The sequence below is a fragment of the Calliphora vicina genome, chromosome 3 (assembly GCF_958450345.1).
Source record: "Calliphora vicina chromosome 3, idCalVici1.1, whole genome shotgun sequence".
NCBI lineage: Eukaryota > Metazoa > Arthropoda > Insecta > Diptera > Calliphoridae > Calliphora > Calliphora vicina.
This window is the reverse complement of record NC_088782.1, coordinates 75,144,072-75,216,160: the sequence shown is the minus strand read 5'-3', so window position 1 is coordinate 75,216,160 and position 72,089 is coordinate 75,144,072. Positions and strand designations below refer to the sequence as shown.

The 72,089-nt window shown below is 31.9% G+C and overlaps 2 protein-coding genes and 1 long non-coding RNA gene across 4 annotated transcripts; 1 reads left to right on the top strand and 2 right to left on the bottom strand.

Annotated features, from left to right (window-relative positions):
- Positions 1-14,006: 14,006 nt before the first annotated feature.
- On the bottom strand, positions 14,007-28,364 carry LOC135955843 (tonsoku-like protein). The gene is made up of 8 exons (XM_065506211.1): positions 28,238-28,364; positions 27,925-28,182; positions 27,681-27,852; positions 27,138-27,568; positions 26,546-27,067; positions 19,779-21,444; positions 15,178-15,353; positions 14,007-15,097 (listed from the first exon to the last, which is right to left on the bottom strand). The coding sequence occupies exons 1-8, from the start codon at positions 28,248-28,250 to the stop codon at positions 14,037-14,039; spliced, it is 4,299 nt and encodes a 1,432-aa protein (XP_065362283.1). The 5' UTR covers positions 28,251-28,364; the 3' UTR covers positions 14,007-14,036.
- A 5,160-nt stretch (positions 28,365-33,524) lies between these two features.
- Zn72D (Zinc-finger protein 72D) lies at positions 33,525-60,194 on the top strand. Of its 2 annotated transcripts, XM_065506130.1 has the most exons (7): positions 33,525-33,667; positions 33,955-34,209; positions 34,332-35,382; positions 35,453-35,863; positions 37,872-38,372; positions 49,522-49,712; positions 59,130-60,194. In XM_065506130.1, the coding sequence occupies exons 3-7, from the start codon at positions 34,338-34,340 to the stop codon at positions 59,697-59,699; spliced, it is 2,718 nt and encodes a 905-aa protein (XP_065362202.1). In that variant the 5' UTR covers positions 33,525-33,667; positions 33,955-34,209; positions 34,332-34,337; the 3' UTR covers positions 59,700-60,194. The 2 variants fall into 2 exon arrangements, 1 of the variants encoding a protein (XP_065362202.1); XR_010576294.1 differs by lacking the exons at positions 33,525-33,667; positions 33,955-34,209; positions 59,130-60,194 and adding an exon at positions 38,947-39,100 and having other exon boundaries at positions 49,522-49,661.
- Positions 60,195-65,514: 5,320 nt separating this feature from the next.
- On the bottom strand, positions 65,515-66,462 carry LOC135955811 (uncharacterized). The gene is made up of 2 exons (XR_010576302.1): positions 66,380-66,462; positions 65,515-66,317 (listed from the first exon to the last, which is right to left on the bottom strand). It is a non-coding gene; the product is annotated as an uncharacterized LOC135955811 (long non-coding RNA).
- Positions 66,463-72,089: the final 5,627 nt, after the last annotated feature.

The following is a 72,089-nucleotide window of genomic DNA, read 5'->3' as shown; positions in this document are numbered from 1 at the left end:
AAATCTTACCCCCTATAATTTTTAAGTTATTAACAATTTTGATATTCTGAGAACGCTAAAACATCAGTCGGACCATACAATTTTAATTGTTGCAATCAAAAAAAAAATTTTGAAAATGTCGCTTACGATAATTTGGTGCTAAGGGCTCGATATGATCCGAAACGATAACTTAATGTAAAAGCGTGTAAAGTAAAACTTGACTCACTTAAACGGACCTAGTCACTCTCAGACCTATCCAAACTTTGCCAATTTAAAAAAAAAACAAGTAAGAGAGCTATATTCGGCTGTGCCGAATCTTACATACCCTTCACCAAATTATACTTCAAAATACAAATTTTAAATATTTTTAGGTAAATAAAATTTTTTTTTTTTCAAAGTTGTTTTTTAATTTTTTTGAAAAAATTTTTTTTCGAATTGTTATTTAATTTTTTTTTATATACGTTGCAAAGGTCTTTGAAATATCTATCATTAGATATCCATACTGTCTATATTAATGACTTAGTAATCCAGATATAGGTCAAAAATCAAGGTTGTCCTGGTTTTTTCCTCATATCTCAGCCATTTGTGGACCGATTTTGCTGATTTTAAATAGAAAACTTCTCGAAAGCATGTCTGACAAAATTATTGAAGATTTGGATCCCGAAGATATCTGGGGTCTTCAGAAAATTAATTTCAACAGACAGACAGACTGACATGGCTTAATCGACTCCGCTATCTATAAGGATCCAGAATATATGAGGAGCCGTAGAACAAAAGGTACTTTTTCGCACATTTCAAATTTTTGGGAAAATGAGTTTTATTTATTTCGCCCCCTTAAAAAACTGCATGAACCTGGGGGGTTACTTACTCTCTATTGCGATGCGAAAGAAAAATGGTACAATTGGTACCCTTTATTGCGTTTTCGCATCGCACAAAAAATTAGTTTAAAATGATTTTATTTACAAGTTTTGACATTTCATTTTATTATTCTGTTTATTTTGTGGTGCCAGTATTGCTTCTTTATGCGAAAGCGTTTGCGTAGACGACACAGAGTACCAAATTGTATTCTTATCGCATTTACCTTTCGTATCGAAATTGCTTTCGCATCGCAATAGAGAGTAACCCCCCTGGAAATGGTAACAAGTTTCTTACTTATCAATAGAAACATCTAACTGCCATAAGTCACCACATTAAATGTTAAGGATGTTTGATATAAAACTATTTTAATATCGGAAAAAGAATCTTTTGTTAAAAAATAAAGAAAAAAAAGTACGTTTTGTAAAAAACAAAATTAAAAAGTATGTTTTTATGAGTTTTTTTTAACGATAATATTTTAAATGAATGTTTTTAATCCTGATCTAATATATAAACAAATTACATATTGAAATTAAATAAATTTGTTTTTTCGTTTTATACTAGTGTTATACGTTTTGTTAAGCACAAATTTTTTTAGAACCCATTTACTTAGTAAAAAAATAAAAAATATTTTGCTGACTTGATTTCAACCCAAATATTATAAAAATACCAAAAAACCAAATTTTGAAAAGATGCGAAAAAGTACCTTTTGTTCTGCGGCTGCTCATACACTTTATAGGGTCGGAAAATTATATTGTGGAAATTACAAACGGAATGACAAACTTATATATACCCTTCTCACGAAAGTGAAGGATATAATTAGATTTGAGTAAAAAATTCTAAAAAGGCAAAGCACCGATCCTCGAAAAAGCTCCACATTTATATAACCCTATATCTTGTCTAAATACATACAATGGAATTTTACTATCACACGGTAAATAACGTCACTGTAAGCACTTTTCTAAAAAAATTCAGTTTTTGGAACATATTTTCCCTGTTATAGGAATTTCGGCATTTGAAAATAAAAAATGTCAAAAATTATAATACCATTGAGTTAAGAACATTATTGCCAAATTTTGTTATAATATTTTTAACCGTTATAATGTTACATTAATTCAAATTTTATATTTTTGTTCATGGAAAATCCCTATATTAAATATTTTTAGTTTCGAAGGTAAATGACGTCCAACTTTGGATGCATGTAACTTTTTACAGGAACTAGATAACTGTTAGCAAGTTGTTTTTATTGTATTCGAAATTTCATCGCAAACATAGATGATATTTAAAAAAAAATTCGACCCTCCGTAGGCCCGACTTATCTAAAAAACGAAAAAAGATCGAGCAAAATTAAAAAATAAATAAGCCTAAATAACTCTTGACCTAAAAGTGATAATATACATATGTATGTATATTTTTTGTAGATATTCTCTAGGACTATTTATATTTTAAATATCGGCTCATTCGGATCATAAAAAGATTTTTTAAAAAATGTGAGACCCAAGGTGGCGTCTAATATTTCTAATTAACCGTAAATAGCTTTACTTACAACTTTAGTATCTTTGTAGACCCTCACTGAAATTTTTCTGCAAACATTTTCGTGGAATATTTTAATCCTTAAACTTATTAATTTGGAAGCTTTTTTTCTTATTTATAACCAAGATTTATAAAAATATAATCGTTAACAAATTTACGCATTTATGTTCTTAACTTTTTTTACTGGTAAAGTGTTCCTTTACTTTTTCATATTGTTGGGTATTTGAGAGACAAATTTTATAAATTTTTACTTTGCCCTCTCGTTGCAAGTATTTACTGGGGAAGTAAATACTTGCTGGGAAAGTAAATAAAAGCCGAAAACATTGACTATAGAATATTTACCGTAATTTTATTTTTATATATTTCGATTAATTATTGTTGTCAGAAATAGATTTCAGCATATAAATCGGATTGTAAATCGATAATTTTTAGACCCTGAAAATCGATTTTCAATCAAGTGCATTGCTATTAAAACTAAAAAAAATATAGAGAAGTGGGATTAAGAATTTAACATTGTTGTTATTTATTAATTGTTAATTACAAAATTTTGTCAATATGTATTTATGTTTAATAAAATTTATTTGAAATGCAAGTATTTACAAGTAAGCATTAAAATCTATAAAAAAAATAGGCATACTCTCCATAATGTTCAAGAACCTACATAAATTGTGTACGTAGAAAGTATTTTGATTTATCGCTAATCACAAAGTCTAAAAATCGTATCAATAAATAAAATATATATACATACATATGTATGTATGTACATATATTTATTTGATAACGTATTATTATATACATATGTACTAAGGAGTGAGATCGAAAAATTCTTAACACACGTTTTTCATTACATTTTTTAACCCAAGTATTATTTGAATTTTTTTTTGATCAAGTTACCTTTGAAAAACATGTCAGTTATTATGTGTAATGTCAATTATATTAATTTTTTTGTTAATCTGATTAAAATGAGTGACCAGAAAAAAGTGCGTACTGAAATTATTAAATATTTTCAACAAAACCCAACTTGGTCTTACAAAAAGTTGGCCAAGCATACAAAGGTCTGCCGTCAAACTGTTTCCAATGTTATTAAACAGTACCGGGAGAACTTGTCAGTTGATAGAAAACCTGGTTCAGGTAGAAGGAATGGTCCACATGATGTTTCTAAAGCCAAAAAAATAGAACGCATTTTCAAAAGAGCTCCCAACACATCCGGTAGGAAAGCAGCCCGGTTAGCTCAGTGCTCGGACTATTTGGTACGAAAAGTTAAAGCTAATGCAGGTTTAAAAACATACAAGGCTCAAAAAGTTCCTGACAGGAACGCTACTAAAAATTTAGAGGCCAAAAACAGAGCACGGAAATTGAAGTCAAGTTTTATAAAAAAATATTCTTGCTGCATAATGGATGACGAAACGTATGTTCTGGCAGATTTTTCGCAACTTCCAGGTCAAAAATTTTATGTTGCTGATGCTCGAGGGAATGTTGAAGAAAAGTTTAGGACCCAAAAGCAGACAAAATTTCCCAGAAAGTTCTTGGTATGGCAAGCAATATGCAGTTGCGGCAAAAGAAGCCACTCATTTGTTACAACGGGCTCTATAAATACCGAAATTTACATCAAGGAATGTTTACAAAAAAGGCTGCTTCCATTCATAAGACTTCATAATGTGTCCACTTATTTTTGGCCTGACTTGGCATCCTGTCACTATGGCAAACAAGCCCTTGAGTGGTACAAGAACAATAATGTGGTATTTGTACCAAGAGAGGCAAATCCTCCAAACTGCCCGGAGCTAAGGCCAGTGGAGAGATATTGGGCTCTTGTTAAAAGAGAATTGAAGAGTACAAAAAAGGTGTCCAAAAGTGTGGTAGATTTTAAACGGAGATGTACTACATGTTCGAGCAAAGTGACAGAAAGCACTATAAAAACGTTAATGGAAGGGTTTCCGAAAAAGGTTCAAAATTTCATCACTAGTGATTAAAACTATAAAAATAATTTTTTTTGTAAATTGTAATAATAATTTCAATCAAATAAAAAAAAATTAAAGCTGTAAGTTTAGTGGTTTCTTTTTTATAAACATATATGTATGTTAAGAATTTTTCGATCTCACTCCTTATGTGCATTTCATGATATTTCAATTTTAAAGTGAGTGGGTCAGAATATACATACATATGTATGCATAATCAATGTGGTGTAAACTTTAGCCAATTTGAACAATGCTAACTGTTGAGTATTCAAAACCCAAAAATGGAAACCATATCTTTTTCTGCTTGAAAACCCGACCAGTTTCGAATATTTTATATTTTCGAATTTTTTTGTTTGTCAAAAACTAACAATTTTTTTAAACTTTTTGTACTTGCTTGTTACCTGATGGAGTGTCGTATTGTATAAAGACATCTGTGGATGCACCATTTTATATATTCGCGTGGAAGAGAATTTGCGGACAGTGTGTGGGCATTGTTTTGGAATAGGAGGTTGCTTCTTTGTAAATGTTTTTTTTTTCTTTTAGACTTGTTGTACTCGCCATAGTTATTGTTAAGCTTGCTTGTAATATTAGTGTTTGAGTATTGGCTAGTTGTTTGGATATTTGCTACCTTGATGACTTGAATTTCCCTTGCAGGACTGTTCTATCTATTTTTTTTCGCATCTCTGTGAATGACATTCACCCTTATCGTGGTTGGCGTAAACGTCATACGCCTACGACAGTTTCGTACTAGATTAAAGAAACAGTTTTCATTTTATCTTTAATCTAGTACGAAACAGTCGTGTGCGTAAGACGTTTACGCCAACCACGATAAGGGTGATTGACTAATGTACACTTTTTGACCCTTCCATTAACACCTATGTATACTATTTTGTTCTCGTTATTCTCATACATACATATGGCTGCACTGCCGCTTATGCGCCTTAGGTGATTGTATCTGTTATATGCTTATCTGGATTATTGTTTTTGTAACACTGGTGAACGATTTTTTTTATCATGTTACATGTGCTGATGTCATCTATCAAAACACTATAAATAGTTGATTATTTTTAGGAGTTGAGTGGAGTTTTGTTTAATTCGTACAATTTGTGTTAAGCTTTATTTATATTTATAATTTATATTTTTATTAATTAAATTCATTAATTAAATTTTTTGTAAAAAATTTTTATTAAGTAGAAATTTATAACCGATTATGGCCAATAAGCTCGGTTGTTGAAAATAATAATTAAATAAAATAAATATTTTCGTATCGAAAATCTCACACTGATTAAAATATGTTGTAAAAACAATCAAATAACCGAATTGATTTCGACATAAAGTATTTTCAAATTTAGATTTGCAACATGGTCTCAAAAATATCACCAGTAAACTATTTTATTGTAGTGCAAAATTTTCACTACCACTAATTTTTTTAGTTGTTATTAAAATATTTTTCACTACCACTATAGTGATGAAAAATAGTGGAAAATCAAAATGTTGTCACTATAGTGGGATTTAGTGGAAACCTTTGTGCACTAAATATTTAATGCTGGTTATCACCTCTCTTATATGATTAAAAGATTTTCATTGCGAGTTTTCAATTAGTTCATAAGTTACTGATCACAGCATAGGGAATATACTTCAGCTGCGTGTTTAGATATAGAGGGAGCCTTTAATAACATTAGGATAGAGGCAATAAGAACTCAGGGATGAGGACTTCCTGGTGAGTTGGATAGTTTCGATGCTTGGAAGCACGATTGTCAACCCAAGTCTTGGGATGACAGGATTAGAACATATTTCAGCTGGACAGCATGTTGAAGCATCATATCCAAAACTGGCAACTTGTCGTACTTATCTTGACATATTTGCAAATCATCGACAGCAACAAAAAATATTTCCAAGTCTTCCATTGGAAATTCATCATTATTATTTTTGTCGTAGCTTTTGTTCTTAGCTACCTCTGAATACAGATTTCCATAAGCGCGTCAATCAAGTGTATTATTTAGAGGAAAATCGTGAAAATTACTCGATGTCGGACCTCTAAATATTCTTGCTCTCTCTCTATCTATAGACTCTCTCTCTTTGCTACATGCTACGGTCAAACTCGATCAGATAAGACTCGTCATCTACACATTTTGTTTCTAATTCCTTTACGCTTACAGATTTTATATTATGGGAGCTGACAAACTCTTCGCCCCGTGTTTTTATATCCAGTTGTGGTACCCCAAACAAAACCAATTTAAAATTTGTAACGTCTTTTAACTCATGAGTATAAAACTAAAATTTGTATCTTTAAGAAAACTCAATGCATCATTGTACAGCGATATATATGTAGATGCATACAATTTTCCTTCCAGTTATTATTTAAAATCAATACTCTTCAGATAGTATTTGAAATCTGTTGGAACTAGTGCTGGGTCCGTCCGACACCTTAAAAATTAAACAAAATTAAGTAGTCATTTTAAAAATACAATAAAATTTAACACGATAAATCGTTTTAAAAAAAAGTTCCGTTCTTCTTTTTGAATCAAGGGGAAAACATATAACTTTATTAGACAGATGACCTTACAAGCTTTAGTTTGATATCTACTATTTTGAAATCAAATATCTTATTATTTGTTTAAATTTTTTTTCCTTAGACATTTTAAAGTCAATTTAAAAGGACATGTGACTTGATCAAGTGAAAAACTGAGTACGCAGTGTAACTATGAATGGTGGTATGTACCGATTTTTCTATGAGTACAAATGACTATTGCAAAGTTCCGTCTCTTTTAACGCCCATTTATCAATCATATTCGGAACTGCAATCAATGTGACATGAATGTCTCTTTAATCCACTGTTTCATTCAAGTAATATCAGCTTTTGCTCGCGCAAGCTGGGCCAGGCAATTAATGCAAAAGGGTCGAATTCCAGCTTCCCAGCCGAGACATCAATTTTAGCAGACGAACGCGACAACGTTAGCAGTATCGAACCTAGCAACTCACGGTTTGCTCAGCTGAACCTGGAAGTCAGCAGGTTGGTCAATGAGGACAGACGAAAGCGCAGGAGTTGGCAAGTTGTGGTCTACAGTAAAATTTCTCTATGGATGGTATATGCGGTTTGGTGAACAGTTATCTCAGAAAACCTGCTAACTTATGAAGATTGGAGACGCCTACAAACAGGAAAGTGTGTTCCCGAAAGAAATTCCAATGTTTCGGTGCTACTTTCCGTAAAATTACCATCTAATTTCATTGGGAATCCTGGCGTACAATGATGCATTATTTAGTATCTTCCGTAGAAACATATCCGTTGTACTTAAATCATCGCTGGCATCACTCTAGGATTCCACTATGATAGAATTGGAGTAACATGCCATCAGCAACAGTTAGGACATCAGCACGTTATGCTAATTGACAGATATCTTCATATCTGGTTCGAATTCGAAGTGCATGATTTTGGGAAGTCTGAATTACTCTAAGGATGTTGGTCTATCTAGTGTTAGCAGAATCGTAATAATTATCCTAAGAATCATGTGATCGTTTGGATCTATGCGGACAAAATCATTGAAAATTGTACCTCTCGGAAATGTGTTCCCACATGAAACATCATCAGACATTTGAATGATGTCATATTGCTCACATGATGGCATAAATGTGCATTTCAAATAAAAAAAAAATAATTTCCTTAGTACCTCACACACAGATTCGATTTATAAAAATCCAAAGATAAAAACACAATTTTCCAGTTTTATCGATTTTGTTTATGACGCATCGAATGAAATGAAAATAATTTCTTCGTAATCCAATCATATGTTATTTAGTTAAATTCACACAACTCAATTCACATACGATTTTATGGAAATGGTATTTTCCATTTTCGAAAATTCCAATTTAATATTATTCTTAACTATAGAGTTCAGACATGCATACATTTGTCACCCTGTGAAAATGCAACTGTGCATAGTTGTTAACTTTTCCTTTTTATACTATGATTCTATTTTTCGAAAGTAGTCTATGTAGTAGTAGAAACGCGCGCGAGACGAACAATGTAGAAGCATTCTTTTTCTATTTTTCTTAACCATTCGATATATATTTAAAACGTATTCGTACGAACAAATGAATTAATAAATCTATTCTTATTTTTGTTTAAATTAAAGTATCGTTAAACGATTGTTTTTATTTCCAACCTTTGATGTCCTCGTTTAGTGACATTATTTCAGAAGTGGGATCGTAAATCCAATAAGTCTAAATACGAACGCTAATTGGGAATCTAATTAGAAGAATAAACTTAAACGAAACGCACGAACATGGAAAACTTACATGGTATGACGGTTAAGAATCTACAAGCGAAGTGTAGAGAAATCGGTGTGTCGTGCTCGGGAAATAAGAGACAATTAATTGAACGACTGGAGGATATTGGTGAAATGCGTAATTTACCTACTATGACGGAGCGAGTTATACAGTTGGAGAAGACATTAGCGGATATGCGTGCAACGTCAATGCGGTTCCAACCGTCGCAGGCGTCTTCCCCGATGCAGACATTTGCTTCAATCGAAGGTTCTCCTGTGCGCAGTACAAACGTTGCTATTTCACACGGAAATAGCCCCCCTGTTGTTACGTCAGGCAACTCGTTTAGTGGTGTCGATACAATAGCCACAGCCGCAAATGGTAATATGGACAAATTGCAAATGTTGCGAACGCCAGTGCAACACGTTATTTCTGCAAGCTCCGCATGTCATCGGCCTGAAATGTTGCCTCCATTAACACAACACATAAATTATAGCTCCGCCGGACAGCCACCGACTTCACAATATGTTTCGCAAAGTGGTAATGCATACCAGCCGCCAGTGTGTATTTCGTCCACAATGCCGCGTGTTATTGATCAACAATATACGATTGCTGCAAACAACATACAGATGCCACAACAAGCTTCGTGCTACGTAACAAGTGCTCATGTTGCAGGCCCATCGTCAAACTGCGCCCCAATGCACTATGGTAGTCAACGACAGTACCCGACACCAACGTTTAACGTCTGTGAACAACAACAACAACAATATTTGCCGCCTAACAACTGTAATAATTCTAGCCCGTATAATGACGTAAGAGAGATGATAGCAATTCTACCGGAATTCAATCCATCAATAGAGGAATCTGTAAACTCTTTTCAGTTCGTTAAGCGTGTTAACGTGTTAAAGGCAGCTTACGGGTGGAATGACCACAATCTAATATTTGCGGTACAGCAGAAGATGCAGGGCCCCGCAAAGTATTGGGTTGACTCGTTACAAATTGTTTTTGGTTCATGGCAACAGTTTGTGACAAAATTTTTGAGAGATTTTCCTTATGTGGATAATTCGGCCGATATTCATATTAAAATGTGCCACACGAAACGACGTTCTGACGAACCACCACATGAATATTATTTCAAGATGTACGCTCTAGGTACTAGAGGTGGTTTACCCGAATCTGCCATAGCTAGACACGTCATAAATGGTATTAACGAACCGGATTTAAGGAAGAAGATCTCGAATGAATACGATTCGTGTAATCAGCTGCTTAAAGACATTATTAGTTATTGCAACTATAATGACGTCATGAACACAACAGTACAAAGGCAATGCAAACCAACGGCGTCAAATGAGAACAGTGTAAGCAGTACGAAAGGTATTAAAAGAAACAATGGTACTACTTTTTCATCGAGCAAGGTAAAATGTTACAACTGTTCGCAACTAGGACACTTTTCCGTAAATTGTCCTGAGCCATCTAAGAAACCTAGATGTACCAACTGTAAACGTACTACACACACGGTAGATAAATGCCCTGAAAAATCAACGCAGAGAACATCCGTGAATCAAATTGACTCAACATCAGTACCGACAGATGGAAATGATATTCACCCCTATCGCGAATCAATATTTCACATGAAATATTTTCCCTTTTCCTTTTTTTGTTCATCAACTTTGTTCACGTGAAAAAATTCCCCTTGTTGTGAAATTTTTAGATGGAATTTTGTAAACAATAAACAGCTGCTACGAACAAAATCAACTATTGTGAATGTAAAGTTCATCGTGATATTCCCGATAGCAATTTTCCCTTCGAGGGAAATGGATATTTCATGGGAACAAAATTTCACATGTTATTGCCGATAGGGGTGATTGTCAAGAAAGTTAATGTCAACGGTCACGAATCGAATTCTTTTGTAGATCCTGGTAGTAACCGGTCGCTGATCCGTAAATCATATGCTCATACAGTCGGCAAGGTTGATGATACGAATGTTTCTTTAGAAGGTTTTGGTGGTGGGCAATACAAATGTACAGGTAAAGTACATGCTGTCTTGGTGATTGATGAAAATTCGCTTGGTGTTGATTTACTTGTCGTCGAAGATGAATTTTTGAGTGAGAATATTCTATTGGGTAGAGACGTTTTATGTGGTAAAGGTAAACGATTAATCATCGAAGACGATGATTGTCGTCTGGAGAAGCTCGATAGTTACCAAGCCTCAGAGGAGCTAGCGCCGTCCGAGCGGGACAAATTGAAGGAATTACTTCTGAGACATCGTGGTTGCTTTGCGGAAAATACTTCTGATCTCGGAAAGTGCAACGTCGCTAAAATTGAGATTCGTCTTACCTCCGATAAACCCATTCAGTCGAAAGCGTATCGGGTTCCATTCGCGAAACGCTCGATATTGACGGACATCACTAATGATCCGATTCAACCTACGCATCACCTGTAGATCTGGTCAACAAAAGCAACGGCGAACACCGTATGTGCGTTGACTACCGTGGGCTAAACGCTATTACAGAGAAAACACCTTACCCGATGCCGATTATGGAGGAACAATTTGCTCAACTTGCCAACAATCAATATTTCACGACGTTAGATCTTCGCATGGGATATCATCAGATAGAAGTTGACGAAGAGTCCAAAAAGTACACCGCTTTTGTTACTCACGATGGACATTTTGAATTTAACCGAATGCCGTTTGGTCTCGTGAATGCCCCAGCAGTTTTTCAATCTGTCATGAATAAGCTTATATCTAGAATGAGACCCGGTGAAATCCTAGCATACTTGGATGATATTGTGCTGCCGAGTAAATCGATCGAAGAAGGTTTATTACGTCTTGATGAATTTTTGGACATCTTGACCAAAAGTGGCCTCACATTACGATTCGACAAATGTTCTTTTCTTTCAACGAGGATTTCCTACCTGGGACATATAATTGATGGCAATGGTATACGGCCGGGTAACGAAAAGACAAGTGCAATTAGAAATTTCAGTCCGCCGAAAAACGTAACCGAGGTAAGAAGATTCCTAGGCTTAACGGGGTTTTTCAGAAAATTTGTACAGGATTATTCAATAATCTCGAGACCGATTACGATGATGTTACGAAAGGATGATGTTTTTGTTTGGGGTGAAGAGCAACAAAAATCGTTTGAGAAACTAATCGAAGTTCTCACGAATCAACCAGTTCTCGCACTTTACGATAGTAATGCGCAGCATGAAGTTCACACGGATGCAAGCAGTTTAGGTCTCGCTGGTATTTTACTACAGTCTGTTGATGGTAATCAATGGAAACCAGTTTTCTATTATAGCCGCCATTGTACTGACCCCGAAAGTCGATATCACAGTTACGAGCTTGAAGTCCTCGCCGTGGTGGAGTCGCTCGACCGTTTTAGGATTTATCTGTTGGGTAAACCGTTCCGCTTGGTAACTGATTGTTCAGCCATTACCAATGTAAAGACTCACAAGGAACTCAAGCCTAAGATTGCTAGATGGTGGATGAGGCTCCTGGAATATGATTTCACTCTGGTACATCGTGAAGGTGGCCGTATGGCACACGTAGACGCTTTAAGCCGTGCCCCAGATAACCTACCAACCGAAATCGAACCAGCTGGGTTTATTATGAAGGTCACCGTTGAGGTGGACGATTGGGTCGTTACTATGCAGCTGAAGGACGAAAAACTTGTTAATATAATGGTTGTGTTGAAAGGGGAACTAAAGTCAGACCAGGAGAAACATATAAGATCAGAATACTCCTTAAGTAATCACCGACTTTATCACAAGGACAAAGATGGTCTAAAATTAGTCATTCCAAGGGACATCCGATGGAGAATCCTGAAATACTCTCACGACGACATGGGTCATTTTGGATTAGATAAGACGATTCAGCGAATTCAACAAAAATTCTGGTTTCCCAAAATCCGTAAATATACGAAGGACTACATCGCCAGCTGTATCGCCTGTTGTTACAATAAGAACCGTAGTGGTAAATCCGAGGCACAATTACATTATAGTGACGTCCAGCCAATTCCGTTCCAGAAGGTTCATATCGATCACCTGGGTCCTTTTACAAGAAGCAAGAGGGGACAGTGCTACATTTTGGCTATTTCCGATTCATTTAGCAAATACTTGGTTGTGAAACCAGTACGCACTACAAAAACAGCTCATCAACGCTTTGAATGATATGACAACCTACTTTGGTCTCCCTAAGTGTGTCGTCAGTGATCGGGGAACTGCTTTTACTTCGAAGGCGTTTGAAGACTATTGCAATCACAATTCAATAAGGCACATTAGAACTGCGGTCCGCACTCCAAGAGCGAATGGTCAGGTCGAACGTGCAAATCAGACCATTCTTTCGTACATTCGCACTACAGTTGCGGAACCAAAGGACTGGGATCTGACATTACGTGATCTTCAATGGTCCGTAAATTCTCAAAAGAACTCAACAACTGGCTTTACGCCCAACGAACTTATATTCGATTTTAAATTACGTGATGTGACAAATAACCATTTATTAGCAGCCATCCATGATGACATTGTTGAGAACGAACTCCCAATGGCCGACAAGCGTGGCCTCGCAGTAGAGAATGTCCGAAAGGAACGAGAGAAATGGCAAAAGCGTTTTAACTCCAGACACACAACGCCCAGACAATATGACGAAAACGACTTGGTGGTAATTGAGAATGAAGCTCCCGCTACAGGCGATTCGAGGAAGCTTGAGCCAAAATTTCGAGGCCCTTACATTATTACCAAAGCTCTGGGAAATGACAGATATCTTATTGAAGACATTCCCTGAATTCAAGTCACGAACCGAAAGTTCTCTTCAGTCTATACAGCTGAGAAGATCAAACCCTGGTGCATCAGTTGCCCCACTCTTGACGAGTCATCTTGCGAAATCGAGGACTATTTAGGGTCAGAATGGGCCGAGCTGTCACCCTGTGAAAATGCAACTGTGCATAGTTGTTAACTTTTCCTTTTTATACTATGATTCTATTTTTCGAAAGTAGTCTATGTAGTAGTAGAAACGCGCGCGAGACGAACAATGTAGAAGCATTCTTTTTCTATTTTTCTTAACCATTTGATATATATATAAAACGTATTCGTACGAACAAATGAATTAATAAATCTATTCTTATTTTTGTTTAAATTAAAGTATCGTTAAACGATTGTTTTTATTTCCAACCTTTGATGTCCTCGTTTAGTGACACATTTATGTACACCATTATCATTTGGTGGAGACAAAAGTAACTAAATTATATATTTATATTTTATTATCTATATTAAATGTACTAAATGTTTGTCTAATCACTTGCGTACAACAGAAAAATGTTTTTTTTTTTTTTTTTAAATTTTACACCAACTAAATGTTGTCATTCCGCGTTGTACGGTTTAATTTAACCATTCTACTTTATAATGATTTTGATAACAACATTTATATGTATAATTACTCCATTTATTTTATTAAATATCACTTAAATCTTTATCATTTGTATACAAAACAAAATTATTATCATACGACTTAATCTTACCTCTATCACCCCAGTGTACTTGCCATAATTGACATAGTTTTAACGATAATCTTGATAAATCACAGCTTGTTAAAGTTATTGCTATACAATTGGGAATCTGTTTCAGATTCGTCAGATGTTCAACTTTGTCATCATCGAATAGATTTGAGCAGTTTATGGCAACAAGTTTACGCAATTGTGGCAGTTTATCAAGAATGAAATGTAAAGAGGAACTAGACAAACGGACGTTGTTCGATATGTTGAAATGTTCTAATTCATTGGCTCTATTAAGACATTGGACAATTTTATAAATATTCACATCACTCATATGACAACCGACTAGTTCAATACTTTTGAATTTCTCACATGTGCCGCTTTCAAAGAATTCCGCTAATTTGTCTCCCAAAAAAGAATTTAGTTGATAATCGTCTGGTGGATCAATTTTAATGCAACTCAAATTCAAATTTTGCAAACGACAAGAATTTAACTTTGACAATAGCTTACGAATGGATTCATCAGGTAATTGATTGAAACTTATATCGAAGTCTAGCAGCTGATAGAAAGCTAAATCGTAGTCATGTAGTTGTGTTAAATTACACTGAGATATGTGTAATTTTTGTAGAGATTTCCCCGATGGACCATTACAAAAACTATCCAAAATACGTAGAGATGTGTTACCCAAAGGATTTTGACTTAATACTAATTCCTCCATGTCGGTAAGTGTCTCAATGCCCGGACAAAAGAGCAAAGACTCCAAGCCATCTGTTGTTATAAAATTCCCCTTCAAATTTAATGTTTTCAATTGCTTTAGCGTCGGCAGCGATTTGGCCAATTGCCGACAGCCTTCGTTTTGTATAAAATTATTACTTAGATCTAAAATCCTTAAATTATTTTGATGTAAAATTGCTTTGAAAACCGGTTCGGTTTCCAAAGGCGTCAACCACAGATCAGCTAAATATATTGAATTGGAAATTTGGGCTCGATAGAAAACATCGTGTACTTCATTGTTAACAACTAAAAAAAAAAAAGTTCAAAAAAGGAAAAATGTAGAAGATAATAATTATGTATGGATTTCAATTAAAATCTGCTTTTACCTTTATGTAATTGAGTACACATTTCTTCATAACGTTGACCCAACGGTGAGATTTGCCATTCCAATACTGTGGCTAAAATCATGTTTTGTTCTAAAGCCACATTAACAGGATCGTTTTCTTCATAAGCAAAGCCATCAGCGGTTTTTAAACGTAACATAGGTTTTAAGCCAACCAAGCTAAAAATAAGAATAAAATCAATTTTACACATACATATGTATAACATATATTCAAATCATCCGTCTAACATTTTCATGAACATGAGATATGTTTTTGAATGCAAAACCCTCTATTAATTTGAAAAATCAAGCGATATTGAACCGAAAATACCCAGAAATAAATAGATTAATTTACAAGATTTAAAGGCCGTAATACCCACAGAATACAATTATTTCTACCACAATTTGACTGGTTCAAGAAAATCTCAATTAAACTTAAAATCATTATTTTACAATACTAATTGTTTTTAACATAGAAGCGTTACAGAGAGGCAAACAACCTAAGTCTTGCAACAACAAAATAAATTTAAATCAATGTATTTGTAGATGTGTGAGCCATACAATTTAGGAGAGTTTAAATATTTTTAATATATTTTATTATAAGTTGCGCGTCTAGTTCTACTCGATGGTTTATAATTTATGGGTACCTTGGTACCTCTTACCCATTGTTTTATAAAGCCTTTATTTATTCATACGTGACATATGGGCATTTCCTCCGATTAGGCTACCAGGATCGAAAAATTTGGGATGGTCATTTCAATACTTCAATCTTGTTCTGTTCGAAGTAACTCCTCGCAGTGCCTGAGGTGTGTTTTGGATCGTTGTTGTGCATAAAACGCCACCTGAGTGGCATATTGTCCTCTGTAATATGGAATCATTGTATTTAAAAGTATTCATCCATGCATCAACTTTGTGTTTAGGATAACACCATATCCAGAAAACGCTGACCACACCAACACATTCCCACCACCTTCGGAGGACGCCTTTGAAATATTTTTCCATCAGATCTGAATCTAAAAATTTCGATTGATCACTGCAGAGATTACTTTTCTAGAAAATTATTGGCTTTTCTAAGTGCTTTTTAACTGAGTCTTCTTCTAATCGTTCTAGGAGGCGTTAATACCGAATTTAGTTAAAAGACATATTTGAATTGCGGTGTAGCTCTTAAATGGGTCTGCCACTGATGTTCTATATAATAAAAGAGTCCTCTTTATGGGTTCTTTTTCTACATCTAGGAGCCTGTGTAACATTTTTGTATCTTTGCATATACACCACCAGCGTTCATCTGGTGAAGAACCTTACGCAGTTTCTCTGTGATCCACTTTCTTTCTAACCGTATCTAAATAGCTCTGAATCTACTATATAATTTTTAAAGCCAAACAATTATTATAATCAAAAAATCAATAAAAAATTTTAATAACAAAATTTGTTTTTTTTTTAATTATTGTTTTAGATTTCTAATTAATTTATTATAATTGACAGTGGCTACAATATCCATATTCGTACTTTCCTATAAGTTTTAACATTCTAAGACCATAAAAAAAACAATGTTTATACAGGTTCAATAAAAAAATTTCGAAAAAATTAAAAGTTGTATTCGGCTGTACCAAATCTTATATACCCATGACCATGAATAAGTATACTACATGATAAAGATTAAAAAGAATATTTTTGCGAAAAGAAATGTGAACAATATCGTTCAAAATTTTTTTTTAAATAAATTCAAATTAGAAAAATTTATAAAAAAGACAAAATATACTCTAAAAGGAAAAATATGCAATAACAAATCGATGGCAAAATTCTTAAAATGTTCTGAAGCCGATAAAACATGCATTTGCATGGTTCGGGTTTCCCTGGTTATTACCATTAAATAATATGAATAAATCATGCTAGAATTAACTCTAATAAAAAATTAACTACTTTTATTTATTTAAAATAAATTTTTGTGTAGAAGGAAACCTCATTAATAAAATTGTCAATAATGCAAAATGGGAAAAATAATAAATAAAAATAAATAAACGGAGTTTTGAAACTGCAGTTAAAAAAATAAATTTGTTTGGTCATACATGCGAATAGGTTAACGTTATCCAACGATGACAAAAACTCATATACAAGTAAATATGTATATATTTTAAATAAAAATTAGCTTTTATTTTAATATTTCTCAAAATATGTTAATTTTGTTCATTCATTTCTTGTTCCAGTGGCCTGAGACACGTTAATGGCCTGTTGAAATTTTAATAACTTTAACATTTTTTAACCAATTTTTGTCTTTTATATCTCATTACAACGACAACGACAATTACGTACACATTTCGATTCTTTTATATTAAATTGCAAAAGTAATTATTTAATGGCAAAATGTTTACAAAAACCGAAAAATATAATTTTTTTTCCCTTGTAAATGTTCTCACGAACTTTAACCCTCGTGCGGCACGCCAATTTTTAACCGATCGAGCTCAAACTTTTGACAAAATTTTTGTTATCCTAACCTATCACTGCCCTTCGTTTTTGAAGCAGATAAGTTTTCAATTTTTCCATACATTGAAGGTCCACCTTAATGTATACATATTTTATTAGCGTCCTTAAAAATATATGGTAGAAATAAGAATCTAAATACACATACTTATGAATAAGCGAAATAAATAGCTTTTTTGATCTCTTGAAAACTTTTCTAAGATAGGTAATGGTTTTGAATATAGTCCCTTGATATGTAAAATTTTATTTTTGTTGATAAAGGTTTTCAGGTGTAAAAATCATTTATTCCTTGTTAATATTAACGATTTAAAAACAAACTGCAATTTTATTGGTCGCAAATTTGTATACCCATCACAAATGGTTGAGATATAAGCAACATATCACGACGTATATAACGCCATAGAAATATAAAATACCTATAAGGGCAATAAATATATGGGGGATTTCACGTCAAGTGAACCAACTTTTAAAATCGATGTCTTCCGATCGGGATGAAATTTACACCAAGGTTAGACCTATTAGATATAATTCAGACACAATTTTTCAACAAGATCGGTCCAGAATTCTCTGAGTTAGAGGGGGTCAAAATTTGACATTTTGGCCAAACATGTGATTTTTCTCATCCATGTAACGTATTACCTATTGTTCTTAGCAAAATGTGTTACAAATAGTTTAGATAGCTATTTATTTCTTCAATCTTTCGAAAAAAAATATTTAAAAAAATAAAAAAAAATTTAATATTTTTTTTCCGAAATCCAAAATTTTTTTAACTTTTTTTCATAATGGGCCTTTTTTTCATAAAATAAAGCTTAGATATTTTCCTTGATGACTTATTTGGTCGCTTAGTGGGATGCGAGTTTGATATCTATCAAAAAAAATGTTTTGTAACTCAAAACATGCAATTTTTGACTTTTTTTTGCAAAATCAAAAACTTTGTTGACTTTTTTTTTCAAAATGGACCCTTTTTTAATTTTTTTTTTGCTCAAAAGAAAGCTTGGATATTTTCCTTTCAGACCTATTTGGTGGCTTAGTGGGATCCGAGTGGGATATCTTTCAAAATAAATGTTTTGTAACTCAAAACATGCAATTTTTCCCTATTTTTTCAAAATCGAACTTTTTTTCAATTTTTTTTGCTCAAAAGAAAGCTTGGGTCTAGTCCTTTAAGATCTATTTGGTCGCTTAGTGGGATGCGAGTGGGATATATAGCAAAATAAATGTTTTGTAACTCAAGATATACAATTTTTGATTTTTTTCGGCAAAATCTAACTTTTTTTCAAAAGGGGCCCTTTTTTAAATTTTTTTTTTTGCTCAAAAGAAAGCTTAGGTCTATTCCTTTAAGAGCTTTTTGGTCTCGTAGTGGGATGCGAGTGGAATATCTATCAAAATAAATATTTTGTAAGTCAAAACATACAATTTTTGTGTTAGAACATTTATTTTGATACTATCCCACTACGAGACCAAAAAGCTCTTAAAGGAATAGACCTAAGCTTTATTTTAAGAAAAAAAAGGGCCAATTTTGAAAAAAAAAGTTAAAAAAAGTTTTTGATTTCGGAAAAAAAATTTTTTTTTTTTTTAATATTTTTTTTCGAAAGATTGAAGAAATAGCTATCTAAACTATTTGGGACACATTTTGCTAAGAACAATAGGTAATAAGTTACATGGATGAGAAAAATCACATGTTTGGCCAAAATGTCAAATTTTGACCCCCTCTAACTCAGAGAGTTCTGGACTGATCTTGTTGAAAAATTGTGTCTGAATTACTAACCTTGGTGTAAATTTCATCCCGATCGGATGACATCGATTTTAAAAGTTGGTTCACTTGACGTGAAATCCCCCATATGTATATCTAAAAAAAAAGTTTTCAATAGTAACTTTAAGGATACTTTGGTGAAAGGTATATATGATTCGGCACAGTCTAATATAGCTCTTTTACTTGTTTCAAATTAAAACAAAAATGTTAAATCTATGAGTTAAATTTGTATATTAATAGGTTAAGCGATTTCTTTAGTTCTCATTTTTTCACTCTCTCTCTATCTCACGTCTATGCTTTTCATATATTTTGTGAACAAAAGCCGTATTTTAAATTTGTATACATTCAAATAGAAGATTAGTATTTTTGTAACTTACTTGTAATATCTCCTGGATGCTTCTTCTGCCAGCCAACGTATATTTATGTCACAAAGTTTCTTCCTATCTATGGGCACCAACAGTAGTTCGTCTTCAACTTTCACCTTAAACGAAACAGTTGTTGCTATTGTAAACGGAGTAGTGGTCTGGACTTTAATCGGTGACGATTTAGCTGGCGAAATTAAAAGTTGTATCGATGTTGTGGTTGAGTCTGGTTCTGTTGTACGCATATTGACAGTGGTGAGCACATCATTGGAATCATCACTAGTAATTTGTGGACTTTCACTTCGAAAACGACAAAATCCACTTTCCAAAAGAGACGACTGATGTTTGGGCTTTTGTCGTTGTGAACTTGTTGCAATACTCGCATTGCTACTAATGCTTGATGATCGCGACAGTGTTAGTTTTTTAGCTTGTTTCTTTCGTTGTTGTGATGTTGTGCCAGCCGCTGCATCGAATAGTTCTTGATAGGCATCATTTTCTGGTGTCAATGAATCCCTGAGCCATGTGGAATTTCCTGAATCTAAAGAATGGTGAGTATGATCTATAGACGGTGATTTGTAATGTGACTTGGAAACGGAAGACAGCGGTCGTGGATTTTTTGTTGGTGTTGTTTGGTATCGTCGTTTTTTTCTTTCTGGTCCCAAATCGTCGATAAGCCAAGATTCTTCATCAATTTCTTCTGCATCCAGATATGCTGAACGCTTGTTTTTTCCACTTTCGCTGGTGGTATAAGAATCATCATCACTTTCCGTTATGGTATTACGATGATGAGGATGTTTCAATTGCTCGATAGCATTTTTATACTCGACACTGGCATTTGCTGGAGAACGTGTTTTAGCTTTTTCCTTCGAACGATTAAAGCGTGAAGTTGATGGTCGTAAGTTTTCAACTTCGTCCACTTCCTCCCTTTCACTGTCCATTTCGTCTATTCTCGTGTGGTTTTCTTTAGTATGTTCCTGAGGTTTTTGTTTGGATTCCGTATTAGCATTTGTCAAAGGTGTAACACTTTGGGACTGACATATTCCCACTTTAGATAGTGTTTTGATTAGTCGTGCCCTTATTTGTTCATATTCAACTTGTTCCCCTTCAGTCAATGTCGCGGATCTGCGCCACTTATCCAAACCGCTTAAGCAGGTATCACCAAAATCTGTCTTGACTGTAGCATCAGCTCCACGTTCTAACAGGAGCTCGACCACATCCAGATAGCCATTAGAACATGCATCGTAAAGCGGCGTTATACCATCGCAGCTCGTACCACCTTTGTCATTAATGGCAACAACAGCTCCTCGATCTAATAATAATTGAACAATATCACGAAATCCATGGTTGCTGGCTTCGTGTAACGGCAACCAGCCAGCATGATCGCGAACATTTACAACATGACCCTGGTCAATAAGTCGTCTCACTAACTCGATGTTTCCAGAAATGCACGCCTGATGCAATTGAGTTTCACCCTTGTTGTTGCGCTTAATAGTCAACGATCGTGTGCCACGGGTAGCTCGATGTGGTCTTGGTTTTTCAGTTTCATCCAAATCACTTGTGTCGGAATCGGTAAGATCGTCCAAACAAATATCATCGCCTAAATCCGGTGTATTATTTTCATTCACTGTCATTCCTTCCGATTCAGTATCGCTATCATCGTCGAGAGAATTCAAATCGATGCCTAGAATAAGAAAAATTTTTAATAAAAATATAGATGCATATGTACTCGTAAAAACTAATATATATTACGAATATTAAGTTTGGTTCGGTTTCGGCCTGAAAAACACGGTTCCGGTAGCACTCCAATTACAGAAAAAGTTGGCAATATTTAATATCAGCCAGGAATTTGGCAAATATTATGAACATTAGAGTGCTCCAAAAAAATAAAATTGCGAATTTTGACCGTCTCCTTCCCCTCTAGAATTGTTCTATGTATTGTAGAAATACGTTGTGTAAAATATTTGGATGATAGGATAACGTAAACTGGTACTGAAAGCCCGCTGAAGTTTTGAGGTGCATTTACAAGGGCAAAAAATGCAATTTTTTCAGTTTTTTTTTTTTTTTTTTTTTTTTTGTATTTTATTAGTAGTATTTTTAATACTTTTGTATAACAAATTTTTACATTTATTTTTACATAGTAAGATTAAGCTCTAATTTATATTAACATTTCTTATAAATTCAACTGCTTTCCTTCTAAAGATGGTGTTGTTTGTCTCGTTTTTTACACTATTTGGCATTGTATTGTATAGTTTTAAACCTTTATAGAACAGTGATTTTTGTGTGTTGTTATTATCCGCACATTGTAGTCGAAAGTCTTGAGCATTCCTTAAGTTATAAGGTTGAATTTCACCAACATATATTAATTGTTCTTTCAGATATTCTGGTGCTTTTCCTATTTTCATTTTTTGTATTAAATTTATAGTATTTAGTTCTAAACGTTGTTTTATATTAAGCCATTTAAGAGTGCTTAACATGTTATTTATCGGTGTGTATCTATTACATCTTAGTATTGCACGCATCGCCTTATTTTGTAGTTTTTGTAGTCTATCAATATGTACATCTGAGCAGCATGTGTATAAAACCGTTGATCCGTATTCAAAATGTGGTTTAACAATAGTATTATATATGTTAATAGCTGTATTAATTGAAATTTTATTTCGTAGTCTTTTGAAAAAACCAATTTTCTTTCCAATTTTTTTACAAATATATTCAATGTGTTGTTTTAGTTTTAAATCCTTATCTATTAGAAAACCTAGATATTTTATATTATTTACTTTTTCTATTATCACATTATTAATTTTAAAAGTTATGTTACTGTCCATATTTATTTCCATAAGCTTAGTTTTATTTTCATTTAATTTCAATTTATTCATTTTTAACCATTTGTCAATATTATTTATATCGATTGTTAGATTGTAGTTGCATATTTCCTCTGATTCAGCTTCTGTAAATATTAGGGTATCGTCCGCATACATTACAATTTCACATTTTTCTAATGATTTTGGCATATCGTTGATATATATAATAAATAATAGAGCTCCCAGAATTGATCCCTGAGGTACTCCAAAGTCATTTGCTATTTCATTTGATTTTACATTATTCACTTTAGTCTTTTGTCTACGATTATTCAGATATGACTGGAACCACTTCAATTCATTATCTTGTATACCATATTTATGTAATTTTTGTAACAGAATGTTTCTATCAATTGTTTCAAAAGCTCTTTTGAAATCTAAGAATATTGCCATAATTTTATGATTTCTCTTTATAAATTTCCATCTGTTTATAACATAATTTACCGCTGTTTCACATGAATATTTTTTTCTAAAACCTGATTGATGTTTCGATAGTAGTTCATATTTTTCCATATACTCCTCTAATTGATCTTTGACAACTTTTTCAAGAATCTTTTCACACGTTTTTAAGGAATTTATTGGTCTGAATTCTTCGCACATTATTGTGTTATTGACCTTTTCAATAGGTGTAACCATCGTTTCCTTCCAATCATTTGGGAAAATTCCTGATTTTAATGATGCATTTATTATTTTTAGTAAAATATTTCCTGTTAGTTCCCAGTTATCTGTTATCGTTTTAATAGATATTTTATTATAATCAGGTTTTTTCTTCATATTCTTACATATATTTTTTAATTCTAGTAGATTTATTGCACGAAATTTAAATTTATTAGTTATAACATCTATTTTATTTTCATATTGCACGTAATCAATGGTATTGTTTATTTCTTTAATACTATTTACAAAGTAATTATTAAAGTTCTCGGCTATTTGCAGACTATCCTTATATTCTATTTGTTTAAATATCACAGATTTTATCACAGGTCTGGGTTTTCTTAACACTAATTCTTTTATTTTATTCCACATTTCTTTTTGGTTAGTTGTATTGCATATTTTATTATTTATATATTTATTTTTTTCATTTTCAATTTTGACTTTATATTTATTTCTGATTTCTTTGTATAAGTTCCATGCTTCATTTGTATTTTCATTTATTGCTCTATGGTAGCTATTAACTTTTTCATTTTTCATATTTCTAATTTCGATATTAAACCATTTGTTTTTGTTTGTCGGTTTTAATTCTTTTATAAAAGTAAATTTTTTAATAGTATCTTCTAAACATTTGTCGAATTTTTTAACATATATATCTAAGTAATATATTTCGTCATCTTTAATTATTGCACTTAAGTCTTCCAATTGGATTATTGCACTTAGTTCTGTCTTAAAATTATCAGTATTATATTTAAAAATTTCTATTTCATTTTTTGGCTCTTTTAGTTTTCTGTCATCATAGTAAATAATTATGTCAATAGATTCATGATCTGCTATTTTATTATTTATATTATTTTTTGCCACTATAGTTTCATTGTTAGTTATAATGTAGTCTATTAATGTTTTTGAGTTTTGTGTTATTCGTGTGTAGTCATCCATTATTTGTTTCAATCCATTGTCATTTAGTATATTTTCAATTCTTTCCTTATAGTAGTCTTTGTACCAATCTATATTAAAATCTCCCGCTATTATTATATCACAGTTTTCTTCACATATTTCTTCAAGTAATTCTTGAAAATCTTCACAGAATTCTGCTTTTGGACTACTTGGAGATCTATATACTACTACTAGTATAAATGAGGTTTTTCCATTTTTCGATTTATATGCACTAATCCAATATTTAAAGTCTTTCACTTTATCCGTTATTCTTTGAATATTCCAATGTTTTTTAAAATATATTGATACACCACCAGTTTTTTTCGAATTAGACAAAGTAATAAAGTGATCATACGTTTTTAATTCTATTTCCATTCCATTTATTTCATTTGTTAGGTGCGTTTCTGATAGAATTATAAAATCTGGGTTTGCATTTTCAGTTATAATCTCTAATTGATTGAAATTGTTAGTTAGTCCTTGAATATTTGTATATATTCCATATATTGTCTTTGGTTGTTACGCTATTAAGCCAAGTCTTCTCTTTTTTAAATCCAATTTATTCTGATATACTGGACATTCCCTGTCTATGGTAAAATGATTTTCATTTAGTCCTAAATTTAGTCTTTTATTTTCTTTTTTGCAGTTTATACATTCCATTTTTATTTCCTTATTACATTCTTTACTTTGATGATTTCCATGACATTTGTAACATATTTCATCATTTTTACATTCAGAGGCTTTGTGATTATATCCTTGGCATTTGTAGCATTGTATGATATTAGTGCCATCAAATATTCTACACCTTTCCCATCCAATATTTATTTTCTGAATTTCCATTACTTTTGGATATGTCTCATTATCTATTTTAATTTTTGCATTATAAATTGTCTTATTGTATCTTTTTGTTTCAAATATTTTTATTATTTCCATTTTACTATCTTTTAATATATCATTTTGTTTTTTTAGTTTATCAATTATTTCATTTTCATTAATTTTAAAATGCATGTCAGTTATAATGATTTGCATCTCAATTTGCTTTGGAACTGAAACATCATAGTTTTCACTTATTTCATTTTGAATTGCTTCTTTTATTTTTTCTCTTTCTTCAATGTTTTCACTTTGAATAACTAAAGTACCATTTTTTCTATTTTGAATATTTGTTATTTTAAAGTTTACAGGGTCTACTTTTTCATTTAGTTCTATTTTGGTTTTTTCTACACTTTGTTTTTCTTTTGGTTTAACAATTAGTGGAACATTTTTTGAAACATCTGGCATCATTATTTTATTTGATAAAGTCTGGGCATACGACATTTTTGTTTTGACGTTTGTTTCTTTTATTGCCATTTTTAGTTCATTACACATTTTCGTATTATTTCTTTCGATTGTATCATACATATTTTTGTTTTTATTTTCAACTTCATTTACATTTCCATAAAGTTTTTTAACTTCTTGGACATTTTTTTCACACATTTTTTGGATGTTATCTATTTTTTTAAATCTTTCATCATATCTGCGTTCTATCGCTTCCAGTAATGTTTTTATTTCACTTTCATTTTGCTTTAGTGAGTTTTCAAATTCATTTTTGTAATCTTGTAACGTTTGTTTGTTTTTATTAACTCCTTCTTGTATATCTCTTAAGACAAGGTCTACATTATGTATATATTGAATGCAATCATCACATATAAAATGTATAAAATTATCTTCTTCCAATATTTTTGCCGAATATTGATCAATACCGGCACATTTTTTTGTAAAATGATACACCTTATCACATACTCCACTGCATCTTACACCACTTTCTCCTCTAATTGCTGATCTGCATTTACTGCAATCAGCCATCTTAGTATTTTTAAAGATATTTTATTCTTTCAATGATAAATACTTTGATTTTATAACTATCGTTATGTTCAACAAGTATTATTTTTATTATTTTATGTTTTTAATAGTCTCTATCTATTTTTAAAACACTTTTAATATATATTTTTTGAATTTTTACGAGAGCTTTTTTATTTTGCTTGTTTATTCAAACAGAGTTGCCGTTATTGTAAAAATGTTTCCATTAAATAAATACTTTTGTAATTTATTTTAAAAGAATCGAAATGCGTACGTTATTGTCGTTCTATGAGATATAAAAGACATAAATTGGTCAAAAAATGTTAAAGTTATTAAAAATTCGCCAGGTCATTAATGTGCCTCAGGCCACTAGAACAAGAAATGTAATAAATTAACATATTTTGAGAAATATTAAAATAAAAGCTAATTTATCTTTAATATTTCAATTTTGTAACTCTATATTGGCCAATTGTCAGATTATACACTGCTCCCCTTTCAATGTCTTACCTTTACTATTTGCTTCCTGTGCCAACTCCTCCGCTAAAACATTCATATTATGTTTAATTTGCAGTTTTCTTAATCTCGCAAATACGATCTTTTCTAATTTCATTCTAGCACTGTTAGATTTTGCCGCATGATCTTTAGCCTTCTGATAAATATCTTGAATCGTCCAAAATGACTGCATTTGTAGTTCACAAATTTCAGCAATACTGCATAATGTTGAGAATGCCTCGCTGGGAACGTCTTTATTTAGTTCGTATTCTTTCCACAGATACTCAAGGGCTTGGTCGTAATCTTTGTTGTCCTTGTACGTTTGATACAAGCTCACATAAATCGGAATCATAGACTTTGGTGGTTCCTTATTCAACTGGGCACATTCCAACATTTTTCGGTAGTACTCTAATGCTTTCGTGTAGTTGCCCAAGTGGCAACAGCCGTCACCCAGTTTTTCATATAGAGCTTTACGTTTGGCATAATCGATAGAGCTCGTTGTAATAAGCTCGTCCAGTATTTGGCAAATTTTTACAACTAAACAATTAAATAGCAAAATACAATTATTGTATAACTCAATTCAATTATTTTATTTAATAATAAATACCTGTTCTTAAAGACTTTTCAATTGCTGTGCGATCATTTTCATCGGGTGTATTTTTCTTGTAAGCCTTTGTCAAAATCTGTTTAGCACTGGCAAAGTCTCCAACTTTTATCAAAATTTCTGATTTAATTATAAGGGTTTCGCAGATTTTTTTCACTTTCTGACTAAAACGTTTCGCCACATCCAGTGCCATGTTGCAGTAACGTAGTGCCAAAGTAGCATCGTTCCTTTTACTATGGTACATTAAACTCATAGAAACATAACACATATGAGTCAGTTCAAATATATCGTGGGTTTTACTTATTTTTATTGATTTTTCCATGTAAACTACAGCTTCATCAAACTCTTCCATGTGCTCTTTAACAACACCAATATTAAGATAACAACGCGCCTGCATGTCAAGCTGCTCTAATTTTGTAATTTGACCTGTTAATCTAGAAAACAAAAAATGCAGTGCGTAACACAAAAAATTTATATCGTCAACATATTTGGTGATATTTAATTCATATGTAAATGTAATTACATATTAAAATATATGTAACATACTCTTTTGTCAGCAAAAGACTTTTGAGAAATGCTTTTTCAGCTTGTTTTAATTGGGTCATGGCACCTGAGGCTGAAGTATCAGCCAGACCTTGCCCATGCAAAAGATGGGCCCTGCCCAAAGTAGCATATGCCCGCTGTTCCTCCACTTTATTTTGTAGTTTCTTGGCAATTCCTATGAATAGGGTAAATTGAGAGAACATATGTAAATAAAACCAAACATTTATATTATTTTCATTTAACTTACTTAAATAATCATTAATGTGTTCCTTGCCCTTGTCATAATCACACAGCAACATGTACATTTCACCCACCATTCGATGGGCCTTGGCCATTTCAAGTTTCTTACCCATTCTGGAATAAATGTTTGCCTCTTCCTGGTATTCTTTGACAGCATTTTTATAACGTCCTTGTTGGTTGTAGAAATCACCCAAATTGTTACAAGCAATGGCCAATTGATCCCGGTTTCCCTCAACAAAAGCCTTCTCTTTCCGTTTCAAATATTCTAATAAAATAAATTACGTTAAATAGATTATTCTTTATTAAATAATTTCACATACTTTTTTCTTCCATTATAATTTTATTACTAACAAAAAATAAACACGATAATTTGTTGTGTGTTGCGAAAAAAAAAAACAAAAATAACAGAGAAAATCGCGGCAGAATTTAGTAAAGTTTACAGAGTTGTTCAATGTTACAAAGGTTGCCAGAAATTTTCGATTGAAATAATTTAAGGGTTCTGAAAAAAGTCGAATAATCGATTACGTTATCTCAAAAAAAATTGAAAAGTGGTTTATCTCATCAGGAAATCTAGTTGTGTATTACTAGATATATTTTTTAAATTAAAATATTTAAAAATAGTTAAAGCATTTTTGTATGACGCTGTATGATGAAAATTATTTATGGTTTGATGTACACTTGCTGGTTGACCCGTCAATAAGATTCTGTAGTTGAAACAAAAATTCAACTTCGACCTTTTCGAATTTATAAAGTCGACTTTTGGTAATCTATTATAAGTCGACTTTTGACTTTCCTAAACGTATCTAATTTCTTTAATAATGGACCTAGAAATATGAAATTAAGCATATAGGTTCTGAGTGAATAATAATCCAAGGGGGAGACTTTACGGAACTTTTTTTATTCTAATGATACTTTTTGAATACATTTATAATAATGATCCTGGGATCATGAAATTAGACACGTAAGATGCTGAATAAGTGAGAATCCGCAAAAGGTGTATTTTGTGCTTCTTTTTTTCTTTTAATGGTATTTTTTAAATTTTCTATAACAATGCTAGTGAGTGAAAATGCAAAAATTTCAGCCTGATAAACACTACATTCTACTACATTTGGAAGACAGTATAAGATACCAAGACCAAAGCTAATTTTAGAACCGTCTGTATATATTCTGGTATCATATTCGTACACGAGATTACCCTATACCACTCACTCCTGGATGAAATTAAGGCCCTAATTTTGTAAATCACGTCACCAAAGTGATATTTATATGGAAAGCAAAAACAAAATTTCAAAAATTTTAAAAATTTGTTTTTGTTTTATACACAAAATTTTGAAATTATGAAAGGCAAATCAACGCTTGAATTTTGGTGCGTTTGTTCTGTTAAAAATTTGTATATAAAACAAAAACAAATTTTTCAAATTTTTGAAATTTTGTTTTTGCTTTCCATATAAATATCACTTTGTGATGTGATTTACAAAATTAGGGCCTAAGACCTTGAACACTCTATAAAAATCTATATATGAACTAATATAGTCCGAATGTTGGTATACGATCGAAAGCAATATGCCCAGAATCCCCACATGGCCATATGTCTTCGGTTTCCAACGTATTGCAACAAGGTGCACTATTGAAGATCTAGTTCTTAGTGTGCCAGTTATGCAAATGCAGGCTGATCTCTTGGTCTACAACATAGTTATTTCAACATGCAGTCCATCATACAAGAGATCGATAATTAAGTCCACTAAGTCCCCATTTTATACCAAGCATTTTACGACAGGTTTAATAGGCCAGAGTGTTGAGTATTCACTTTCCACTATAATGTAGAGTCCAGGATAATAGCAAGGTATTTTGCATTATTTGAAATTTTCTATAATAATGGACCTAGAAAAATGTTATTAAATCTATCTATATATATAAAAATAAGTGTACATTTTGATGTCACCACTAACTGCGAAAACGGGTGGACCGATTTCAACCAAAATTTCAGGGTACGTTGGGGATCGTCTGTATATGGTTTGCACGAAATCAGCACAGTGGTTCCGGAGATATGGCATTTGGCAAAAGTTTTCAAGCAAGCCGCAATTATTCTATATACATACATATGTATATAAAAATGGATGTAGGCCTATATAACCTTACTGTGTTGGGGCCTTCCAAAACTTAAATAAATAAAAATGGTTGTATGTTCCGTATGGACTTAAACCGGCTGGACCGAGTTTGATGAAATTTTCCTAGCGGGTAACACTGTAGAGTCAGATTTTTGATTTCCGGTCTGTGAGCGGAGGCGTTGCAAAATAAAATTTTTAGATTATACCACTAACGCCATCTATATATGTACAAAACGGCTAATCTATATATAGACTAGCTGACCCGGCAAACGTTGTTTTGCCTTCAAGGTGGTTGAAGAGGAATCAAGATTGGTTGAGAGAACGCGCAATACTCGCACCAAAAAAATGTGCACGTCAACGCAATCAATTATGACATTGAAGAAAATTTACCAGGTCCAGTGACATCATACAAATCTGTTGATACCGCAATGAATCAATATTCAATTGCGGTATCACGCAGTCAATTATCCAGTTGAATTTTTGAATTCAACTTGATAATTGACTGCTTGAAGTTAAAGGTCGGCTCATCTATTATTTTACTGCGGAATTTAAATGCCCCTAAACTGTGTAATGGCACAAGACTTGCAGTAAAAAAATTGATGCCGAATTTGATTGAAGCCACTATATTGACTGGCAAAGCGAAAGACGAAATTGTGCTTATACCGCGTATTCCAATGAAACCAACAGACATGCCATTTTAATTCAAGCGCTTGCAATTCCCAGTGCGTCTATCATTTGCCATGTCCATCAACAAGGCGCAAGGACAAACGCTTAAAATATGCGGATTGAATTTGGAGGAGCCGTGCTTCTCTCATGGGCAGCTATACGTGGCGTGTTCAAGAGTTGGCATTCAAAATGCTCCAGATGGAAAAACAAAAAATGTTGTGTATCCAAATGTATTACATTAAAAATTAAAATAAACCCTCAAAAATAAAAAAAAAATTCTTGAAATTTTCATATAAAAAAATTCTAGGACTTTTCATTCTTTTTAGTGTAGTAAAGCACTATAGACCTAACTTACGTTTATAGTGCAAAATTTTGTTTTTTGGTGACAAAACAAAAAAGTTAAAGATAAAACAACGATTCCCCTTCAACCACCTTGAAGACAAAACAACGTTTGCCGGGTCAGCTAGTAGGATTATAAAAGTTCTTTATTCTAATGGTACTTTTTGAATTTTCTATAATAATGGACCTAGAAACATGAATTTGAACATATATGAGTAAAAATATAAGGCAGAGATTTTATTCTAATGCAGGGAAAGGCAAAACATGGGCGCCGCGTTTTTCATTAACTCTTTTCTTACGTACGTGTGCACACGCATTGTAGAGAAATAAACAACTTTTAATCAGTCTAGCTTGAGAACTCAAACAAGCAGCACAGAATATACAGAAGTGTCAAATTTGACGTTTAAAAAACGCCAAATCAGATGTTAGGGCAGTTCTCATAAAAAGAGATAGCAATATATTTTGTACTACAATATCAGTGATGTGTTAAAGCAAAACGCTATATACAACACGAATTTGGTAGACAAAGAAATGTGAACAAAACAAACAAATAAATTTGAAAGACAATTTTTTCGTAGTCTGTGGCACAAAATTTTTTAAAATGGAAAATTATAAAAATGTGTGTATTGTTTACGTGTAAATTTAAATGAAACAAAATTCTTTGTTGTTTTTTACATTTGCAAAATAAAACTCCACATGTACAATGGCAATTAAAAGTGAAATATTACAAAAATAAATGATTGCATCAAACTAAATCATAAAGAAATTGAATTATTGCGGCAGAAAATTAAGACTAAAACAAAATGAAAAGGGCAGTTACTAAAAATGAAACAAATATAGAACTATATTATTTTCTGTCTCGTGACGCCTCTGTATACTTTGTGCAAGCAGGTTGTGTATCGTTTTTTATCGCACAATTTAAGAATCAGCGTTGCCAGTGAAAAAAAATATGTCCCAACATTTAAAGATGTATGATGAACAATATGAGATTTTACATTTTTAATTGGGGAAAAGCGACGAAAGTTTACTGGCAACACCGATTCGTGGTGAGAGCGAAGAGAGTGTATAACTAATACAATCGTAAAATGCAATAGTATAGGTTGCCTTTCCCTGTTCTAATGGCACTTTCTGTACCAATGAACATAGAAACTTGATATCAGCGAGTGGGAATCCAGTTTTATTCTAATGTTACTTTTTTTAATACATTTATAGTAATTAGACAAAGAATGAGTTCGAATCCGCAAAAGATGGATTTGTGGTACTTTTCTTCTTTCCAATGCTACTTATTGAATTTTTTATATAGTCATGGACCCAGAAACATGAAGTTAAGCATATACGGCTCAGATTGAATGACAATCCAACATAAAATAAAGCAAGTTTAGTTTGGAAGGGGTGTACAATATGTGCATTTGAACTCGGAGACCTTGGGATCCATTGTGATTCCCTTCAATAGATATATGTATATATATATATACAAGATGGTCTTGGCTACATTCCCTCATACTTCGTTTATTCCTGTCAAGATAGGTAGGTGTTCGAACTAATTTTTCAAAAAACTGTTTTTCACTATTTGGTGGCAATAGGGCATAAATGAGGACTTGTGTCCAAATTTGGAAAAAACAGCATATTGAGATGTTTTTTGTAATGAACACAAACATAAAAATTTAATAAAAACATTTTGTAAATTATTATTTTTTAATATAAACAATGTTTATAATAATTTTAAAGAAAAATACAATAATTTAATATGTGACCGATCGTGTTTAAGCACTTGGTGTATTTTTGAAAACAAGCATTATGTGCTGTTTTTCTGTAGCGAACGAGTGAAAATTTAACATGAGTTTTGTTATTGTAACAAAAACAAAATACATGTAAAACGTCCACTCAAAACACTCGTTCGCTATAGAAAAACAGCACATTAAACACGTGATCATGGATTGTCAGTGACACTTAAGCTGAATTCACCCATGAGTTTCTGAAACATTTTTTGTTCGGAACAATTTTTTTTTTATATATAGTTTGACGTTCTATTTTTGAGAGAGACTTCAAACCAAAGTAAATTAATAAAGTAGCGACAGTACTACAACAAATACAACATTTACAAAAACCACAAACAATTTTGTTTTTGGTTTAAGGTCTGAGCTGTCAAAGTTGCCTGTTGTTGTTTTTGCTTTTGGGCTTGTTGTATTTTTCGCCACAACAACCACAAGTGAATTGACAGTTCAGACTGAATAAAAAAAATAGTCAGCTGTTCTACTGAGTCTATTTAATTTACTTTGAGTGGTGTCTTTTTTTATCATTCACTCTTCATGTGAGAAATTTTACGATGAGAGAAGTACAGAACAGGGCGCTTTATAAAACCCTAATACATATCGGATAAGAGCTGCTTTTGGATACACTAGCATTTTGTTGGCAATGAATGGCAACACTCAAGAAGAAACTATATGTATAGATGCTCCTTGGCAACACTGAACAAATCGCTAAAATTCTGATTAAGAAAACTGAAATACTTATTTCCCAGCTGCTTCGCAAAATTTCAAAAGAAAAAAAAGCTAAATTACCATCACTGGTATCTACTCAAAAGCATTTTCAGAAGTTCATGCAATTTTTTCCAAAGATTCGAAATAAAAATAATTGGTAAATATATTAAAATTTTGCAAGAATTCATAACAAACTTGAAAAACAATAAATAACTTCCATCATATTGTGTTTATAATTTGAGAATATTATGATTTGTTATAAATATTTTATGATGAACGACGTAAATGTCAACTAAAAAAAGATGAACAGTGTGAAAAACCAATAAAAATGGTGGAAGTGCGGTGGTGGAATCACACACGAAAAAAAATACACATAAAAAGTGCAATGCAATTGATAATGTCATGTTAAATATATGTACATACACAATTTTCTTTATATTTCAGGTAAGAAAAGAGAAAACAATTTATGTGATTTATTGATCTAATCAATAAATAAATTAATTCGGAGACTACAAGACGCAAATTGTAAATTTGACCGGCGTTTCCGGCAAGAAAGAAGTACGTTCTTTATAACAGAGATATTTCGTGTGTGTATAACAGAGTTTTAAACAGTTTTTGCAGTAGTGGTGGTCGTCGTCGTTACTGTTACCGTTGCCGTTGCGTCGAGGACTTTTGTAATTTGAATACAAGAAGAAAAAAGTAAAAGTTCATTATTGTTATAGAAATTAATAATTGAATTGAATTGTTTTGTAATTGTATATGTTAAGTTCCTACATCATCATCATATATATATATATATTTTTGTGTTTGTGTGTCTGTAGATAATCATGGCCAATAATTACTCCGGGTTTAGTTACGGCGGTACCCAGTACAATTCGACGGGTACACCGGGGGCATATAGTTCCAATTCAGTTGCGTATCCGGCTGTAACCAACGCCACTTATGCAAACGCCGCCGCTTATCAATCTGCCGTAGCTGCTGGCAGCGGTAGTTACGCAGCTGGAGGTGCAGCCGGAGCTGCTGCTGCAGGTTATGCAGGATACAGTGGTGACTATAGTCGTGCGCCATTGCAGGCCTATGACTCGTCAAAAACATTTTATCAGCAGGCGGCCTCCAACTACAACACCGCTGCAGCGCCTACGGTCACCAAGACTCACTACTCGGCACCGCCAGTTAAAAATGTGACTCCGATCGGTACAAAACCTACGGTTGGCAAAGATAAAAGTGGCGCTGGGACTCCTGGAAAATTGCCTGGAACCGCTGTGACTACAGCACCTGGTTCCTATTCCAATTATGATGCTGCACTCTACAGTGCTGCTTCCATGTATGTGGCTCAGCAACAACAACCTGGTACTGGTAATCCAGCCAAGTCTAATGGTTCCGCAGGTGCTTCTGGAAACTGGCCGCCATATCGCAAAGGCGGTCCCGGTGGTCCGGGCAACAAAATTTCGCGGCCGAAGCAGGCACCCAGACCACAACAACTGCATTATTGTGAGGTTTGCAAAATATCTTGCGCTGGACCGCAAACCTATCGAGAACATTTGGAGGGTCAGAAACATAAAAAACGTGAGGCATCACTTAAAATGCAGGCTAGTGCACAAACTACTTCGCAAAATCGTGGCAACAATTATCATTGTGAACTTTGCGATGTTACTTGTACCGGCACAGACGCCTATGCCGCTCATGTTCGTGGAGCCAAGCATCAAAAGGTCGTAAAGTTACACCAAAAACTGGGTAAACCCATTCCCTCGGAGGAACCCAAGAAGATGTCCAAAATAAACTTTGTCCCTGCTGGCGGTTCCGCAGCCGGCACAGCAACCAAAGCAGGAGGTGGCGATGAAGAAGAAAATCCAGCTGATGATAAAATGGATGGTAAATATTTAGTTAATTAATTTTACCAAAGATACATAAATACTTATACATATATTCTTTTTTTGGTCAGATAATGCTGATGATGCCAGTAATCATGAAAATACTGACAACATTAAACCAGTCGGTGGGGAATTCATCGAAGAAGTTAAGGATGAAGAGGGAAAAATTCTTAGCTTCAATTGCAAGTTGTGCGATTGCAAATTCAACGATCCAAATGCTAAAGAAATGCACATGAAAGGTCGTCGCCATCGTCTACAATACAAACGTAAAGTTCAGCCCGATTTAGTGGTGGACTTTAAGCCTACACCACGACAACGCCGTCTAGCTGAAGCTCGTGCTCAACGAGCTCTAATGAATTCTCATCGCGGCCAAAATTCAAACTTTGGTGATAAGCAGGCATATTGGGGCGATGAACAACGTCGACGTGCTCAGTTCGATGACGAGTATGATTACAATAATTGGCTAGCTCGCAGTTTTGGAGGTGAGTTCGATCGTTAAAGAAAAATATTGGTAAAAACAATTCAGTATTGTATTATGTATATATATTTATTTATAGAAATTCATATTAGAGTACTGCATAATTATTTAAATTAAATAATTCGAGGTATCAGGTTAAAAAGAAAAATTGTTTTTGTGTAAAAGCAGACATAGGTTGAACCAGAGGCGCAACAGAGAGTTAAATATACTAAAAATATTTACTCTTTTCGTCTCTCAGTAACCTTTCTATGTATATTTTATTCTATGGTTGTGTGCTCTTAATTTGCTCATATCATTCAAAATCTTGTTCCAAAATATATTTTTCAATTTTAAACTATTTTCCATTCTTTTGATTATTGCGTTTGACACTTTACCACAACAAAATAAGCAGTGTAAATTATATGTGATATTTCAGGCCCTTGTGACAGATCCGCAGGATCGATAGATCCTTATAGAATCAAAGGCTTTTTCAATGCCAAGAAATGTTTTTTGTAACTTTCAATCAATTTAACAACTTTAATTTAAATTTTTTTCCAAATTTCCTCATATGCCACTTTTAACAAAATGTGAAATTTCACTGTTTTAAAAATTATATAACCCCTATTTCTACAAAATGTATTATACACTAGCTGTCACGGCAAACGTTGTTCTGCCATAACACACAATGTTTTGAAGACTCCCACTATACTAGTACTCCACATATGCAATAATAAATTTTTACTTTGTATGGAAGGTGCCATGCCCATTGTTCCTATATAGGTCAATTGTGAATCTAAACCATCCAGGGACCCACTTAAACACACACAACAAATTTCATTGAAATCGGCCCAGCCGTTGAGGAGCTAGTTTCTGGGATAAAGATAATCTACATTCCTCGCTTAAACCTAAATTAAACTAAAAATTGTGTTTCTCACTTATATATTTATATGCTATATAATCTTAACTGAGCATAAGTATAAAATGCCTAAGCACAAACAGGTGAAAAATAAAAAAAAAAAAAAGGACAGCAGCTCTTTGTTTTTATTTGCTTTATTGACATCAATATAATTTTTAATATACATTTTATATATTTTAATGCCACTTTTTCTTTTACAAAGTTAAAATGACCAAAAAAAGTTATGTACGCCTTTTAGTCAGTTCAATGCCGTCTATTTTCTATTTTCTCCTGGTGAAGAGTACTAACTCTGTTTTCGTTGGGTTTACACCCAGCCAATTTACCCTGGTCCAGGCCGAGAGATCGCCGTTCACTGCCTGCATGATTTCACTGTTTGAGGAAAGAAACTTTCCCTTGATAAGAATCACAACTTTATCCGCATAGTCAGCTACCTGCCTATACGCTTACCAAACTACATTTTTTCAAAAAAGGAAACAAATAATGAACACAAATGCATCATTTATGCAAGAAAAGAAAACCCCATAACTGTATATGTTTGGTCTTATAATTATTTCTTTGTGATAATATTTTGCAATACCAATTTTCGAATTATGACAACAACAATTTTGATCTTATAAATATATTGAGGAGTGTATTTGAAATATTTTAGCTATAATTTTGAGCTATATATCGCACTTGATCAACAAGAGGGTATTGACTAAACATTTAAAAATTTTCAGTAGAGGCCAATAACAGTTTGTGGTTACATTTTAAGAGAATTTGAAATTCCGAATACATCAAAGTAAGAAAATTTCATTTGCAAAAATAATCTATTTGTTGAGTTAATACCGTTTTTCTGAAACTTTTCGATATTTTTTGTATTAACTCAAAATAATACCTTTTTGTTTATATAAAGGTAGTCACTACATTACCAAGAATATGGTCTCAAATGTGATTTTCGAGATGAAAGAATAATCGGAATACGTTGAAATTTTTACAGTAGAGCAAAAAGTGAAATTTTAAAAATATGGAGTTAATATCATCTTGTTAATACCAAGATGTATAATCTTGTCGCAAATGGTCTATATGTATAAAACAGAATTTATTTAATATATTATTTTGTCTATTAATGAAACAGGCAATCAACGTGGATTCGGTGGCCGCATGGGTAATGGACCGCCACCATTCTTTGGCATGATACCTTCAAATATTCGTCGTCCGGAAAGCAACGACGACCGTCATGCCATTGCTCGTCATGCACAAATCTATCCGAAAGAAGAGGAACTACAGCTTATTCAACGCATTGTTTCGCATACTGAGCGTGCATTAAAATATGTTTCGGATAGCCTTGCTGAAAATCCCAACGATAGCGGTCCTTCTTCGGCTAAAAAAGAGAAAAATGATGGCAGTGCTGTCAAAGATGGACGTGACAATCAAATGTTGTCGTTCCAAAAGGAGGCTGACTCTGGAAATGTTCGCATTTTAAAGGGTGTTATGCGCGTTGGATTCTTGGCCAAGGGACTACTCTTGCAAGGAGACAATGCCGTTGAATTGGTCGTACTCTGTTCAGAGAAACCCACAATTGGTCTTTTAAAGGGAGTTGCAGCTGAATTACCAGAAAAACTAAAAGAGGTTGCAGGTAAATTAAAAATGATACTAATTCGATTTAAAATCGTTATCTTTTTAAACAAATATGAATAATATATCATAATTTTACTACATATGCTTGATGAAATTTACAAATAAAAAGGAAGGCTTTAATGGCGCCATTCTTTATCTTTCTAAGAATGAACCAAACATGAGCCTTTTTTCTAGGCAACTTTTTCCAAAGAAATAGCTTGATGTGCATGAAATTAAATTAAACTATTCCATTTACTTACATACAATCATTTCAATTCAATAATGTACTGATTGAAATGATTCTTATGATCTTGTTTGTTTGTTTATTTGTTTTTGTTCGAAACTCAAATCAAAATGAAATCGCTATTATAAGAATTTCTTATAACATTTTCATAGAATAGTGAGTGAGTGATCTTAGAATATACGATGGCAATTTGTATGGAAAAAGTAGTGTAAAAAAGTGAAAATGTGGTGGCATTAACAAAAATTAAAAAAAAAAAACAAGAAACAATAAACAATTAATAAATTAAAACGATGTATTAAAATACAACGACAAAATAAACAAACAAAAATTTTGTATTTGGTGTTTTCAGCTCTTTTTCACAGGATGATTTCATACTGGCTATGTTGAGATTGCTTCTAGACAACACACCCAACCAACCAACTACCATAATCGGTTTAAAAAAACACTGTCTCCCATGTACATTCTCTATAAAGGACTTTTTACTGGATAAAGGACTTTTAACGGTAACACAAGTACTCTTCGTGTCTCACAAGTCCGTGGACCGTGTTAAGATAAACAAAAAAAAAAAAAACTATCACAAAGGAATATATTTATACAAAGTTTAGGGGGTCTAAATCTCTCACTTTCTCTCTCACTATAACTCAAGGAAACAACAACCGTAACTCCTCCGTTTTATATATTAATTTGACCAATTCGTTTGACAATCGTGTTCACTGCTTCGTCTTTATTTGCGTGTTCATAATGATATCTATCAATAATACACTAGTAATGAATAACAAACAACTAAAAATAAAAACCGAAACAAAAACTTTGTGTAAATAAAATCCTTTGAATATTGATCGATTGATTGATAAATTAATCATCAATTTTAAAATTGATCACACAAATCAAGCAACAATGGTTTTCAAAATTAATTCCATATTGCTTTCTACTCTCCATACTTTTGCTGAGCTTTCGAGCCGATTCCAAATTGCTTAAAATTTGTGTGATTCATAACTAAAGTAGCAACAATATAATGTACATTTCATTATATTGTTTTATTTCAGAAGAAGATCGAAACATGAAATGAAAATTGAGACCGAAATTATGCAATGACATTCCGATACGGCACACAATCGATTTACATATCTATTTATTTATTTCTCTCTTTATAACGGTTGTTGCGTTTTAAATTCTTTATATTTATTAAAAGTGTTGCCCAAATGACATCAACAATTTCGGTCAATGTTTTTCACAATACTCTTAGATGTACATACAAATATAGAAAGAATCATGTAAACAGAGTTGCAAAAAGGGAAATTTAATCAAATATTTAAGAAAATTATCACTTTATCTCTTGGTATTTTTTCGCTCTAGGTCGTAAGGTTTGTTTATCTAATTTAAAAATCGTGTTTATTATGAACTGATTTATTTTTAGGTCTAAAAAGAATGGATATTATTATTGATCGATACAAGCAACCGAAAATCAGTTGACACAAAGGAATTATGATTTAAATAATCAAATTTTTTTCCACCCTAATTAAATTCTTCAGCCACAACAGACAAATTCGATTATTTAGAGTGAATTTTCGATTATCGATAAATACGGTTTTCACAACCTAAACTATTTTCTATGCGTGACAAAAGCAAAAATATGTTTGTTTAAAACAGAAAAATAGGACTTAATTCTTAAGGAATTATTGAGATGCAATATTTTTTATATACATTTTGATATCCCCTAGCCAGTTTTGTATGAGACTCTGTAATAAAGGTCAGTTACACAAATTGTGTTCTACTGCAATTGAGCAGTGACCAGATATCACTCCTACTAGTCCCGAGACTTCTCCTATCCATCCCAATTATTATTTTGATTGCTTTTGCGCCCTGCAATCCGTCCTTCTGCTCCAAGATTGGTTTGTAGAGTCACAGAATCTTTCGAAAATCAACCTATAATAGTGATAAATAGTGGGTTTTATTAACTATATCGCACTGGTTCCTCTAAAGAGCGTCAACTCAAAATTTTAAAATGTTCAGTAGAAGCAAAGAACTATTTTTTTTTTCAGTACATTACAATGAAACAACTGTGTGGATACAACTGTATTTTTTGGCGAAAGAGTATAGAAAATGATAGCAGATTTTTACAGTGGGTAGATATGACGTGAAAAGTGAAATTTGAATAATTTTGAGTTGACCCAGTAAGTACCAAAGCCCCAAAAATTCAAGTACTTGAACATTTTGTTGGAATTTGACTTGAATGCAAATGTAATTATATTTTAAACATGAAAAATATTTGAAAATTTATTTATTTTTCAAACAAAAAACATATGGCTTGAATTTATGTAATACAACTGTAATTCAATTGCTTGACTATAATTCAAGGCTTGAATTACACTTGCTTTCAACTTGAATTCCAGTAAAAATGCTTATTGGGGACGCTCTTTAGAGGAACCAGTGCGATATGTACTATATTTAAATGCTATACATACATCGTAAACACGAGTAGTGTGACGTTATCTGTTCAATATTGTGACTATATAGAAAATTTCAACAACAGTATGTTATGGTGATTTTGGTCAACATCGCAACGACATTGCTCTGATTGTCTTTTTCTGCCTGGGTAGTTTTAAAGTATCTAAGACTAATAATACCTTGTGACTTTACTTTGTGATTTAAAACACAGCTATAAGATCTTCAATCACTATGATTTTACTTATTACGGTATCCCATTTACAGCTGCTGTAATGCTTTTATTCTTTGTGGTCTTAATCAACAATTGAGATGATCCATATCAAAGCGGACAGCAGTCGGATTTGTTATCTCCGATTTTCACGAAATTTACCACAGATATTATGTATTGCAAGTGTTTCCGGTCCAAAACTATGACGTCTTAAAATTTTTAAAAATTGCACATAAATTTCGAACTATACAATTTATATTGGATTTTGTGAATAAATCACATTTCTTTCAAAAGTTTAAAGTTCAATTCTTGGGTTATAAAATTCAAAATCCTATATCTAATCCACATTTTTAAATTTAAAAAAAATATACATACATATACATATATGTATGTATGTTGAACAAACCCCATTCCATATTTGTGCAAATTTTTAAGTTGGACATTGGTTTAGGACTTATACACCAAAATAACACATTTTGGATCATAACTTCTAAACTAAAAAAGAATAGCTGTTAAGTATGATTAGTAATCGTACCAATTAGTAATTAGATTACTTTTGTTTGAAGGGTGAAGTAATGATTACGATTATTTTTGATTTTGCATGATTAGGAATTGATTACGATTACAAGTAATCTAAAAATACTCAAGATTACCGTTGACTACTATAAAATAATCAAAAGTAATCAAAAAATTATACCACCAAATTTTGTGAGGATAGGTCCACCAAATTTTGTGAGGATAGGTCCATACCGATTTGACCGACTAACATTCTTACTTGTTGTTAGCTATTTTTGTTCGATTGTTAAGAATTGCATACTTTAATTGAAGTTTTTTGTATTTTTATTAATGTGAATTTTTCGATTGTGAAAATTTTAAAGAGTTTGTCAAATGTTTCAAAAAAAATGTACGAATCATGATACAAATGAATACACAATTGTTGTAAGTAATCAAGAGCAATCAAAAATTTATTTTTTGTGATTTATTCATAACATTTTAAAGGATATATTTTCGTCTTTTAAATATTTCAATGTTGTACGATATATGGTTTAAAAGTTATGTGTAGTTATATGTGTAGACTTTTGTGAAAATTTTTTATTTATTAACATTTATAAGATGTCATATTTTTGGACCGGAAATGGTCTATTGTCCCATATTTTGTACGTAAGGATAATTGTTAAATACATATTTAGTAAAAACAGTGGTAAATATTTGAGAGCAGAAACATGCAATTGTTAAAAACCAACTTGATTTTTTATATTTAAAAATAAAAAAAAATGTTGAGATTTTTGTAAATTGAAAGTAAATTTTTTATTTGCTCAAGTTCATTTATTAAAATTATATTGGGTGAATTACTTAAGAATGTGATAATTTTTAAAATTTTTAGCTTTTATTTTGAAATATTTGTACAATTTAATATTTTCAAAGTATTGGCCATTGTTCCATATGTTGTCCATTTTTCTGGCAACATATGGATTCCGAGCCGAGGTCGTCGGAGGTAAGGTCATCTTTTGAGACCAAGAACGAATCTAGCCAATATCAGATACTCGGTTTCAAATTAAAGCGTATCCCAGAGAGAGCGTTCTGCTCGATCGAAACAAATATTAGTTGGACTGGACAAGGTCTGGACTATAAGGCACTTCTTTCTAAATTGTTTTTAACCGGTGTTGTAACATGTGGCCGAGCGTTATTATGATGGTATATTACGGTTTTACGCCTGGCCGCATATTCTGGGCGTTTTTCGGCAAGTGGTCGCTTTAAATGAATCAGTTGCGTTCGGTACAGGTTCCATGTGATGGTCCCAGCAGATTTCAGCAGTATCCTCCAAATACTGAGCATTACCTAAGCGTCATGGATAGTTGGCTTTGGTGTCGATTCTTTTATAGCATTCAAGCATTATTTTGGGCATGCAAAATCGTATTTCAAGGTCTCTCGGCTCGCAAACGTTTTGAAATTGCTGCTTGAATAGTTCCCAATGATTTTGCAAGCTTTTGTTGATTTTTGCAACAATCTTCATAGAGTAATGTCTCCAATTCTTGGTCTTCTAACTTTTTTGGCGGGCCTGGGCGAACTTTGTCTTCCTTGAACTACATAAACCATATCTCACACGTTGAAAGCGATGGAACACATTCACCATAAGCTTTGGTGAACAATCTGTGCACTTCAGGGGCACTTTTTTTCAAAACAAAGATGTAAAGCAAAACTACAAAATTCGACATTTTCGAAGGAAAGAAAACGTTACACTACATATAATGTTCAATAACTAAGTGAGAATAAAGGCAGATATGTACCCTTAAAAATTACATATAAATTATTAAAAACAAAAACTACGTTCAAAAGATACGCCATCTATTGAAAATCCAGCATTTTTAAGTCATACTCCCAATACATTACAACTTTTGGATAATTGTTTTTTATTAATTTTAGATAACATTAAAAAACCACAAACAAAATGAAAACAGAAACATGAATAATGTTTAAAAAACCCATTAATTGTAGTAGGCAATGTAATGACAAATCACTATTTATTCTTGGTGTTTTGTCAAATCTATGATATTTTTACAAATAGATCTTGAGTGTTTGAAATTCTCATGAACATTAAAGTTTTATTTATGTACAGTGCCGAACTTAAGTATTGGCACAGGATGCTCATTGTACTTTAAGGTCTATTTAGAGGCAGTATTGTAGAGATTTTTAATAAAAAAATATATTTACCGGATAGACTGTTGAATTTCCTATAAAATATAACCAACTTCATTTCAACAATTTAATACCACTATTTATTAATAACATTTTTGGCACACTTCATTAAAAGCTAAAAAAACATTTGATTTAGGAAGCAACATTGCAAAATTTAGTATATAGTTGCAAGTGATTTTTGCTTTATAACTGCCTCGAGTAGCTTCAGCATGAATCCACCAACTTGTTTTGATATCTGACCCAATACTTTGACATTCTTCAACTAATTCCTTTTTCACTCGCTTATCTAGCTCTTCCCACAGATGCTCCATTGGGTTGAGATCCGGAGATTGTGGAGGGTGTGGTAGGTCATGCGAAATATTGTATGAAAGCCACATATGTCCAGTATAGGCCGAATTTTGGGGTCATTGTCATTTTGAAAAGTGAAAGAAAATGGTAAAATTAACATTTCTGCACTTTTTTTGAGGTGTTTCCATATATTTCACTTTGTCCATTATTTCGTCAATGAACACCAGCTCTCCAACCACTGCAGCGGACATACAACCCCACACAATTACCTCTCCAGCACCATGTTTTACTGTTGAAGCAATATTTTGTTTTTCCAGCTCTTTATTGGGTTTCCTCCATACCGTTTGACGGCCATCAGAGCGAAAATTATTAATTTTGCTTTCATCAGAGAGTAGCACTTGGTGCTAAAAATCATGTGGCTTACGTAAATTCCTAAACGGCATATTCTAAACGCTTCTTTTGGTTCACAGATGAAATAAATGGTTTATGTCTAGCAATACGACAACTATAGTTTGACTTCTGGAGCACTCTTCTGTCTATTGCTGCGTGAACTTCTTTCCCAAACTCTTCTTTAATCTCTGCAGCAACCTTTGCTAAAGATATTTTTGAACATAACTTGACCTTTTTGATTATATGGCTGCATTTACGCTCACTTAAGGATCTAGGACGACTTGTATGTTTAGCACTTTCAATTGTTGATGCTCCCTTAAAACGTTGCACGATACTCCGAATTGTAAAATGGCTTCTTTCCATAATCTCTACAATCTCAGTATACGATTTTCCTTGATTGTGCAAGTGAAAAATGATTTTGCGCTCAGATTCTGTTGTTTCCTTTTTTTGTTAGCTATTTTCAGCAAAATTGATAATATTGTGCAAATTTTTTACAAATTGACATTAACAGTTTTAGAAACGAAAACTGTTAAATAAAAGAAGATAAAATGGCATTTTCTATGAACAAAAAGTGGATAGATTGATAAAATTTTAAGAATCTGGTTAAGTGTGCCAATAGTTTTGTTCAACAGAATTGGGGAATTTTTCGTCTTTTTATTGTTAGTAAATAATATTGCAAAATTTTTGAAATAAAGTTGGTGGTATTTTGTAGGAAATTCATCAATCTATCTGATAAATATATTTTTTTATTAAAAATGTCAACAATATGGCCTTTAAATCGACCTTAAAGTACAATGAGCATCCTGTGCCAATACTTAAGTTCGGCACTGTATGTATATAATTTCTTTAGCATTCCAAAAGCCTTTCCCCTTTATTCATAATCAATTTTTTAATTTTGTAAAAGGTTTATTAAACAAAATTTCCATATAAAATTTGTTTTATGAACCTGTAACTGCATAATATATTTGATTTACTGGCATAATAAATTGCAATGAATTTATCTAAATTATATAAACTATATATCTAAATTATATAAATTTAATCATTGAACAAATTCCACTGTGTATTAATCAATAATAATATTTTTTGCTAAGACATGATTATTTGATATATTTTTTAGTAAATTTAATTTTAATAAATAAAACTAACTTAAAAAATTTATTTTAAAACTCATAAATTCGTCTGTATTTAAACCAGCCAGCTCATCAGGGATTTACAAAAGTATTTATTTGCTTCGCTTCCCCGACAGTTCCTATAGATAGATAGATAGATAGAGGCTTAACTTCAAAAATATGTATGTATTTTGATTTTGTGATATCATACATTTGACGTAATTATTGTGTTAAAATTGTAGCTCATTCTGCTGCTAAAACCACTAATTTTGGGCGACAGTTTTCGCTGAATATTTTTAGCATTAGAATATACACGAAAAATTATAAAAAATTGCTTTATTTCACAATTTTAGAATGCACCAAGAATGAGTTGGGAAGATCGAAAATGTACTTTTTTTTTAAAGAAATTTAAAACGCTATTTGTTTTGAAAAATGGTATAAAAATATCCATTCTATCACTAACTTTTAAAATGTCATGACGTCTTAAATTTTCATATTGCAAACTTTATGAGGGAGCAATTCGTAGCCTAATTCATTGATTTTTGCCAATGAAACAGCACATGTGTGCACTAGGGTGGCCCTTAATAAACGAAAGTTGGATTTTGGCCATTCTCACCCTCCAGTTTGGTGAACATTAGTAAAAAAAATCATCCTGAAAAAATTTTAGGTAAATCGGTTGGGGTTAAGACGTGCCGCAAAACCTCTGAAGTTTTGAGATGCATTTACAAGGGGAAAAAATGCATTTTTTCAGTTTTTGTAAAAATTTTGCCATTAAAAAATTACTTTTGCAATTTAATTTAAAAGAATCGAAATATGTACGCAATTGTCGTTCTAATGAGACAAAACAGAAATTGGTCAAGAAATGTGAAAGTTATTAAAAATTCGCCAGGCCATTAACGTGTCTCAGGCAACTAGAACAAGAAAGGTAGGAACAAAATTTACATATTTTGATAAATATTAAAATAAAAGCTCATTTTTACTTAAAATATATCCATATTTACTTGTATATGAGTTTTTGTCTTCGTAGGATACCGTTAACCTATTCTTAGGTATGAACAAAAAAATACAATTTTTTTAACGGCAGTTTCAAAACTCCATTTTTAAATTTTTAAAAATTTTGTTAAACAAATTTCAGAATTTTTTGATCATCTCATTGGGATTTATTGAGAATATAATAGGGAATAAAAGTGTGAAAAAATAATGAAAATATCTCTTATAGTTTTTCCGTACCTGCGATTTAAATTTTGAAATTTTCGAGAAAAACCAATTATTTGGCAATTTTTTGGCGAATGAGCTCCATTTCTTTACTCTTATGAATTTTAATCGTTTATTAAGGGCCACCCTAGTGTGCACCCTTGCATTGTCCAGGTGGGAAAAACTTTTTTCTTGGTCAAATGCGGTCGTTTTTTTCAAATCCTCAATAAGTTGGGATAATATTCGCTGTTTGATTGTTTTACCCTTTTTTTATGTAGACAATGTGGATTATACAGTGTGTATCCCTTGGCCTTCTTCTGATTTCTGGTTTAACCGAAAAAGTGTGTTTTTGAAAAAACCGGTTTTAATTATTGCATTTAAAAAAAAACGGTTTATATTAAATTTGTATTTAATATGAAAAAGGTCTCCTTCAATTTATTTTTATTTGTGGACACTAATAGGAAATGTGTTAAGAATTGTGTACTAAATCTTTGAAAATGTATTATTTTATATCTTTTACGAAATATTGTCAAATGCTATCTATAATTTTCTATAAAATAAATCAATATTTTTAAAAGTGGTATCAAAGTTTTCCATTAATATGTGTGAATGAGCTTTAGAAAATATATTTCATTAAAACCGGTTTGTCAAAAAACCGAAAAATTTAAAAAACCGAAACCGGTGGAGTTTCCAATGATGAAAAAACCGGTTGACCAGTTTTCGGTTTTGGATACTCTAATTGTTAGCAAACGCGGCAGCCATCTTGCGGAAAGCTTTCACATATCCAAGTGAGCATTCAAAATTGAAACCACTGAGCCATGTGAGATGCCTTAGCTTCCACAATCTCTAGCACTTTCAATCTCCGATCGGCCAACACCATACTTGAATTTTTCAATTGTTTCGAGTGTCGAGATCTCAACTAAACGTTCGGCATCTTCCGTACTTGTACTGCCACAACAAAAAATTACACCATTATTGATCAATGATGCAAAAACCTTCTAAAAAACTATGATATCAAATATATGTACATATCGCTCATTTGCTGCAACAACGTCATAACCCAAAATTCGGGTGTTTTCAACTGAGTAATACAAAATATGCGCCGGCCTTTAGTCTTTCATATAGTTTTATCAGTTTTAAAAAAAGTCAATTATTTTTTGTATGAGAGTGTTTTCTTGTTGTAAACGTCAAAATTAAAATTTTAGGTTAAATACAGATTAGAAAGATATTAGTATCTACTATTTAAATCAGGTTTTATTTTAGAAATCGCATGATTTGTTGAAAATTTATTGAGGAATAGTAAAATGTCATCAGACATTCAAAGTCGTTTTTCTCAAAAGGACTTTTTTTGAATTATGACGTTGTTGCAGCGAATGAGCGATATGTATTACACATGTTTTATTATTTATGCCCAATCTTTCAGGAACTGCATGTGGAGTGAAGAAAAGTTACTTATGCAAACTTGGGTGGCCTTCCATTCACTTGCTTCTACTTTTAAAGTAAAGAATATCCAATATATTTTTTTTTACTGAGTGAAAATTTAATAAAATTGTTTACACTATTCTAATCTAAAAAATCTTGATAACAAAGAATTAAACAAGTAACAGTGCTATATTCGGATGTGCCGAATCTTTTATGCCCTTCACCAATATAATTTTAAAGTAAATTTAGGTGTAAAAATGATTTTTTTTATTAAACCCTTAAAAGTTGAAAAAAACCGACCAAGTGTAGAAAATCCTGGTTTTATTGGCTTCTTGTTAAAACTTTATTTTTTTTGCATCCGAGATGTATCCAAAAATCGATATATACGTTGTGTTTTTATCATATCACAGTATTACGGGAAGTAGACGAACATTGTTATATTATCATTCTTATTTATGAAGATCCAAATGCATATTTGTTTTATATGTAAATACATAAATATACTAAGTTTAAACCTGTCAAACCCCTAGGAATTTCATGAGTTTGAAGCGATTGTTTCTGCACTCCAGCGAAGTAAAAAAGTGCTCTAGTTATGTATGTTTTAATTTTGTTTTCTTTTAGAAATAATTATATTTTTTTGCAACTCTTTTTACGAATATTTACTTAAGATTAAAGTGCAAGCAAGCATTTACACATTTATTGGGTTAAAAGTAACGTAATAGATGACATTAAGATTTAAACATTTTATTATTTAATTCACGGTTACCCATTGGTTACTTTTATCTACATTTCTAAAAGATACCAAATTTGGCGTTACGTGAATTTTTAATATAAATTTATAAATCGAGCTGTTGCTTTTTTCCATATTTTGTAGTTACTTGCTTAGAATACGCACAGTTTTTCATACTCATATTAATGATTCATAGTTGAGAACTTTTTATTTATTTTAAACATATTATAGTCTAAATATATGTACATGGTTGAACCATCAATCAATTCTATGTATGATATATGTAAGTAAATAGAAATGTTGTTATTTTGCATTGATGTGGGTATGAAATGACTGTAATGTTTTATGTTAGCTAGTTAGTTATGTATTTAATTAACTGAAAATATATATGTATATAGGATTTAATTATTTTAATTTGCTTTATTCGATTTGTAGGTGAAAATCCTGTTGACTACAAAGTTGAAGTATTAATAGAAGAATCAGCAGTTTTAGTTCAAGATGAAGCCGTATCTGTTAAAATTTCGTTGACTTCTCCATTGTTGCGTGAATCTCCAGATGGTGGAAAAGCTGAAAATAATAGTAGCACTGGTGATGCTGCATTGTTGCCGCGAGAACCATGTCTAAAGGTAAGAAATTTCTAATGGAAATTAACATAATAGTATTGCTTATAGAAAAACATACATATCGTCACCTAAAATGCAAAACAACGTATAATCAAGAAATTCGAAATTGATTTTATTATTGACTAGCTGAACCCGGTCCGCGTTGCTGGATTTTAGAAAACATCTGTTTTATATTGCATCTCGATCTCGATTTTAATATACAGTGTCGGAAAAAGTCGGTAATCCAACCTTCAATGTTAATACATGTGGTGGCATTTCGGCTGGTTCCAATGAATTCAAAAATTAAGTAGGACTTGTTCTTCGTTCATTACTGTGTCAATCGATTTGTATTTTATTGTTTCGCCAGACACTTTCTATTGTATTTGGTCATCTAGCGGTATAATGTAAAAATTGGATTTTTACACGCCCCTCCGCCCACAGACCGAATATTAAAAATCTGACTATACAGTGTTACCCTCTGGACTATTCTGAAGATTCCCTGAAAATTTCATCAAAACCGGTCCAGCGGTTTTTTATACATATAGATGGCATTAGCGGTATAATGTAAAAATTGATTTTGCCACACCCCTCCGCCACCAGAACGAAAATCATAAATCTGTCTTTATGGTGTTACCCGCTAGGATATTCTGAAGATTCCCTGAAAATTTCATTAAAATCGGTCCAGCCGTTTTTGAGTTCATTCGGAACATACATCCATTTTTATATATATAGATGAAAAATGTTTGTATGAGAAAATTCGAAAATTCCTTTCCGAAATCACCGAATGGACCTAATGTAGTATTTTAGGTGTCCAAAACCATATTCAGAAAATTTCCTTTCCAATGATACCAGTTTGGAGCTGATCGGTTGGATGGTCTCAGAGTCTATAACGGACATAGGTAGAAACATTTTTTGTATTTTATATACACATCTGCTCAAAATAATAGATACACCAAAATTTATTTTTTAAAAACGAAAAAAAATAATGGTATATTGTAAAATTATAAAAAAAATTCAGTCGATTTTTATTTATAGTTAAAAGGAGAGTAAAAAACAAAAACAAAATATTTCATAATTAATAATAAATATTATAAAGTAAATTAAATTTCTTAAATTTCGAAAAATTTGGTGTTCATAATAATAGATACATTTTTAAAAATTCTTATTAAACAAAAGCTAATAAATTTTATCTTAAAAAAATTAGTTTATTATTAAAGTAAAGCTAGTATCCAGTATATCCACCTTTGTTTTGTAAAACTTTCTCCACTCTTCTGGGCATACTGGATATCAAGTTCTGACACTTCTCCAATGGAATCTCGTACCATATTTTTTGCGTTTTCTCCCATAAATCGTCTTTATTTTTGAAAACTTCCTTCGAAAGCCATATCTTTAATTCACTCCACAAGTTTTCTATTGGGTTTAAATCAGGGGATTGGCTGGGCCAGCTTAAAACAGGTACGTTATTCTCCAAGAACCAGTTTTTAACTAATCTTGAACTATGTTTTGGGTCGTTGTCCTGCTGGAATGTCCATATTAATGGCATATTTTCCGATGCATATGGAAGCATTACGTTTTCCAATATGTCTCTATACCCACTAGCATTCATGGTATCTTCTATTCGGAATATCGGACCAACACCATTCCATGAAAAGCAACCCCAAACCATTATGTTTCCCCCGCCATGTTTTACCGTCTTTTTTGTAAATTTAACGTGGAATTCTTTTCCTTTTGGTCGGCGTAGATTTCTTTGGCAGTCGTTTCCAAACAAATTTATTTTTGTTTCGTCGCTCCATAAAATATTTCTCCATTTTTTTTCGCCTTCACACCCGGACCATTGTAAGTGCTCTTTAGCAAATTCTAATCTTGTCTTGATATTTTTTTGGCGCATTAGTGGCACTTTTCTGGCAATTCTTCCCGGCAATTTAGCTTGTAAAAGACGACGACGAACTGTTTGTGGACTGATTTCGTTACATAGCTCCGCAGAAATAGCTTTCGATGATATGAAAGGGTCTTTTTTAACCATAAGGACGATCCGCCTATCTGTTTCTGGACTGGTTTTCTTTGGTCTACCGCGAGTTTCTCTTTTTTGTTTTTTAGATAAAGCATTTTGGACAAAATGTAAAGATCTTCCTATGCTCTTTGCTATTTCCCGTAATGATTTTCCTTGATTTCTCATCGTTTGAACAATTTTTTTCTCATCTTCGGTACAATGATGATTTCGTCCCATTTTCTTCAAAAGAGTCCTATTTTTTATAAAATTGTTGCTAAAATTTAAATTATACTTACTGTTTCACGTAAATAGGAACAAAAAATTGCAAAAAAAAAAAATTGTATATAAACAAATTACAAATTACTGATGTGTATCTATTTTTATGAGCAAATAATTTTTTGTAATTCAAATAAATTCGTTTTTAAAAATCAACATGAAAGCAAATAGTTGCCAGATTTTTGACTGACATGACATTGCCAGATAGAAATTTTAATAATATGATGTATTCTTAACGCTTGCGAGGAAATTTTCAATGTTACCGCCATTTAAATTTTTTCCAATTAGGTGTATCTATTATTTTGAGCAGATGTGTATATAGATTTCTAGTTTCATTGTAATTCAGATTTGAAAATTTTGTTTCAATATCTCAAGTAGTTTCTATTTTATATCCATTTTGCACTTTAGGTGACGATATGTATAATAATGTAATTCAAGACATCGTTATTTTTCCCTTGCGAAAATGTGAAATTTTGCATAATCACAACGACATACATACATCTATATTTTGAAACAGTTTTCGAACAGCAGTATTGGAAGAATTTTTCTTTCCAATAACCGATATTTGGCTGCAAAACTGTTAAATGGCATTTCTTTTTGTTGCCCCCATTATCACAATGTATAGTTATGTTTTAATCTAAAGTTATTCTGAAAGTTTTCATACAAAAATTATTTTAACCGATAGTATAATTATGTAACCAGACTTCATGTTAATGGCGGTTAGAAAATATAATTTAAACTTAACTTAAACATTAGTTTCATGCTTTAAAAAATTCAAATCTAGTCAGTAAACACGAACAAACATTGCAAAGCTCAGGAACTGCTACACTCTAAAAATGTTAACAATAATTTTAAAGTACAGTAGAATCTCGAAAAAGTTAACTCGCGAAAAAGTTAACCGCTCGGCTAAGTTAACCAAATTTCAGCGTCCAGCTCAGAAAAGTTAACACTTGGTTCTGGTTGAAAATGTTGACATCAGCATTGATGACATTGAAAATTGAAACAAGGATCAAATTACGGAAGATAACGATGATTTCGAAGTGTTTTTTTTATAATCGATAATTATTGAGCAAGATATTGAACAATCAAAAGTGAGCTTCTCGAAACTGGTTTGAAAATTATAAAAAAGCAAATCAGGTGGCAGATCCCTTGTCAATATTCGCACGAAATGGTCAAGATCTATTACACTAAAGATACAAAAACAAGCCAGTCTCGACTGCTTCATTAAACCTCTCCGCACAAATTAATATATTTTGTTTCTGATCACGGAATTGGTTAAAAATGACTGAACTTCAGACCACTATTCAGATACTATTTTTTTGTAATGATGAAAATTAAGTCATTAAAATAAATTTAGTGTTTTAATTTTCGAAAAATCTATGTTTATGTTTATATTTTTTTCAATTTTGAAACCAGCTTAAAAAAAATTATTAGTTGGAAAAAGTTAACTGCCCTTGGGACATTTCGTTTAACTTTTTCGAGATTTTGCTGTATATCAAGTAGTCCGACTTTATTTTTTAAAATTACTCTCCCACATATACATTACGGTGCGATAATGTATGAAAAATTGTTTTTGTTTTATGCTTTCAACGGCATAGCTTATATATAAAGCATAGTTGTGGGTAGTGCACTAAATGTTGAATTGAAGATTTAGTGCAAAAATCTGCACTATAATTAATTAGTGCAAAATTTTAACCTGCAATCAAAAAAAAGGCTGCATTAAACATACTATCACTAAATTTTCAAAAATGAGTAGTCATGATTGTTTAATCCAAATTCGAAAAATAAAAATTTTAAATATTTTTTGTTATTTTTAATGATACATATGGGGCATTTCATGTCAAGTGAACCAACTTTTGAAATCGATGTCTTCCGATCTATTGGATAGTAACTCAGACACAATTTTTCAACAAGTCGAGGTCGAGAACTCTCTGAGTTATAGGGGGTCAAATTTTGACAATTTGGTCAAACAGGTGTTTTTTCTTATCCATGTAACTTATTACCTATTGTTCTTAGCAAAATGTGTCCCAAATAGTTTAGATAGCTCTTTCTTCAATCTTTCGAAAAAAAATATTTAAAAAAAAAATAAAAAAATTTAATATATTTTTTCCGAAATCAAAAACTTTTTTGACTTTTTTAAAATGGGCCCTTTTTTTCTTAAAATAAAGCTTAGATATTTTCCTTGAACACCTATTTGGTCGCTTAGTGGGATGCGAGTAGGATATCTATCAAAATAAATATTTTGTAACTCAAAACATACAATTTTTGACTTTTTTTGCAAAATCAAAAACTTTGTTGACTTTTTTTCAAAATGGACCCTTTTTTAATTTTTTTTTTTAGCTCAAACAAAAACTTAGATATTATCCTTGAAGATCCTTTTGGTCGCTTAGTGGGATGCGAGTTTGATATCTATCAAAATAAATATTTTTTAACTCAAGACTTACAATTTTTGACTTTTTTTTTTTGCAAATACGAATATTATTTCAAAATGGGCCCTTTTTTTAAATTTTTTTTAGTCAAAAGAAAGCTTAGGTCCATTCCTTTAAGATATTTTTAGTCCCTTAGTGGGATGCGAGTGGGATATCTACCAAAATAAATATTTTGTAACGCAAGACATACAATTTTTTAATTTTTTTTAAAAAATCGAAATTTTTTTCCAATATGGGAACTTTTTTTAAACATTTTTTTTTGCTCAAAAGAAAGCTTAGGTCTTTTACCTCATTTTGTTCATATTTAGTGCTGAGTTGAAAATTAGCAGCCTCACTAAACATTAGTGATAGTGAGTTAAAAAATTTTGCACTCAATTAAATTAGTTGATTTAAAAAAATGCAATCATCAGTTTATTGCAACTTTTTTGTATGCACTAATTTGAGTGCAACTTCAAATTGTGCACTAAATTTTTAAGTTCAAAATGGTTTAAGTTTATTCCTGTACACTAATTTAAAACTTAAACTAATATTTGGGGCATTTCATGTCAAGTGAACCAACTTTTGAAATCGATTTCTTCCGATCGGTAAATTCTCAGAGAGTTAAGTTTTCCCTAATTTATTTGACACGTAAAAAACATAAGGTAGAGGATTTTGTCTACTTTTCAAAAATCTATATAACTTTTGACAATTAAAAAATTCATGGAATACTTTTTTGAAAAATATGTCTAAAGATGCTTTTTATTGAATTTTGCATAGATACAAATTTTTCAAATTGAAATAAAATTTTTATTTATGAATATTTTTTAATGAAATTTCACAGTTCTGTAGATTTTTCTATTTAAAATGGAAAAATAAAAACAAATTTTGAAAGTTGTTATCAAGTATCCCGCAATTCCCAAAAAAATCTTGAAAAATCCCAAAAATGGGCTATAATATCCATACCAGGGGCGGGGTTATCGGAACCCTTTACAAAATAATTAAGAACTTATTGGGTCATCTAAAATAGGTTACTATATTTTGATATCGAGTATGCGATTTGAGAATTTTTGCCCTAAAGTTGAATTTTACATAAAAATAGGCATTTTTTAAATGGACCTGATCCCGTCGGTATCAAAAATTATAAATGTTTTTTCATTTAAAATATTTGGCGTAAAGTTAGCTTTTCAAAAAGTACAAATTCATTATATCCTCTTAGAAATTTTTTAGATAACTTAAAAAGAATAAAAGTACTTTTTTCCCAAAAAAAATTGCGAAAAATCGCCTTTTTTAAATTCAAATGCATGTAACTTTGGACTCAGCCATGATTTTTAAACACTTCTTGCTTATTTTTGATATATAGATCTATTGTTAATCCTATAAAAGAAAAATGGATAAAATCGGGGAATATTTGGAACCGCGGTCACCAAAAAACTGGAGTAGGGTGGGTAAAAATTTTTAAAATTAAATTTTCAAATGCGAATATCTCCTAAGCTATAAGAGATAATTCATAGCTACGACGAGGAGATTCTATATGTGTCATTTTTTTTTAAATCGGAACACAAACGAAGAAATAGGATCATTTTAAAAATTGAACATACCCGAGGTGTCCTACCTTGGGAACCCCTGGTCCCGCTCCTGGTGGGCTCATGAGGTCCAAATTCAATACTTAAACTCGACTACACTTCCTCTTTGCGCATGTGAAATTTCATTCAAATCGGCGTAAGGGTTTAGAAGTTACAGATTTATTTCAATCTTTTTTTATTCTCATACCACTGTGTGCTGTCAAAAACCTAAAAAGGCACCAATACAACATATACACCTAGGGTTGCCAGATAACAAAAGTCAAATAACTGGACCATAAGAAAATTTTAACTGGATTTTTAAAAAATAACTGGACAATTTAAAAATGCTCTTATAGTTCAAAAAAGTTAAATTTAAGTTAAGTTTTTTTTACAAAAATAACATAAAAAATAAAGAAACGTTAAATTCAGTCCTACATACTCATCGTCACCTAAAATTCACTACATCCTACATATGTATACAAATTTTAAACTTTTACTTTCAAAAATAACCAAAATTCAAACAACGTATCATCAAGTGTATGATTTTCTTAAACAAAATAAAATTTACGGTTTAATTAATAAATAGTATTTTACACCAATTTGGGTAGTTTCCTTATATTTTTTAATAAATTTGTTGCAATAGAATTTTTTAGGTAATCTTTATGAAAATTTAATAAATTACGTTTTTTTAATTTAAATAAGTATCTATAAAAACTCCTTTTTTATTTAAGATTTTTTTTCATAAAATTTATATTGATGATACGTTATTTTGGTTTTAGAAAACATCAATTCAAAATAACGTATGACGCATATCAAAAAGTGCACTTTGAAAAGTGAACTTATTTATAAAATATATTAATAGTTTTATTGTAATCCAAATTTGAAAATTTTGTTTCAATATCACAAGTAGTTTTAATTTTATTTATATCGTTTTTTGCTTCTTCTATTAACTTGTAAAGAGTGATGTTACGTTATTTTGAATTTTAGGTGAAGATATATTAATTAAATACATAAAAAGTAGAACAATTTTATTTGCCACATATATTTTGTATTTTAATTTACAAAATTTACTAAATCTTTTGCTTTAAAATGTTTGCAACATTATTCAAATTTCAGCTTTTATTACGTCAAAAAGTATTCTATTCCTTTCTTATGAGTATAGATTATTTAAAATACTAATAATTCTTTCAATCCTTTATATAGATTGTGTAAATTATGTTTATGGCTTTTTTTGAAAAATAAAATTGACCATATATATCAATTGAAATCAGAGAAGCTTGGTATGAGATTGATGTTTTTTATTGTGTGTTTTTTTAATTATGAAGAATTTTGTTTCACAATCAATGTTTTAGCAAAGTTGCATCATTGTCCGCCAAGTTGCACCATTGTCCGCCAAGTTGCATCTTTTCTCAGTCAACAAAATACGCAACGCAGAAAATGCTCTTTCAACAGAAAGCCGTTTAGCCGGCAGTGCATAGACAATATGAACCAATTTATTTAAGAATTGCAAAAGTATCCTTTTTCTCTTCCTAATATTGCAACAAATCGGCTTCTACGTCCAGTCTCATAGGTTTGAAGCTGCTAATAAATCTCGCGATGTATTGCCTTTGTCATCGTCTAAAGATAAATCCACTTCAAGTTCTCTAATTGATGTTCCAAACAACGACGACGTATTTAGATTCGTCGATTCGTTAATCAGAAAATCGGATATTGGTTGAAGTGGAGATACTTCAGCTGAAGTTAAATCGAAAATAAAAGTTATGAGTAACGAAAAAAAATATTTATTATAAATAACTCTTATTAGGCAACGTAAAAAAATATAAATCGAAAATAAAAGTTATGAGTAACGTAAAAAAATATATATTATGAATAACTCTAGAAGGCAAAAAAAAAACATAAAAATCAAAAATAAAAGTTATGAGCAACGAAAAAAAATAATTATTATGAATAACACTTATTGAAAAGCAAAACTTATTTTCATTGAGAATAACTATTATTTAAAGAAACAAAAATTTATTTCTACAATATAACAGTTATGGCTAATTTTTTTTAGATATTTCTTATAACAGTTATGTCTCTGATTGAAATATCTTGCGGCAAATTATCAAGGCTTCTCGCAGGCAGCAAAAGTCATTGTACAACATATCGTTAATTATATTTGATATTTTTAAAACTTTGAAAGCTCTGATAAGTTATCCCACGATAAAAGAGATTGTTTTAAATTTAAAAATGAGATTTTGATGTAAAGTGATTTGTCTCCGAAATCATATCATTGCGCTAAGTACGTAATATCAATTTTTAAAAATTTATTTGCTAATCTAATTTTAAAGTTTTGGTTTTGAGAGATGAAATTTTTTAAAATAGTTACAACTTTGCTGACATATTTTAACAAATTCAAAAGATTCAACAAAAAATTTAACTGATTATACATTTCACAATTGTATAACTAAATATACAAATATTTTATGTACAAAATATCTATTAAATATAATTAATAAAAAAAATATTTTTCCAAATGAAAGAAATTATTTTTTAACTGGACAAATTGTATTTTAGCTGGAAACTGGACAAGACACAAAAAACTGGACAATCCAGGCCATTCCAGGCCGTCTGGCAACCCTATATACACCCCTATCGCGAATCAATATTTCACATGAAATATGTTCCCTTTTCCTTTTTTCGTTCATCAACTTTGTTCATGGAATCTAAAACATTTTTAGATGGAATTTTGTAAACAATAAACAGCTGTTACGAACAAAATCAACTATTGTGAATGAAAAGTTCATGGGGATATTCACGATAGCAATTTTCCCTTCGAGGGAAATGTATATTTCATGGGAACAAAATTTCACATGTTATTGCCGATAGGGGTGATACATTTATGTTACTAACACATATTTAGAGTTTGGTACTTCTTCACTAACACATGTTTAGAGTTAGGTACTGTTGTCAAAGAGTTGGATTACTTTTTATACTTTGTTTCGTACCATAAAACAAATTTTAAACAGAATTTAATTTTTTTTTCATTTTAGGTGACGATATGTATATGACATAAATTTTTTTTTGCTACAATTTGATTACTTTGTAATACTTTAATTTGGCCAGAAGGCCAAATTGAAAAATTCTTAAAATATGTATTTTTATTTTTCGCAAAAAAACACTTAAAAAACATTAATAAACTATGATTTTCATAAATTTTAAACAGGCACTCGCAGAACTTCGTCATGCCAAATGGTTCCAGGCTAGAGCAACCGGTTTACAGTCATGCGTTATGGTTATACGCATTCTACGTGATCTCTGTCAACGTATACAATCCTGGCAGGCATTGCCACAGTGGTCAATGGAATTATTGGTTGAGAAAGTCATTTCATCTGCTGGTTTCCCCATATCCCCTGGCGATTGTTTGCGACGCATTATGGAAGCATTGGCTTCCGGTTTCCTCATCAATGGTCCTGGTCTATTGGATCCATGTGAAAAGGAGCCACAAGACGCTCTACACGATTTGTCTAAACAGCAGCGTGAAGACTTGACCGTTTCAGCACAACTTTTCTTGCGTTACATGGCATTCAGACAAATCTATAAAGTTCTTGGTATGGATCAACTACCAGCTCCAAAATTTCCATCACGCCCATGGCGTATAAATCGCAAACGTCGTCGTTCTCAGGGCAAAGACAATACAGATGGCGGCGAGCCTGGCAATAATAATGCAGATGCTGAGGAATGCGCATCCGATGAAAAGATTCCTAAAAAAGATGGAAACGATGCAGCTGCCTAAACATTTAAATACACATACAATACGTTACCAATAATAATAATAACACAAACATATATTTATCTACATATTATAATTTATTACAATGCGTTATATTTAGAATTTCCCAACTGAAAAAAAAGATGAAAAAAGTAGAGCAGATATGTTAACATTTTGGTATCCGAGCGAATCGTACGGAACGATTTGTTATTTGATTTTCAGTTTTGAACCTTCAGTAATAATAGAAGTTTTTTTTATAGACACATACAAACACAAAAAATATGCATACAATATACATATAAACCATGAAGTTAATTCCGTATTGCCATGTATGTACTTGATCGTGTATGGTATTAAATATGATTATTATAATGAAACATTATAAACTTATGTATGTATGTATGAATACTTACTTATATATGTAGTACGTTGACATTGAAGACAACATAAACAACATTATTAACATTATAATATAATATCTTGAATTTTAAATAAAATAAACACAATCAGAATTAAAAACTTATTTTCCTAAATTTCAAAATCTAAAATAATCTTATATCTAGGTTTTTTAATTTCCCGACCTTTTATAATATCCCTGGAATCGAAATATTTTTTGATACGTTTTTGGGTACCCGCTGACCCGGCAAACGTTGTTTTCCTACTTTTTTGTTTTGTCACATATAAAAAAATTTTGCACTATAAACCTATGTTGGGTCTACACCAGTGATGTTCATGCCATACAACAATTGTTCAAAAAATTTACACACATTTATTATGCTCTTTTAAAGAGAATAACAAATGTAATTTTTTTAGAAATTCATTAAGCATTGTTGTTGGTTGGTTTTTGTACGAAGCATAGCAAACACATGCGTTTCAATTACAATTGAACACAAAACAACAAAGTCAAAAATAAATCAAAAATTTGAGAGAATTTCGGCCGTATAATGTATATTCTTTCATTTCCTTTAATTACATTCATTTAATAAATTGGTTATATCTGGCAAAAATTCTAACTTTAAACATTATTTATTTTGTTCTTATTTTAAGTGTTTGACATTATGTTTGCTGGGTAGCTATCTCACCAATACATCTTCATTTTTATTTTTGAACATCACTGGTGTACACTAGTGAATGGTATGAAAAGCTAATAACACTAGTTTACAATGTTTTTGCTCATGAATTGAAACATATGGCGATTTGTGTAATTAGGTCTTCTAACTTCGGAAAAAATATTAAAAAAATCCGGGACGTCAAACTTTTGAGATATTTCTTAAAAACGAAACATATAAAAATTTACATTAAATTAGTACAAAAAAATTAAAAGTGAAGTGTTTTAGTCCTCTTTTTATAATTATTTTCATTTGTCTCCCTCACGACACTCCCACAGTAGTCTCCTAGCATATTCTGATCCCAAAAACCTTGATAATTCCTCTCGAAAATCTTCAAATCTTGATGGAAACGCTCTCCATGTTCGTCACTCATGTGTCCGAGGTTTTCCGGGATAAAATCCACATGAGAATGTAAAAAGTGAATTTTGAGGGATATATTTACACCCATCAGTTCAAAATTATGTAATAAATTCGCAACAATATCTCTGTAATTTCGACTTTTCTTATTCCCCAAAAATTCTTGAACAACAAGTTTAAAAGAATTCCATGCTGCATTTTCAACGTCGGTTAATAGACACTCAAATTTGGTATCAACCAAAATGTTTCTTATTTGAGGACCCACAAATATCCCTTCTTTTAGTTTAGCCCCAGAAAGACTCGGGACCACGCTGCATAAATATTGAAATGCTGGTTTTGTCTTATCTAAAGCTTTTACGTAATTTTTTAATGTAAATAAGCATTTTGCAGTGTTTGTGTTATAGGAAAACCTTGATTTGACTGAATAATTTTTCCGCAAATAAAACAAAAATGGTCTGGGTTTATTTTACACTTTCCAGAAGACATTTTAAAATAATTTTTACTTTAGAGTTTTGTATTTAATAGCGATTTATTAACGTTTATCTACAGGAAAGATGTACTTTTAAACAGTATTTATTTTTTTCCCGTTATTTTTTTTGGAATTTGTCAAAAGAATACAACTCTGAAAGTATCTAGTAGCTTCGCCAGAGTGTTATGTACCCAAAAACGATGTGAATACCTAATTACCACAATTCGGTACACTACAGTATGCATTAGTAGTACTCAGGTCAGGGGAAAAATAAAAACCCATATATCTCAAAATTTTGACGTATAGAAGGGAAACAAAAAATGGTCAATTAACTAGCGTCCCTAGCTCTTCTCGAAAATATAAGTTTCATTCCATGAGCAAACAAAAATGTTTGATTTGTAAACTAGTGTAATCGATTGTCGACTTTTCTATCATCCATTTTCATTTTGATTTTTACAGTCGATTAATCGAACCCAATAATCGATTTTTTAAAAATCTACCTTCATTTTTGAGAACTATAGCAAATATACGCTATAATTACGGATTAAAATCATATTTTGGAAGAGTATTATAACTCCTTTATGTTGAGGTACTCATTTTAAATGCAAGTGCAATATATTTTTTTAACAATCTAAAAAGTCGACTTTTATCGACTATTCGACTTTTGAGATAACAATATCGATTGTTCGACTTTTTTCCGACCAAAAAGTCGATTTCGACTTTTTTCAGGAAATAGTCGATTGTTCGAACAATCGACTTATACAGGCCTGTCATACATTTTGTTCGGAATGGTTTCAATTCCGTAGTTTTTATTCCGATCGATTTCGTTTTAGGTTCTTCAGATTCCGTGTAATTTATTAATTCCAAAAATATTTAATTCTATATTTCTGATTTAAATTTGAATGTGTTTTTTATATTAAAACAAAAGGAAAGCTTTGTTGCAGTGCCTTTAGCAAAATCCACTTGACATTACGCCTATGGGGATTAAAGAAAAATTTTGCTTGGGGGGTACTTATAATATACCATTTTGGGGGTACTATCCCAGTTGGCCAGCAGTTCTGACTGCCTTGATCGTGGCCGTACCCTATTATGAGGAAAATTTTTGGTTAATTCTAATGTTAGTATTTTTTTTTGTTTTGGTTTGATGTTAGTTTTAGTTAGTTTCTATCTACAGATATTTATTGGCTCAGTGGCCTATTTGATAAGGGTTCCACCAGGAGAGTATGCGAGTGGTCAGCTCGCAGTGGAAACACCAACCTGGGAATGGTCTAAAAGTCATGTGGTGGAGTTAAGCCACAACCTTTCCCAAACTCAAATACCTGAAAAAAAGAAGAAAAGAAACAAATTAGTAAAGATAATCCAATTAGGTTGAAACGATACAGTTTTACCAGCATTCCTGAAAAGAAAAGAAAATTTAATAACTATTAATTATAATATATTTTAATAAATACTTACCCTCAGCTTATGTTCTGTCTGCTTCTTTGTTGTCATTAATTAATGTTTTGTATCAAGTTCTCACATGTAATGAATTCGCCGCAAACATCTGTAGTAGTAAAAAGGGTTACCAGATGTGATATAATGAAAGTACTCAGACACAGTGTGAGAGAAATGTGTAGGTAGAATTTTATGAATGAATATAAATGTTGATAGTTCGTTAAATTCAAATAAGGCTATTCAATGTTTATAAACAAATTGTGGGAAAATTAGAAAAGGATGGTTGGGTATGCGATGTGAGAATGCGATGAATATATGATTTAAAGGAGCATAAATATAATAGGCCCAATTGGAATATAAATTCTTGGAACATATAGGGTATAAATATAAGTTTTTGCTCGGCCATCTTAAAGAGATAGAAGATAACCAACAGTCCCTGTGTATACCTACAATTTTTTTTAATAAATTAAATATTTGAAAAAAAAAGAATAGAAATTTAAATTAAACAATAAGAAAAAAGGAAAACATCTAAATAGTGAATTTCAAATAAGCTGTGAATTGAAAATAAACTTGCCAAATAAGTAAAGGTAAGATAAATTGTCTTAGCCTATTTGATAGATGAGTGCTGATTAATTTTATTACTTATAGCAGGTTAGATTCTGCAACAGGAAATTGAAGAAATCCCTGCACTATTCAACCAGACAATTAAAACTCTTAGTCCCCCATAACTGGAGCAGGGCCAGAATAAAAAAGGGGACTACAACATTTTTTTTGGGAGAATTTACAAAACGCAACAACAGCACAACAAATTCTAATTATATGAGGTATTACATCACCAAAGGAAAACCCATTATAAACAGGGAAGTGATTAGAGTTAAGAAAACAATATTAATCTATCTCAAATCATTTTTAAATACATTTTTTTAATTATCTTTATATATAAATCCCGATTAACGTCTTTAGTTTAAGTTTGGTAGTTTTAGTTTTTTTGTTTGTTGTTATAATTAGTCATTAGGCACCCTAGCTCTTCGATGAATACCTGACTTTTTTTTATTCCATAAAATTTAGTTATTATACCAGTTTTAGTGTTCTCATCAAATCCGGTAGAAAAATTTTAAATCAGGCATAAATAAGCCAGAAAGAAAATCGTTTAAGTGAGCTCTCTTAGGCTGATATTAGGTTAGGTTTAAAAGTGAATCCCCTAACAAATTGCTGGGGCATAAGTTGATGAGGAAACTAATATATAAAGGGATTTGTTTTGTTGTGATTTTTGAAAATTTAATTGTTCTAGTCGGTATTTGTTGAGGCAGGAATTAATTAGTTTAAGAATTATTGTTAAGCCTTAGTTTTGTTATATAAATATATATTAAAGTTCGATTTATAGTTATTTTTTTAAATAGAGTTAATAATATTAGTTCACCTTTTATTCGTTAAGCAAATCGATATAATAAAAGAAACATGTTATGATTAAGTTATTCACTTAGAATGCAGGAATAATCTTATTTAGCAGAGTGGTTTATTAAAGGTAAGTGGTGTGGTTTGAGGAAAAAAAGGGATCCCCGTAAATATAGAGGTATGGGAGATTATGGAAGGGAAAGGGCAAAATGGAGTAAACATCTAACTCCACTTCATAGGTGTTCCATTTGATGTTAATATTTAGACAGAATGATTGATAATTTATTGTGACAGTTCTTTGGGCCATAACGAAGGGAGGTTCTCGCACCGTGAGTAAGATACATGCATGTGAGCTGGTCGGCAACTAATTCGTTATGGTGCCTTTTCGGGACTCGTAACAGTATGGCGCCCAATGTAAAGCAAAATGTTTATGTAGAAAGAATAGTGTGTAGTGACATCAAGACACATAGCAATAGACCAATAGTTTTGAAATGACAATAGCCAGTGAAATATTACCAAAAATCTCGATAGAAAATTATCTCAATCATTTAAGTAGCCATTTTGGTGAAATGTAAAATCCAAAAGTTTGTTGTACTTGAATGATGAGATTAGTTTCTACGGTATATAGGTAATTGACTAATTTTCAGAGTGGTAAATAAAGTTCATAATAGTTGCAGATTAAAGTCAACTTTATTCGTACAAATTACCACTAAATGTTTTTTTTTGACAAAAGTTATTTTTTTTGTTTTAGTTTGTCATCACAATGAACTGAATCTGATAGCTCCTCAGGATAAATATCCTGAAGTAGAAGTATCAGAATAATTTCATTGTGATCCTTTGAAAGTCTATTCATTAAGACTTGTCAATGTACAAACTTTAACGTTCATAGTTTATTTTTAGTAATTTTGATTGGGAACACCTAAGAGAAGAGCATATAAATTATATATACACACCACTGCCAACAATAACCACTCACAATTTAAAATTCTGAAAGAAAAAGAAAATATTGAATTTTGTAGAAATTTATGAAATATAATTTATTCTCCAAATAATTGGAAATTATTATTATATAGGATTAGGTATACAATTTTTTTATTATAACGTATAGTTTATTTTGTTTAAAGTTTTTTTTTTGTTTAAAATCGTTAGAAAATTATTTTTTAAATTATTGCTTTTGCAAAATTGTTTGAATTTTGTTTGTTAGTTTTTCGTATACATACATATCGTTATTTTTTAAAATCCTATACAATATTTGTTTATATTTTTTAGCGTTAGTGAATAGTCTAGTAAATTTTGTGTATGATTAGATGTTAAAGGTATGAATGTTAATACTAGAAATCAAACTAGAAAATACAATAGGCAAAGTGAAATAGAAGCAAGTACATCAATCGCAATACAAAAAAATAGAAAACGAAATAGAAATCCAGATTTTGATTTGAATAGATCCACAATCCATACAGAACCTAAACAAAGAAGAACGTACAGAATGAATATATCAGGTAATCCAAATTCCAATGGGAGCAATGTTGTGTCCCAGATTACTGACCTTTCTGGGACGATAATAGCAGGAGCCCCGGGGGAAGCAGTAGTGTCAAATCCGGTAGTTAGTTGTGAAGGCAATGATGAGGGGTTAGCACCAGGTGTCAGAAACCTGGTGGTAGATGAAGCCATGATGGTACAAAGATCTCTAGAAGATAAAGTCCGCAAAATGGTGCAGGACGAGATGGTAGATATTAAAAAGAACATCGGTGATTTAGCCAAGGCTGTAGAGAATCTGTCCCGTGTGGTTGCCTCAAATCAAACGGGAAGTACTCCCAATAATTTTCCCAACAACAACAACCGCATTCGCAATGTAGGAAATGTTCATAATGTTGATGCCTACAATAACAATAGTAATTTGAATGCAAACTTCAATGCAGAAAACACAAATATGTACATACCTGATCGTTATTCAACTCGTACACCCAATCTTCCTGGTTTCAATTTCCAATTCCCTGCTAATCATCCTGCAAATTGTCCGTCGAGAAAGGAGAATAATGCTGGACCTGGAAATCAGGAGATATTTGATTTTAGACAAATTAGGATTGATAAATTAGGTATTGTTTTTGATAACAAATCTATCACTATTGATGATTTTATATTTAGATTGGAACATTTGAGGGCACATTATAATATCCCCGAGAGAGAAGTTGTTCGAGATTTTCATTTACTAGTTTCAGATTCGGTAAAGGATTGGTATTGGTCTTTCATAGGAATGCATGGTATGACAGAATGGCCAGTTCTTCGCTTAGCCTTGTTATCACAATATCAAAAACCAAGGTCTAATTTTGAAGTTATGAGAGATTTAGTCGAAAGAAAACAGGAAAATTCTGAATCGATCGATGATTATTTTCATGTGATGAATAAGCTGAGGTCAAAATTGACACAGCCTATACCAGAATATGATATGATCAAAATTTTTAAAAGAAACCTTAATCTAAATGTTGCAAGAATAGTTTACCCTATATCAGTTTCTTCAGTAGAGCAGTTACGCATTGAGTGCAACGAAGCGGAAAGAAATTTCCCTAGAAAAGAATTTAGAAATCCTATGCCAACTACACGAATGTCTAGGCAAGTAAATGAAATATATTATGATGATGCAGAAGATAATGATGTCATAACTCGTCCTGAAATAATTGACGTAGATGCATTGCAATTTGGACAACAACAACAACAAAAGCAACCAGTAATTTGCTGGAATTGTAAAGTTTCTGGTCATGTATTTATGGAATGTCCAGTTGAGCAACGAGCTCTATTTTGTTATAAATGCGGAAAACCTAATGTTACAACGCCAAAATGCCCATTTTGTCAGCAAAAAAACATGAAGAGCGGCGTGGGAACATCAGGGGACCTTCGTCACAGGGAGAACCCTGCAGCACAAAGAACCTAAATGAATACAAACTAGAAGGCAACATAGTAGCACAGAATATAATTAATGCGAATGATAGTAAATATATACCTCAAAAACGACATTATCTCCCTTTAGAAATTAGACAACAAAATTATGACAGAGTTAGGGCTAGAATGTTTGGACCGAAAATGGTTTCTGAACGAATATTGAAACTTCGCCGGAAATTTAAGGAGCGTAAACGAACCAGGAGATTTGTAGTAGATTCTGTAAAACGAGCAAATAGAAATATGAATGATCCCAGAGTTTTTGTAGAAGTAAGCATAAAAGGTGCATTGCGAAAAGGATTGTTAGATTCAGGGGCCTCAGTTAGTATTTTAGGAAAAGGTTGTCGAGAGTTTGTAGAGGAAAATAACATTCAAGTATACCCTTTGTTGACCAATGTGAAAACTGCCAGCAGTCAACAACATAGTATAATAGGAAAAGTAAAAATATTCATAATGTACAAAGAGCAACAACACGAAATGTTATTGTATCTTTGTCCAGAATTGGAACAAAGCTTGTACTTAGGAATAGATTTTTGGAGAGCATTTGGATTGGCTCCTGAGATTGTAGGAATAGATGAGCTAGATATTAGTAAATTACAAAAAGATTTTAGTGATTCTAGTATGGAATATAGGATGAAACCACATGATCTGACAGCTGAACAGCAAGAGAAGTTAGATAAAGTAGTAAATCTTTTTAATACTTTTGAGGAAAAGGGACTGGGACTGACATCAATGGAAGAGCATAGTATAAAATTAGTGGATGATGCTGTTCCAGTTAAGGATCGCTACTATCCAATATCTCCAGCTGTCCAAGAGATCACGTATGCTGAAATCGATAATATGTTAAGACTTAATGTTATTGAATTGAGCGATAGTCCGTGGAGTAATAGAACGACAGTAGTGAGAAAGCCCGGAAAGAATCGTTTATGTTTAGACGCTAGAAAGTTAAATAAACTCACAATAAGGGATGCCTACCCATTACAAAATATAGATGGAATTCTGAGTAGGATAGATGAAACCTATTTTATAAGCAGCGTGGATCTCAAGTATGCCTTCTGGCAAATTAAACTCGATGAGCAAAGTAAACAATATACAGCATTTACCGTAGCTGGCCGTCCATTATATCAATTCAGAGTAATGCCATTCGGTTTATGTAATGCTGCTCAGCGACTTTGCAGGTTAATGGACAAGGTGATACCCCAAAGTTTAAAAGACAACGTATTCATATATTTAGATGATCTTTTGGTTATATCGAGTACGTTTGAGGAACATTTGAGATTATTATCTGAAGTTGCGAAGTGTCTCAAAGAAGCGAATCTCACTATTGGGCTAAATAAATCTCAATTTTGTTTTCAAGAACTGAAGTATCTAGGTTTCATTGTAGGTGGCGGTATGTTAAAAACTGACCCAGGAAAGGTAGAAGCGATCAAAAACATAAAATTACCGAAGACCACAAGAGAGGTCAGAAGTTTTCTAGGTACCGCTGGGTGGTATAGGCGTTTTATACGCGACTTTGCTACTATTTCAGCACCTTTGACTGACACATTAAGAAAATCAAAAAAATTTGTTATGACTCCAGAGGCGGCAGATGCTTTTGAAAAACTAAAAAGAGCTTTGACTTCAGCTCCGGTTCTAAGGCATCCAAACTTTTCAAAAAGATTTTTCGTCCAATGCGACGCATCTGATTATGGTGTAGGTGCTGTATTATTTCAGCTAAACGAAAAAGAGGAAGAGCATCCAATTGCGTTTTACTCTCAGAAGCTGAATTCTTGTCAAAAGAATTACAGCGTTACAGAGAAAGAGTGTTTGGCCGCAGTGTTAGCTATTCGAAAATTCAGATCATACGTGGAAATGATGCCATTTACTGTCATAACAGATCACGCCAGCTTAAAATGGCTTATGACATTAAAAGACCTAAGTGGACGATTGGCAAGATGGTCTTTACAATTACAGGCTTATGACTTCGATATAAAACACCGAAAGGGATCGGATAACGTTGTAGCTGACATGTTGTCTAGGGCACCGCGTGAAATGGTAGTTAATGAGATAAGTAAGGATGAAATGCTAGATTTTGAGACTACGGAATTCGAAAGTGAAGCATACCAAAATCTTATTACTGAAATTACAGAGAATAAGGAAAAATTGCCTGATCTCAAGGTCATTGATGGAATGGTTTTCAAGAGAACTAAATACAATCAGGAACTTGGTGATGAATACCAATGGAAATTGTGGATTCCGGAGAACATAACAATACCTATTGTAGAAAAAGCTCATGCACCAAATAACGTAGCTCATGGAGGTATCGCGAAAACTTTAGAAAGAGTGAAAAGGTATTTCTACTGGCCAAAGATGACTAGTCAGATAAAAACTTATGTTTCAAAATGTCAAATTTGTAAGGAAACTAAGCCTTCAAATCGCAATTTAATGCCAGGAATTGGTGAGGAAGTTGTAACAGAAAGACCATTCCAAAAACTTTACATAGATTTTCTCGGAAAGTATCCTAGGTCGAAAAATGGAAATTGTTTTATATTTATTGTAGTAGATCATTTTTCAAAATTTATTTTTTTAAAAGCTATGAAAGAAGCAACCACAAGTAACGTTATACAGTTTCTGGTAACCGAGATTTTTCATAAATTCGGAGTTCCAGAAGTTATCCATAGTGATAATGGGGCCCAGTTTGTAGCAAAATCATTTAAAAATATGATAGAAACATATAAAATTAATCATATAAGAACAGCCTTTTATTCACCTCAATCTAATGCCTCAGAAAGGGTGAATCAATCCGTATTGGCAGCAATTAGGCAATATCTTGATGATGATCATAGAGATTGGGATCTATATTTATCCGAAATTGAATGTGCCTTAAGAACATCCATTCATTCTGCTACTGGCGTGTCCCCATTCTTTTCGCTATTTGGATTTCACATGTTCTCGAGTGGTGCGGACTACAAATTAGCACGAAAACTTTCGTCACTGAACGATCATGAAATTATGAATTTTGATAGGAATGAAAAACTTGAAATTATCCGAGAAAACATTAAGAAAAACATGCATGAAGCCTATGAGAAATCTGCTAGAAGATATAACCAAAGAGCTAGAATTGTAAAATTCCTACCAGGCCAAGAAGTTTATAGACGGAACACTGTATTGAGTGACTTTAAGAAAAATATAAATGCTAAGTTTTGCAAAAAGTTTATAAAATGCCGAATATTAAAACCAGTTGGTAATAATATGTATGAATTGGAATCTATGAGTGGAAAACCGATAGGGGTATTTCACGTAAAAGATATTAAAGTTTAAATGTGCAATAATATAGTTTTAGAAGCTGTGATAAAATCTGTGATAAACAACGTGCAATAATAGGACTTAGGAAACAATTTATTTCGATTATTTATACAATTCTTTTTTTTTATAAGTGTTTTCGTTTCGTCCTAATAAATGTAACAATGTGTCCAAATTTTTATATATAGTTTCTAAAATTATGTTTCACGTTCATGTATGTATGTTCATATGTATATTTACTTACCATAGAGTTGAGAAGTTCGTGCAATAAAGACCAGTATTAATTTGTTTGGGCTTCAAGAAAGGCACAATGCAATTGAAATCTATAAATGGAAAAACAAAACACCAAGTAACTTCATGATTGTAAATTTTATAACCTCAAAGACTTCCCTAAAACAAATAGAATCTGTTGTTCAGCATATACCTATTGAAAGTAAACCATAATTATGATTAAAACCAGCCAATCAATACCGAATCTGAAAATAAAATAATGAAAATAACAATCAATTAGTATGTCTACAGCGAACATTAGATTTATTTGTATGAAAATGTATAAATGTAGGCCCGGCTGATGAGACTCAGGGTGTGGGAGTTCCCCACGTTGACTGAGCATTTCGTATGGCACTTGCACACCGTTCTTATCTACGTTGGCTTGCTAAGCCCGGAGTTTTGTTGCAGTGCCTTTAGCAAAATCCACTTGACATTACGCCTATGGGGATTAAAGAAAAATTTTGCTTGGGGGGTACTTATAATATACCATTTTGGGGGTACTATCCCAGTTGGCCAGCAGTTCTGACTGCCTTGATCGTGGCCGTACCCTATTATGAGGAAAATTTTTGGTTAATTCTAATGTTAGTATTTTTTTTTGTTTTGGTTTGATGTTAGTTTTAGTTAGTTTCTATCTACAGATATTTATTGGCTCAGTGGCCTATTTGATAAGGGTTCCACCAGGAGAGTATGCGAGTGGTCAGCTCGCAGTGGAAACACCAACCTGGGAATGGTCTAAAAGTCATGTGGTGGAGTTAAGCCACAACCTTTCCCAAACTCAAATACCTGAAAAAAAGAAGAAAAGAAACAAATTAGTAAAGATAATCCAATTAGGTTGAAACGATACAGTTTTACCAGCATTCCTGAAAAGAAAAGAAAATTTAATAACTATTAATTATAATATATTTTAATAAATACTTACCCTCAGCTTATGTTCTGTCTGCTTCTTTGTTGTCATTAATTAATGTTTTGTATCAAGTTCTCACATGTAATGAATTCGCCGCAAACATCTGTAGTAGTAAAAAGGGTTACCAGATGTGATATAATGAAAGTACTCAGACACAGTGTGAGAGAAATGTGTAGGTAGAATTTTATGAATGAATATAAATGTTGATAGTTCGTTAAATTCAAATAAGGCTATTCAATGTTTATAAACAAATTGTGGGA

What these genes read in the sequence shown, in the direction of transcription:
- Zn72D (XM_065506130.1), top strand. Translation starts at nt 34,338, where the DNA reads ATGGCCAATAATTACTCCGGGTTTAGTTACGGCGGTACCCAGTACAAT. An exon ending in AAAACTAAAAGAGGTTGCAG is followed by an intron (nt 38,373 to 49,521) that starts GTAAATTAAAAA and finishes TTCGATTTGTAG; the next exon opens with GTGAAAATCCTGTTGACTAC. An exon ending in CGCGAGAACCATGTCTAAAG is followed by an intron (nt 49,713 to 59,129) that starts GTAAGAAATTTC and finishes AATTTTAAACAG; the next exon opens with GCACTCGCAGAACTTCGTCA.
- LOC135955843 (XM_065506211.1), bottom strand. An exon ending in ACACATTAATGATTATTTAA is followed by an intron (nt 27,853 to 27,924) that starts GTAAGTTAAATG and finishes CCCTATTCATAG; the next exon opens with GAATTGCCAAGAAACTACAA. An exon ending in GCATCCAGGAGATATTACAA is followed by an intron (nt 15,354 to 19,778) that starts GTAAGTTACAAA and finishes TCTTATTTTTAG; the next exon opens with CTTGGTTGGCTTAAAACCTA.